This window comes from Taudactylus pleione, unplaced genomic scaffold (assembly GCF_031769625.1).
Source record: "Taudactylus pleione unplaced genomic scaffold, aTauple2 ptg000089l, whole genome shotgun sequence".
In the NCBI taxonomy this organism is placed as follows: domain Eukaryota; kingdom Metazoa; phylum Chordata; class Amphibia; order Anura; family Myobatrachidae; genus Taudactylus; species Taudactylus pleione.
In genome coordinates, this window is record NW_028284491.1 from 868144 (window position 1) to 940232 (window position 72089).

The window sequence follows — 72089 nt, forward strand, 5'->3', positions numbered from 1 at the left end:
GGGGCTGCTAATGGGGGGCATACTACTGGGGGGGCCTGCTAATGGGGGGCATACTACTGGGTGGCATGCTAATGGGGGGCATACTACTGGGGGGCCTGCTAATGGGGAGCATACTACTGGGGGGCATTCTACTGGGGGCACTGCATAGGGGACCCTACTACTAAGGGGACTGCATAGGGGGCACCACTGCTGGGGGTATTGTGTAAGGGACACCGCTACTGTGGGCATTGTGTAAAAGGGGCACTACTGTGGGCATTGTGTAAAATGGTCACTACTGTGGGCATTGTGTAAAAGGGGCACTACTGTGTGTCGTAACATAAATAAGAGACACTACTTTATGGTATAATGTGAATCAGGCCCTATGTGCGGTGTAATGTGAATAAGATTGTGCACTGTGACTCTTTGAGCCGTAGCCCACTATGTAAACAAGTACTGTGATTCAGCTGGCCGTACCCCACTGGGTGGGTGCACTACTTTTCATTTCTGCCACTGCTGTGTGGCAATGTGTCATAGATGTGCTTTATACTGTGGTGTCTGTGTCGTTGTGCCGCTGCTTTGTCGCTTAGTAACCAGTCAGCTCACTGCAACCTTTGGCCAATAATGTTGAAAACAATATTATAAGCTGTGATGTGGTCTAAATTGACTGAAAATTAATGTTATTGAGGTTAATAATACTCTAGGAAGAAAAAAAAGACCAATTTATGTGATTTTAGCTTTTTTTGTCAATTTTTGTAAAAAAATCCAAATCCAAATCCAAAGCCAGTCACCGCAGTTTGGCAAATCCAAATCCAAAGCCGGACGACGAATTAGAACCAAATCCAAATCCGGCAAAAATGGTCCGGCGCACATCCCTAGTTTAAATAAGGATTTCTTATATATAGAGATAGGTCAGGGCCGCAACTAGGGGGGGGCTAGAGGTGCACGTGCACCGGGTGCCGGAATGCAGGGGGTGAAAAAGGGCTGACTCAACCCCTGCACACCCCGTGTAGTCTTGTAGTGCGCTGTGATTTGGGGGCTCCAGATTCCGTGCGGACTAGCCGTCTGCATGGGCTCTGCTGAAAAAGGTCCTCCAAAAATGGCTGCTGCCAAGGAGGAGACAGATGCCTCTAGTGTCTGTTAGGCCAGCGCAGCTGCCGGGAGAAGATGCAGAAAGCTGCATCTTCTCCCGTGAAACCCCCTGGCAACGAGCATGAAACCCCCCCTGGTAACAAGCATGGAACCTCTGGTAATGAGCATAAAACCTCTGACAACAAGCATGGAACCCCTGGTGACAACGAGCAGGTAATTTTAAAGTAATTAGAAGCCTTACTGTGGGGCATAACATGGTGTCAGGGGCAAATATGTTAGTGGCACTTTGGTAATAGGCATTACAGTGTGTTGCATAATGTGTAATGGGTATTGCGGTGTGTAAGTCACTATACCAGGGACGAGTGACTAGTGCACTGCCTTATGGATGAGCAAGGACAAAATCCAGGTACGGGAAGGGAGGGGGCGCAAAATTACTGCCTTGCACCGGGTGACAGATATCCTAGTTTCGGCCCTGGATAGGTAAGTCTATTACATTAAATGAAACAACCAGGAATCAGGGTGTCACACGCCGGCCTGGAGACCCCAGAATCAGACCCCGTCGCTTACCTGTGCAGGCGCTGACCCGCGCTGTCTTCCGGCTCCCGCGCTGTACGCTGTTGTCCTCTGGAAGGTCCCGCTGCTGTGCTGCTCCCACGCCGGCTCCTGCTCACCGCTGGTCCCCGCTGACTACCTCCAGGAAGCGCTGTCCTCCGGTCCATGGGTGCGGCCATCTTGGATTGCCCATGTGACCCCACTTCCACCAATGAGGAGCCTTCTCCTTCTCTCTCAGCCTGTCAGCTCCCAGTGTCCACTATAAAAGGATCCCCAATGCTCACACAAGTTGCCGGTGCAACTAGTTTCTTAGTTTAGCTAAGTAGCCTTCCCACTGCGCTCCAGCCGCTCCACGTAGCCGCTCAGCTACCAACGTCTACCCACGGCTATCCAGCCACTCCACGTAGCCGCTCAGCTACCAACGTCTACCCACGGCTATCCAGCCGCTCCACGTAGCCTCTCAGCTACCAACGTCTACACACGGCTATCCAGCCGCTCCACGTAGCCACTCAGCTACCAACGTCTACCCACGGCTATCCAGCCGCTCCACGTAGCCTCTCAGCTACCAACGTCTACACACGGCTATCCAGCCGCTCCACGTAGCCACTCAGCTACCAACGTCTACCCACGGCTATCCAGCCGCTCCACGTAGCCACTCAGCTACCAATGTCTACCCACGGCTATCCAGCTGCTCCACGTAGCCTCTCAGCTACCAACGTCTACACACGGCTATCCAGCCGCTCCACGTAGCCACTCAGCTACCAATGTCTACCCACGGCTATCCAGCCGCTCCATGTAGCCACTCAGCTGCCAACGTCTACCCACGGCTATCCAGCCGCTCCACGTAGCCTCTCAGCTACCAACGTCTACCCACGGCTATCCAGCCGCTCCACGTAGCCACTCAGCTACCAACGTCTACCCACGGCTATCCAGCCGCTCCACGTAGCCACTCAGCTACCAACGTCTACCCTAGGCTATCCAGCCGCTCCACGTAGCTTCCTAGCTATCTCGTTACTGCCGCATTCCTCAAACTCCTGTCAGTTCGCTGCACCCTCTCATGCGGAGAAACTTCATTAAGCCAAGCCTCCTCCAGCGAGCGTCTGCGCCAAATAATACAGATCCAAGGCCCAGTCCGGGAACACAGCTCCCAAATTCCACGTTTGTGACAGTTTGCACTGGCCAGATGGACTCGGCAAGTGGTCAAGGATCTGGGATAGAAGCCTCGCAGGATGTACTATCCCGTCTGGAAAGACAGGAGACCTCTCAGGCTCAGCTGATCCAATTTATCCAAGATATGTCGTCACGCCTGGACAACATCCAGTCCTTACTGGCTCATCCCGCTCCCGCTGGCTCCCAAGCCGCCTCTCCTCCTGTGGTGTCACCTGCTCCTCCGGTTCTACCTCCTGCTCGTCTTCAGCTCTCCCCTCCGAGCAAGTTCGATGGCAACCCCAAATTATGCAGGGGTTTTTTAAATCAATGCGAAATCCAATTCGAGCTACAATCCGCCAACTTTCCGACGGCCAGAACCAGGGTGGCATATATCATCTCTCTACTCTCTGGCCAAGCACTCGATTGGGTCTCGCCCCTTTGGGAGAAGTCGGATCCCCTGCTCTCCAACTACCCCGAATTTGTTGCTACATTTTGCAAAATCTTTGATGAACCCGGAAGAACCACCTCTGCATCAGCTGATATTCTACGCCTCCGTCAGGGCAGCAGGACCGTCGGCCAATACGTAGTCCAGTTCCAGACTCTGGCTTCAGAACTCAATTGGAACGAGGATGCCCTCATCGCTGCCTTCTGGAGTGGCCTTTCTGAAAGGCTCAAAGACGACCTGGCTTCCCGTGACCTTCCAACCAGTTTGGATGGGTTAATCTCCCTCTGCAACAAGGTGGATCTCCGTCACAGGGAGCGTGCCTTGGAAAGAGGCAGATTTGATCGTGGAAGGCCACGTCCAGTTTCCCGCTTACCCTCTCCTCCTCTGGGCGAAGAACCCATGCAGGTCAACCGCTCTCATTTATCGGCTGAGGAGCGTCAGAAAAGGCGGAGGCAGAACCTCTGTATGTACTGCGGATCTCCTCAACATTTAGTTAAAACTTGTCCCATTCGTCTGGGAAACGCTTCCTCCTAACTTATGAAAGAGAGGTTAAGTTAGGAGTTGCCATTGAATCACAAAGGAAGTCTGATTCCACCATCCAGGCTCATTTAAAGTGTCCTCGAGGTTCCAAAGCTGTATTAGCTCTCCTGGATTCCGGAGCGGCAGAGAACTTTGTCACTACTGAATTTGTCCAGAAGCATCAAATCCCCATGGAAGCGTTGCCTCGAGTCATCACTTTAACCGCCATCGATGGTAGTCGCATTTCTAGTGGAACCATCACCCATCGTACAACACCACTTAAACTTACCATTGGGGTGCTCCATTCCGAACAACTATCCTTCCTAGTGATTCCCAAAGCCTCTCATTCTTTAGTCCTCGGATTACCCTGGCTACAGAGACATTCACCTCAAATCAATTGGACCACCATGCAAATAATCTCCTGGGGTTCCAATTGCTTCAAAGGTTGCCTTCAGCGGGTAATACCTATCAGATCTTCCGTTGTACGGGATTCTACAGACCTTCCCAAAGCCTACGATGGGTTTCAGGACGTCTTTTGCAAACAGAGCGCAGACCTGTTACCTCCCCATCATGATTGGGACTGTCCCATAGATCTGATTCCCGGGAAGAATCCTCCTAGGGGCCGAACCTATCCTCTATCTCTCCCTGAGACTCAGGCCATGTCGGAGTACATTACGGAAAACTTAAATAAAGGCTTCATTCGACCTTCCACGTCTCCAGCAGGGGCTGGATTTTACTTCGTAAAAAAAAAAGATGGTGGCTTGCGCCCGTGTATTGACTACCGGGGTCTTAATGAAATAACTATTAAGAATCGCTACCCTCTTCCTCTCATTACAGAGTTATTTGATAGAGTCAAGGGAGCCACAGTTTTTTCCAAACTCGACCTAAGAGGAGCCTATAATTTAATTCGTATCCGTCCAGGCGATGAATGGAAAACGGCCTTCAACACCAGGGATGGGCACTACGAGTATCTCGTTATGCCCTTCGGCCTCTGTAATGCTCCGGCCGTCTTCCAGTTTTTCGTCAATGAAATCTTCCGGGACCTCTTGTACAAGTGTGTGGTCGTTTACTTAGACGACATTTTGATTTTTTCTCAAGATCTCCAAACTCATCGAGACCAGGTCAAACAAGTCCTTCTGAGGTTGCGGTCCAATCAACTGTTTTGCAAATTAGAGAAGTGTCTGTTTGAGGTCTCAAGTGTACCATTCCTGGGATACATTATCTCCGGAACAGGCCTTCAAATGGATTCGTCAAAACTACAAGCCATTCTTGATTGGTCTCTTCCTTCTTCCTTAAAATCCATACAAAGATTCCTAGGATTTGCCAATTACTATCGCAAGTTTGTAAAAGGTTTCTCGACTCTGGTAGCTCCGATTACAGCCCTCACCCGCAAGGGAGCAGATCCAACTATATGGCCCGTCGAAGCTACCTCTGCATTTCAACTTCTTAAGCAAGCCTTCATCTCCGCTCCCATCTTAAAGCAACCAGACTCCACCCGGCCCTTTATCCTGGAGGTGGACGAATCCTCTGAAGGTGTCGGTGCAGTGCTTTCCCAGCGATTTAAAGATGAAAAACTTCATCCCTGTGGTTTCTTTTCCCGGAAGTTTTTGCCTGCAGAGAAGAACTACACCATTGGAGATCAAGAGTTACTCGCCATGAAACTAGCCCTCGAAGAATGGCGATATCTTCTAGAAGGAGCTCATTACCCCATTACCATTTTTACTGACCATAACAACCTCCTTTATCTTAAATCTGCAAATTGTTTGAACCCTCGTCAAGCCCAGTGGGCAATGTTTTTCTCCAGATTTAATTTCAAAGTCTCCTATCGCCTCGGTTCACAAAACCTCAAAGCCGACGCACTCTCCCGTTCCATGACGAGCAACCCTGATCTACCCATGGAGCAGCCCCAACCAATCTTGAATTCCGCTTCCTTCGCCTCTACTCAACTATCTTCTATACCCCCGGTTGGGAAGACTTTCGTCGCTCCGGAACTCCGCAAGAGGTTACTGCATTGGGCTCATGCTTCCCGGTTCTCTGGTCACCTGGGTATGGATAAAACCCTAGAATTTATCCAGCGGTCCTATTGGTGGTCTTCGATGAAAAAGGACGTCAGGTCTTATGTGTCTTCATGCATCAAATGTGCCCAACACAAGATACCTCGGCGGGTTCCACACGGTCAACTCCAACCTCTTGCAATTCCATCTAAGCCATGGACTCACCTATCTATGGATTTCATCTCTGATCTTCCTCCATCTCGGGGCCACAACACAATTTGGGTTATCGTGGATCGTTTTTCTAAAATGGCTCATTTCGTACCACTTACTGGGCTTCCGTCTGCACCTCTACTCGCCCAGAGCTTTATAAAAGAGATCTTCAAGCTCCACTGCCTTCCTCAAGAGATCATCTCCGACAGGGGAGTACAGTTCGTAGCGAAGTTCTGGAGGTCACTCTGCTCAGCCCTTCAGGTAAAACTCAAATTTTCTACCGCTTATCATCCCCAGACCAACGGTCAGACCGAAAGGGTCAATCAAGACCTGGAACAGTTCCTGCGCACTTTTGTCTCCTCCTCCCAAGATGACTGGATTGAACTTCTTCCTTGGGACGAATTTGCCCACAATAATCATTATCACACATCCACCAGCTCAACTCCTTTTTTTACAGTTTTTGGTCAACATCCTCGAGTGCCAGATTTCCCTCTTCTTCGCACATTAGATGTGCCTGCGGCCAAAATGTCCCTTCAACGATTCTCCAACATCTGGGAAAAGGTTCGTTCCTCTCTGACTAAAACGTCAGCCCGGTACAAGAGATTTGCTGACCGCCAAAGACGAGCGATTCCAACTTTCCGACCTGGGGATATGGTCTGGCTCTCTACCCGAAACCTAAGACTCCGAGTACCCTCGATGAAATTTGCTCCGCGATTCATTGGTCCATTCCCAATCATCAAAGTCCTGAATCCTGTGGCTTACAAGTTAAAGCTTCCTCCATTTCTTCGCATTCCAAGTTCCTTCCATATTTCTCTTTTAAAACCACTAGTCTTAAACCGATTTCAGAAGGTCCTGCCTAAAGCTTCTAGTGTTCAAACACAGCAGGGAGAGGAGTTCGAAGTTGACAGAATCTTAGATTCCCGTTGTCGATACAACCGTCTTCAATACCTTATCGACTGGAAGAATTATGGTCCGGAGGAACGAATCTGGATAAATGCCTCCGATGTCCATGCACCCCGTCTGGTCAAAGCGTTCCATGTGAAATTTCCTCATAAACCAAGGAAGTGTCCGGTGGCCACTCTTGAAGAAGGGGGTACTGTCACACGCCGGCCTGGAGACCCCAGAATCAGACCCCGTCGCTTACCTGTGCGGGCGCTGACCCACGCTGTCTTCCGGCTCCCGCGCTGTACGCTGTTGTCCTCTGGAAGGTCCCGCTGCTGTGCTGCTCCCACGCCGGCTCCTGCTCACCGCTGGTCCCCGCTGACTACCTCCAGGAAGCGCTGTCCTCCGGTCCATGGGCGCGGCCATCTTGGATTGCCCATGTGACCCCACTTCCACCAATGAGGAGCCTTCTCCTTCTCTCTCAGCCTGTCAGCTCCCAGTGTCCACTATAAAAGGATCCCCAATGCTCACACAAGTTGCCAGTGCAACTAGTTTCTTAGTTTAGCTAAGTAGCCTTCCCACTGCGCTCCAGCCGCTCCACGTAGCCGTTCAGCTACCAACGTCTACCCACGGCTATCCAGCCGCTCCACGTAGCTGCTCAGCTACCAACGTCTACCCACGGCTATCCAGCCGCTCCACGTAGCCGCTCAGCTACCAACGTCTACCCACGGCTATCCAGCCGCTCCACGTAGCCTCTCAGCTACCAACGTCTACACACGGCTATCCAGCCGCTCCATGTAGCCACTCAGCTACCAACGTCTACCCACGGCTATCCAGCCGCTCCACGTAGCCTCTCAGCTACCAACGTCTACACACGGCTATCCAGCCGCTCCACGTAGCCACTCAGCTACCAACGTCTACCCACGGCTATCCAGCCGCTCCACGTAGCCTCTCAGCTACCAACGTCTACACACGGCTATCCAGCCGCTCCACGTAGCCACTCAGCTACCAACGTCTACCCACGGCTATCCAACCGCTCCACGTAGCCTCTCAGCTACCAACGTCTACACACGGCTATCCAGCCGCTCCACGTAGCCACACAGCTACCAACGTCTACCCACGGCTATCCAGCCGCTCCACGTAGCCACTCAGCTACCAACGTCTACCCACGGCTATCCAGCCGCTCCACGTAGCCTCTCAGCTACCAACGTCTACACACGGCTATCCAGCCGCTCCACGTAGCCACTCAGCTACCAACGTCTACCCACGGCTATCCAGCCGCTCCACGTAGCCACTCAGCTACCAACGTCTACCCTAGGCTATCCAGCCGCTCCACGTAGCTTCCTAGCTATCTCGTTACTGCCGCATTCCTCAAACTCCTGTCAGTTCGCTGCACCCTCTCATGCGGAGAAACTTCATTAAGCCAAGCCTCCTCCAGCGAGCGTCTGCGCCAAATAATACAGATCCAAGGCCCAGTCCGGGAACACAGCTCCCAAATTCCATGTTTGTGACACAGGGTCAGCCGGCGCCCAGTCTCCAACAACCACCTTAGTGATTGGAATAATCATATTCCAGAACTCATGGAGCTTAGAGCAAGTCCACCAAATATGAAAGGGGAATCCTGGTGTATCTCCACAGAGCCAACAGGTGTTGGGAAGACCCGGGAACATTTTACACAAAACACTTGGACACCTATACCATCTGGGAAGAAATTTGAAATGCATCTCAATCACGGATATACTTTGAGAAGATACTTGAGTAGAGGTTGAGTCTCCCATATGCAAAATGCTTGGGACCAGGGCTATTTTGGATATCGGAATATTCTGTAATTTGGAATATATGCATACCATAATGAAATATCTTGGGAATGGGATCCAAATCTAAACACAGAATGCATTTATGTGTTATATACACCTTATACACCTAGCCTGCAGGTAATTTTATACAATATTTTCAATATTTTTGTGGCTAAAACAAAGTTTTTGAAAATACATTAATTTATTTCTCATATACACCTTATACACACACAGCCTGAAGGTTATTTTATACCATATTTTTAATAATTTTGTGCCTTTAACAACGTTTGTGTACATTGAACCATCAAAAAGCAAAGGTTTCACTACCTCAGTTATGCTAAAAATATTCCATATTTCGGAATATTTGGATATGGGAGAAAGGAAAACAAAAATGTTCCCATTGCCTATAAGAAATAGTGAGACCCGTTTCCCTCTGCCAAACTGTGGTAAAATTAGGAAAAGAACAATACTGAATTTCAGCTAGCAATCTGTACACATCGGAAAGAATGTGACGAGACGATACAGAAGAGGTGCATAAAGCCTCAAAGGAAGTAAGAGCCATAGAGAGTGCGAACTTCCTAAGATATGTTTGTATAAAATGTTTCACTTGTAGGTGTAGCCATATCTCGCCATTTGCCAGAGTCCATCTTTCCTGAGGGATGGGGAAAGGGACAACAGTGTCATTCTCCACCAGTTGACCAAGGAGAAGCGGGTGAGATAAACGCCAATGTGGGAATGAATGGGAATGAAGACCTGGTGTAAAGTCGGAATTGTAGAAGAGAGAAGTGAGAGGTGAAGGGGAATAGGAAACGTGTTGGAGAGTCCTGTGTTTTGGCCAACATTATAGTGTAGGAGAAATCGTCAGATATATCAGGGATAGGGGAGTCTGTATCCAAGGAGCTTTATTAATAGGGATAGATTAAAAACCATTATCAATACAGACCCATTGTTTAAAATCTGTACCTCTCGTCCACTCAACTATACAACAGTAGAACAGCATGATAATAATGCAAAAAATTAGGGAGTTGCAAACCACCTTGGTGTTTTCGTCTGAAGAGGGTACTGTGTTTAACTCTAGGACGCTTGTTACCCTATATAAAATCTTGGACTACTTTATAAAGATCTTTAAAAAAAAGAGATGGGAATGTGTATAGGAGAACATCCAACGGCTAGACTATGCGTCGGCTGTAGGTAGACAGCAACCGGGGGTAATGGTATAGACTAAAACCTCTTAGAGGCCAATTATACAAATAGCTAGAATTATTGACTGTAAACAGTGACATAACAGGTGGTGTGACCACAATAGGATGGACCCCAAACATATAGAACCCCCTAAAATAACAAGTGGACCAGTAATACCATAGATATATAGTAAGTAATATCTGGCATAGTGTCATTATCCTAAAACAAAACATTACTAAGCCAGTAAACAGCAAGAATTTATATATATATATATATATATATATATATATATATATAATATATAAGATTTTATTAAATTAAAATCAGTAATGAAACCGCGACATCCTGCGTCAGGAAAAACGTCCAAATCTTCTGAAATGGAAAATAAAAAACTGAGCAATTTTAAGAGAGAAGGCAGTAGATGTCAATTACAGAACAGGAAAAATGTAATCATAACCCTGTTACAGCCAGGGTTGTCTTAGCAGCAGTGTGGGCCCTGGGCAAAGCAATGCACTGGGGCCCCTGCCCACCCATTTACTGGGAAAAAAAATTAAATGGTCAATAAAATTAAACCCTCCTGCATGCCCATCAGACCTCCCACACATGCAGAGAGACTCTGTCTGAAGCCGGCGGATGAAGTGAAACTGGGACTGAGGTGAGTACTCGTCAACGGGGGGAGGTTAAATCAGAATACAATGCACCGGAGGCCGGCTTATAATAATAGCACAAATTTACCAACTGGCCGTGGCTGCAGGGGGGCGGGTTGGCGGGCCCCTACAAGCATCGGGCCCTTGGGCAACTGCCCAACAAGCCCAATGGAAGAGATGGCCCTGGTTGCAGCAACCCTGGTTATCCAAATCATCGAGTTAAGAGTGCATAACCTGGAGTTAGGCCTCTTGACGGTGTCCTGAAGATTGGTAATCGCAAAATCAGTTGTCTCCTTGCCCTCCTCCAGTGTGGTGAGGCGGTTAGCAATGTGGAAAATATCTGCCTGCAGAGCCTCCACAGTGGTTGTTACTGCATAAAGACATTTCTGCTCCATTTTAAAGAAAATCATCTTTGGTCAGTTGTGATTTTAAGTATTGGAGAATTACCCCATATTCACTCTGGGAACCTGAAGGATGAGTGGAGCCATCACCTGGGCTACCCCTTTCGCCTAAGGGAGTCGAGTTATCCGTTGGCTTGAGAAAATGACGTAGGTTCGGGGTTGCAGGTAAGTCTTTGAGCTTTGCATGATCCCTTTTAGGTGCCATGGGTATAGTTAGCTCCACAGGGTGGGAGTGAAAATAAGATGTCCAGGGTACATCACACGGTGAGCATCAATAAAATAAGAGCATGTTATAATAAGAAGGGCCAGTTGTCAACCACCTCCCCCCATTTTGATGCTACCAGAACATGGTGAGGGAATGGCCAGCTGTAAGATCATAATAGAGGGCAGTCCAGGTGTGGGGCACTGAGTAGATATTCTCAAAACGTTCCACACCAATATCAAGAATCCGCAGCAGTATCACAAAAATAGTTGAGCAGTAATGTGAAACAAATAGGCTATTAGAGAAGCTGCTGGTCACTGATATAGAAAAGTTCACTGTTACATGAGAATATATTGCAGTGTAAAATAATCTCAAGGGAGTACAGTAGGTGTTAGGAGCACAGGTCAGAGACACACTGAATATAAGGTACTTGGAGACTCAGGACCAAGGACTGCAGGGTGAAGCAGAGGGACATTCAATGCCTACAGCAGCGAGGAGACAGGAGCAGTATATCCAGGGAGAAGCAGACCTGGCTATGGACAGCAGGGCTGGTGGAAATATGTAGCCCCTCCCTGGAAAGCCATCTTCGGTAGGTGCAGGACGGTCAGCGCTGCAGGGCCCGGGTGTATAGGCACAGAGAGCAGGCAGGTGGTCGATGGAGGTGAGCTTCCGGCAGTAGCCAGCAAGATGGTGCCGGCTATACTAAGATAGCCGCTTCCCGTGATTTGCGGCACTATACATGGCCGCTTTAAGGGGGTAATAGGTGGCAGCAGGGAGGTCTGTGGGAGCAGGGGCCGCCAGGAGAGAGCCAGCAGGCCTCCTCGGATGTTGCAGAAATGTCCGGTGGTAGTCGCGGCGGTGACGGAGAGGCCGTGCTACAGGTGCCCCAAACTCGAGGCCGCGGCTTCTGGATAGCAAACAGGCCAGATCCGGAGCTCAAGGCCACTCTGGAGCCCAGGTGATGGTACCGGGAGGCAGCGGGAATCTAGCGGCCACCGAGTACGTAATGTGGCCCGCAAAAAATTGGGTCCTTTAAAGGGCTGCAAGCTAGGCCACGCCCCCCCGATGGTTGAACCTCTTTCCTGATAATGTTCAAATACTAGCCCCTGAGAATCCCAGAAAACTGTAAGCATCAATTTTCCAGATGATTGGTGACTTTTGAACTTTTTCTTTGTCGGCGATTGAGGAAGTTTCCATTCCATACCCTGCTGTTTACTCTCAGGCACGTAGTGATGAATCCATTTCTCGTCATCAGTAATAATTCTTTTTAAGAAATTTTCATCCTCCTTAGAGTATCTGTCCAAATTTTGTTTGCAGATGCCCAAAATGCTGCTGGTTGTGCTTTTCCGTGAGTTGTTTCGGTACCCATCTTGCACATACCTTTCAAAACCCAAGTCTGTCGTGGATTATTGCATAGGTTGAGCCATGGCTGATTTGCAAATGATTTGCAACATAATCCACTGTCACTCGTCTACCCAACAGAATCAGTTCATGTACACGCTCAAAGTTTTCATCAGTCGTGGACGTGCGTCCGGCTCCTTCTTCATGGCTGACTCTTGTGTGACCTTCTTTGAACTTCTCTATCCATTCATACACCCTTCTTCGTGACAAAACACTTTCTCCATACTGTGCACAAAGTCTTTGATAAATATCCGCACCAGACACACCCTCAGACCACAAAAAACGAATCACTGCACGCTGCTCTTCCGTGCAAATCACAAGTGGGGCAGCCATTTTTTCTTGCACTGCAGTCACAAATAAACTGATGTAACACAGCAGTGACTGGGTAGACAGCGACCTAGTACGGAAAACGTTGATAAGACCGTGCGGCCAACAGCACTTTTAATATAACTGGTGTGCAGATCATTTTTGACTCACCCTCTTATATTTCACAAATGAAATATTCTGAGAGGAACATTTGTAGGGTATGCAAGTGTTAATTGAACAGACATTGAGAAGCTACTCAATAGACACAGATTACCTATGCTATGCATGAAGTATACGAGGTAACCTAGTGACATCTAGTGTACAGTTTCAGTATTGCATAATATTAAAGTAAAATGTACATCAGCTGAGTTGTACTGTAATGGAGATATTTAAAAACAAGACTTGATTATTAGATTAGATAATATCAATAATGATTACTTTTGGCAAAGGAATCTCACCTTTTAGACTTGTTTGGCTCTATTTTGCATATATTTAATAAACAGACCCCCACCCACTTGTGTGACATGATTGATTTGGATAGGGAGGAGGCATAGGGATGGAATAGGGCCAAGGTGATAATAAAAGCCACAATGTTTTGCTAGATATCCCCCAAGAATTTCTGTAAGTTGTTAAGGTAAAGCACAACCAAAAAATATGCTGGTGCGATATAAGTAAATATAATAACCGTAATATGTCTGTAGACAGTTTTTACTACAGCTACAAGAGAAACAAAGTAATGGAGGGATGGGGAGAGCCAAGGGGTAGAGCTTAGGAAAGCAGGTATCACCATGGTAGAAAGGAGAGGAATCCCCTTGGCCAATAAGGCAGCAGTAGGCAGGTTATGGGCTCTGAATAGCAGAGGGTGAACTAGTACCTCGGTGATTAAGGCATGATACGAGGCCATAGGGAATGGAATATCACATTTTTGGAGCTGGAACTTTCCTACCCGTACACAGCTTTGCAGACAGGTCACAGTAGAAAGAAAGCACAGCAGATGGGGCAGCCTTTTGGCAGGCCCAAGAAGCAGTCATAAGGACACGCCCATTAAGGTGCGGTTGAAGCGCACAAAACAAACTTTGTGGGAGGGTCTATTGTGCAAAACCAGGTGCCTGGGGGGGGATCAATAGTTTGATCCTTGCAAAAAAAATAAACCCAACATGTGACCCAGCAAGCTTCCTTCTTTTGCAACATTAGTTGCCAATATGCATTTGCATAAGAAGGGTAACTACATTTAGGTACTAGGAGTGTGACACGGGAATATTAACACCTGAGGGGGCCAGTGTGAATGCATAGGCAAACGCAGGAGGGATCCGGCTGCCTGGAAACCCCCCCATCCCAGCCCACACCATGACCACAATAGAAATAGTAATATAATAGAATTTTACTAGTACTGCATCTGCTTCTCAATATCACAAATGACATAATTAGCATCACCTTTTAACATGTATCAGCCAGTAATAAATAACCTGTGCACCAACTAGGAGATCTGGAAACCATGCACTGTTAGGGATGTGCTGCTATAGAGCCCAATATGTACATATATGTCCAGGGCAGTGCTAGGTTCTTCTGCTGCTCCTCCAGACTTTCTCCAATGCCCTGAAATGGTGCCCACATCTAAAATAAAAACATTCAGCTCAGGCAGGATGGCCCTACTGCTGCATCTAATGACTTACTGTGATCACTGGTCCTGTATATGATGTGAATATGACACAAAATACACTTTGTATGATGCTTATTAAAGCTGGATAAGTGCTAATTCTGCCCTCTTCATGTACTGGCCACACTCGCTCTAAAATCAAGCAGTTGGAAACCTCCCTCTAGAAATCCTGCGTTTGCCACTGGAACGTGCCCCCCCCATGTCCATTTCTTACCTTGCTCCAGCAAGAGAGTCCCTCCTCTACGACGCCATCTTCCAGGTGATTTTCATTAAGTAGAACAAGCCTGCAGCCCAGGGTCTTTCCCACAGCCGCAAGGCTTCTCCTATTCAATTGCCTGCAAGAAATTCAGGCGCAGTAATTTCTATACAAGCTAACACAGCTTATTTTCTCGCAGATTCAAAGCAAGTCCAGTTTTTCCTAAAATCGTTCTTTTAAGGAAAAATTGTCGGGACTTGCTTCAGTACCCCTTGGACTCCCCCCTCAATGACTAAATAAGCAATTGTAAGTTTCCAATTAGCTTAATTAGCCAATAAGAATAGGTCATTATAGCTTGTTAAAAAATGGCCTCAAGTCAGTGGCGTCACAAGGGGGGGTGCGGCCCGCACCTGGGTGTCACCCGCCGAGGAGTGACACCAAGGCATACCTCCCAACATGACCCTCTCCAGGAGGGACACAATGCTCTGGTCCTGGACTTCCCTGGTAAGAGGTGGGGCTGCAGCACAGTTCAAAATTCAAATAGGGGAGCCTCACCAACTGTCATTTCACACACTGCCAAACATCACTGGCTGGGACTCACTGGCAGTTGGTGTGACTCCCCTATTTTAATTTTAGACTGTACTGCAGCCCCACCTCTGGAGCCTCCACCAATCATAAATTACCAGGGAAGTCCAGGACCAGAGCATTGTGTCCCTCCTGGAGAGGGTCATGTTGGGAAGTATGCCAAGGTGCAGGCTCCCCCTCAGTGGCAGGAGCTGGGTGCTGTACTGTAGTATTAAGTGCAGCACTCGGTTCCTGTCAGTGAGGGAGCCGGCACCGCACATGCCCGCACCTCCTCCGGGCCGGGTTCGGGCCGTGGGACCACGCCCCTCGCTCAGTGTCACGCCCCCTCCTTGAAGACCAGGGCAGCGATGCCACGCCCCTCATCTATTGTCACGCCCCTCCCAAAGGCCACGCCCCTTTTTGTCAGGTGCCGCGCACATGGCGTCCTTCCCCGCACCGGGTGTCACCGCGGGGAGAGACGCCACTGCCTCAAGTTACATTTTTTTGTTAATATTTGCACCCCAAATTAAATGAAAGCATTTATGTATGAGAATAACTTGCCATCCAAGCATTTGATCTTCTATGGTTGCCATTGAGACTGATAATAATCATCTGGTTGCATAACCGTGTGTCCATACACCAACGTATAGCCTGTACTTATATCATTCTATGTGCTTATACCAGTATAGATTACATGCATACCATCTTTACATTGTCTTCATCCTTATAACTTTTGGGTACATATATAACTAATATAAAGACAATCTAAGGGTCACTTATCATTTACACAACTAAGAGCAGAGCGCTAGCATTTACATATGTTCACTTTGCCTGATTATATCCAGGAGCAATGAAGAGTTAAAGCATACTGTACTTTACCTACTCTCCCGGAACGCCAGGGAGGCACACGAAAATCGTGTGGTGCTTCTGGCCGCCCAGATAAGAGGGCAAGTCTCCCAGCCATTTTCCCAGTGACCTGTGCATACATTATAGACTCTGGGCACACTCTAGCGCCCAGAGTCTATAACTCCGGCGCTGGCCGCACACAGCTCAGTGCGCTGCCTGCCGCCGGGCAGAGAGGAGGGGGCCCCCTCCTCTCTAGAAACGCCCCTGCCCCAACCCCTATTTTTTCAAATAAGGACATAAGACACGCCCCTGACAATGGGGTGTGGCCAGATGAGGAAGAAGCATGACACATGTGACTTGTCCCATACAATGATGAAGGGGTATCAATCCCGTTATACCACTGTTATCCAGTGTCACTGCCAAATACAGTGTGAATCCAATGGCTGCAGTGATGATACACAATAATTATGCAGTATAACTCACCAGCTCTATATGTGGGATCAGGGCCGGATTAAGGCTTGAGGGGGCCCCGGGGCAACTAAGTTGTGGGGCCCCACTCCAAGCCACACGGCGCCTGTGCCTTCCATTACCCCCCCCCCAAGCCACACCACGCCTGTGCCTTCCAATCCCCCCCCCCTCCCAAGCCACACGGCGCCTGTGCCTTCAATTCCTCCCTCCCCCCAAGCCACACGGCGTCTATGCCTTCCATTCCTCCCTCCCCCCAAGCCACACAGTGCTTGTGCCTTCCATTCCTCCCTCCCCCCAAGCCACATGGTGCTCGTGCCTTCTATTCCTCCCTCCCCCCAAGCCACACGGTGCTTGTGCCTTCCATTCCCCCCTCCCCCCAAGCCACACGGTGCTTGTGCCTTCCATTCCCCCCTCCCCCCAAGCCACACGGTGCTTGTGCCTTCTATTCCTCCCTACCCCCAAGCCACACGGTGCTTGTGCCTTCCATTTCCCCTGCCCCCGCAGCAACACACGGTGCCTGTGACTACGTCTGGTCCCGCACCCCTTCCAGCCCCATACAGAGCTCTCTTACCTTAAGTGCCCCGGCCAGCAGAGCTGCTCCTGGGTTCCCTCCTCAGCGTCATGGACACGTGTCACATGACGCTGATGAGGGGACTCGGGAGCCGCTCAGAGTCTGTGCTGCATGCAATAGAACATCCGCAGCTTCTGAGCCCGGCCCCCATCCGGGAACAGGTTCCACTGGACTCCTGTTCTCGACAGGGTCACATCGACCCTGTGTGGGGGCCCAGGGACGACCGCCCCTGTCGCCCCCCCTTAATCCGGCCCTGTGTGCGATAGCGCTGGTGAAGCTGCACCTGCACCTGACAAGCCCGAGCAGCACCCCCTGCCCTCCGATGCCCTGTGCTATGGCACATATCGCACCACCCTAGCTACGGCCCTCCACTGTAAAAGCCTGGCTGCCCCTGAATGTCGGCAAGTATGATTTAAACTCAGCCAGCCACATAATCTGTGTAGTGCATATGAATGTGCCCCTTAGTAAAGGGATGAGGGCAGGGCTGTCTTAACAGCAGTGTGGGCCCTGTGCAAAGCAATGCACTGGGGCCCCTACCCACCCATTCACGGGACAAAAAATGTACAGTAATTGGTCAATAAAATGAAACCTTTAGATTTAGTAGTACTTTCAACAAAATCAGTTTAAATATAAAAAAAATAAATGTTAAATATGACACAGCCAACATATAGTACACAAGGGAGCCTGCTGGCTGCCCATATTGGTGCCATCTATTCTTTTTAGTCTGGTATTTATTGCACTTTTTTTTTAGTGGGAGTGAAGAATGTAACATCCATTCCCAAATCCAAACCTTAATGAAGGAAGCAATGCCCATTGCCCAGTCTTACCCTGTCGCGGAAAACAGGGCCAGGCTCTTACCTGCCGGGTCACCCGGTCGGGACGCAGTGGCTTGCCTGGCAGAGTAGAAGAGTCTCCTGTCCTGACTCCTGAGGAGGCTGAGAGAGACCGGGACGATGACGGACCTGACAGATCCTCGAGTGACCAGTCCAGCACCAGACACTGTTCGGCAGGCGGCAGGCGGCAGCGGCACACTAGAAGGAGCCAGTAGCAGCAGGCCTAGGCTGAGCTGCTGTGGCTCTCACATCAAGGCAGCCAGTCAGCAGACGTCTCTCAGAGAGACTCTGTCTGACTGGCGCAGATGGATATAGCGGACAGGACAGATTAGCAATGGCGGATGGAGGACGGTGAGTAATTGTCTACCGTGGGGGGGGGGGGGGGGAGGTCTGGCAGATCGGAACACAGTGGTGCTTTAAAAATAAACTGCCCGCAGCTGCAGGGGGGCTGGCGGGCCCCTTGATGCTTCGGGCCCTTGGGCAACTGCCCAACAAAAGAGATGGCCCTGGATGAGGGGACACTTAGGCAGGGTTGTCTTAACAGCAGTGTGGGCCCTGGGCAAAGCAAAGCACTGGGGCCCCTGCCCATCCATTCACGGGAAAAATGTTTAAATGGTCAATAAAATTAAACCCTCCTACATGCCCATGAGACCTCCCACACATGCAGAGAGATGGGGAGGGGGAGGTTAGATCGGAATACAGTGCAGCAGCGGCCGGCTTATAAAAATATCACAAATTTACCAACTGGCCGCGGCTGCAGGGAGTGGGTTGGCGGGCCCCTACAAGCTTCGGGCCCTTGGGCAACTGCCCATCAAGCCCAATGGAAGAGATGGCCCTGCACTTAGGGACGTGCGATACTACCTGTCATCCTCTAGAGTTTTTATATAAAAACTGTGTTTTTATACGTGTGCCTTCCCAGCCACTGACCTCACTGCACTTCACTGGTGACACTGGTAACCCTACACACACCCCTCATTATGGCTCTGCAAATATGAGATGCAGGAGGCTAAAAGCATAAATTGCACCAGCATATCAGTTTAATTTACATTTTAAATAGCTGTAAAATAGCTGTAATAACTGGAGAAATAATTTAAAGCAAAATAAAAGTAACATCCCCAGAGCTACAGTACTTCAGCATTATTTCCCTACATTCCCCCGAGCTGTGCCAGCACTATATATTGCTGCAGCCATAGGGCAGCCGCATTATAACCCCCTTCGCCCCCCCCCCCCATAACTAGGGGCGGGGCCTAGCACTGTAGCGGGGTGACGTTATGTTGATGGGCGTGTCCCCGGTGGACTGGAGTAGAAGAAGTAGGCAGATTGCTGCAGGTCATGCACAGCAGCAGCAGCAGCAGCAGCCCGTAATACCGAAATAGACTCTGCCATGTCACTGTACAGAAACACAGTCTGGTTCCTGAAGGGGCTGCGGGAATATACCAAGTAAGTACAGTGGAGGGGGTCAGTGCTGTGATTAGCCAGCGGTAGTGTGCTGTGTATACAGGCGCCTGGTGACTGCTGGTGACTCTTCCATGCAGTTCCTATATGCACAGGGTCAGTGGGTGACAGGAGATCTGTGGGCTGAGCAGTGAGTCCGTGCTCTATAGTATATAATCACACTAGATGTACTTTTATGCCATAGTCCTCCTTATGTACTAACGCACTGTACAGGTATCTTCCATCCAGCACTGTTTGCACTATACAGCTGTCAGTTTGTGTAAAGGAGGGAGGGACATGTGTATGTGTGTGATATAATGTTGTTACATAGTGAAGTTATTGGTTTCCTGTGCTTAGAGAGTACAGTTTACTTATGGGACCATCTCCATGCTCACTCCCAGTCCTACAGAGTCATCATTGCCAAATCCAGTTATATATGTTATAAAATAAAGCTGTAACTGATTTGATATAGTAAATATATTTACAAATCTATAAAAATACTTTTTTTTTAAATTATTATTTATACCCCTTTTACACCAACCCGGTTTATTGCAGGGTTAACCCGGGTAGCTCTTTGGTGTAAAAGGGGACAGGGTTGGATTCCTGGTTGGAGTGACCCGGGAATCCAACCCAGGTAACTTGCCGGGTTTAACACTGGAATGACCCATGAAACCCTGCAGTGTAAATGGTGTGATCCGGGTTACAATGCCCTGGAGCGTGCCGCATGCCGGCTGATTGGTCGGCTTCAGTGGTGCTTGGAGATGACGTTATCTCCAAGCGTCCACTTCCACGCTGGAAGAGCCTTGTCACTGCAGACCCGACTCCGGTGTGAACGACGTCGGCTAAATTCCTGATTTGGTTTGGAACCGTGTCCCAAACTCCGGGTCAGATCCGGAATTTAGGTATAGAAGTGGTATTATTGACTTCATAGGCACCTCACCTAATGTTGGGAGGCTCTGTTAGGACTAGTTTTTCATGTTAATTGTGCCAGATGAAGTGTCACATTGTTTTAATTTCTCTCACTTTTGGTGTAAATTAGATTGAATAAAATGCCTACCCTCCCATATGACCCCTTCCATTAGGTACAGTACTCTCTGCTCCTGGACGTCCCACTTAATTTATGATTGTAGTCACCTTTGAACTAGTTAATTGATGAGACAAGTGTTTCAACACAGGTGGCTGCAATCATAATTTAAGGCCTCCATATATCAGCAATTGATTGCAGCAATTTGCAATCGATTGTGGCAATTCTGCAAAGATTTTTATACACAATCGATTGCAAATGGCAGAATTGCTGCAATCAATTGCTGATGTATTGGGGCCTTTAGGTGGGAAGTCTAGAAGCAGAGGGGATGCAGAGTATATTGGGGTAGATGTATGATAGCGGCACTTACCGTGCCGCTATAACGCTTCCCGCGTTGCCTCTTTACCGAGGCGAAGCAGGAAGCACTACCGATGAAATGTAAGAACATCTCATCGGCCGGAGAGGGGGAGCGTTAACTCCCCCCTCCGGCGCTATCCGCTAGAGACAGCAGCGCATCAGCCTAGTACTGATGCGCTGTGTCTCTGTCCCGGCCGGCTCCACTGAGCATGCGCGGGATCTCGCAAGTATCGCGAGATCCCCGCGTGCAGCCCTGGAGCCAGCAGCAGCCCCAGCTGTCCCTGCTGTGGGGATAGGCTAACACCAGGCTGTAGCTGTCGATATGACAGCTACAGCCGTCCGAACGGTCATGTGGTATGACCGTTTCGTACATGGCCCTGCCGCTCGGCGCTGCTATCTTGTAGATAGCAGCGCCGATAATCACAGGGGCGCATAGACCCCCGATCATACATCGGGGAGAAGCGGTATCAGCGCACATAACGTGCGCTGATACCGCTTCTGGGCTTCGTACATCTACCCCATTGTACCTAATGGAATGGGTGATGTTGGAGGGCCTGACAATGTACTGACAAGTTCTTGTGGTGTGTGCGTGTTTTTTTTTTTTTTGCCTATTTTAGGGCTCCATTTACATACAAAGGGAAATACCAGCAGGAATTTTAGTTTAGGATCACTGTGATACAAAGGAAAATTCCACTGGTATTAGTAATACTTACCCCTCCGGCGAGGTCCCGCGAAGTCCAGCGGAACCCTCGTCCTCGAAGAGGTCCTTTGCTGGGCTGCTGGCAGCCTAACGCTGCCAGCGACGGGGCTCCAGGGTCATGCGCATGCGCGACGGTCCATCTGTGCATGTCAGGGAGACGCGGCAGTGCCTGGAAGGCTTAGTTGAAGCCGCAATCTTTTAGATGGCGAGAGCGATGCTGTGCAAACAGCGGTAATCTAAGATTACCGTTGTTTACTAAATACAGCAAGATGGTATAACCCCTTTAGCGAGCGCTAAAGTGGTTCTATTTTGTCTGTAAATGGGGCCCTTAAACTTCAATGGTTTTTATTAATTTCTCAACAAATAAAAAAACTGTTTATAGGGTGAGGGAGCAGGGATCTCCAAGTACATATTCAGTCACAATATATGATATTCAGCAACTGAAAACACAACCTATGAAGTAGACATATATCTGGATTTATTTAGTCTAGACGACCATGGTGCGTGTATATATATATATATAGATAGATAGATAGAGAGTCTGTCTGTCACTGACTGACTCTGAGATTTCCTTCTCCGTCTGTGGTAAAGTGATGACATTGCACCCACATATAGAGCAATTGCAGTCTCCATTTCATAATGGATTTGGTGAAGTTATTGCCTGAGGAAGGAGGAACCCTCCATTATAAGGTATAGCTGCCTGAGCTGCTATTAATATGTAGCCTATGGTTTCATTTTCGATTTCTTTATTTTAATTCTGACATGGTAGACTGTAGAGCAGGGATGGCCAAACTCTGTCCTCGAGAGCTACCAACAGGTCACGTTTTCCAGGTCACCCAGCAGGTGCACAGGTGTAGTCATTACTCACTGACACATTTTGAAAGATCCACAGGTGGAGCTAATTATTTCACTTGCGATTTTGTGAGGAGACCTGGAAAACGTGAACTGTTGGTAGCTCTCGAGGACCGAGTTTGGCCACCCCTGTTGTAGAGTCATCTTGGTCACGCTAACAAGTAAATTAGAGCTGTAGCTAGACACTTTAGTGCCTGTACAAGAGAATACATGCTGCTCTTCCATCGTAGTGGTACGTATGCTGAACCTATTGCAAGCTCTTGACCCCCATATACTCCCCCATACTCCACAACCATGCCTTGTAACTGGTGTATGAATCACTAGTACAGTGTACACTGTCTGCCTTTTCTAGAAACCCTTCTCATAGTCCCTCTAGTTTTGTGCTACCATGAGATGGGATAGGCATGAGGGGATGGTAGTGTATATCCCGACGGACGAGGAGCCAGCCGTCGATATACTGATGCTGGCATCCCGCCGCCGGGCAAAATGCAGGCGCCGCTAGCCCCCTTACGATCAGGATACCGTGTTTTTCGACCCGGACGCCAACCACTCTGGCTGGTATGTAACTTTAATATGAATGTAATCAAGAACTGTTTCTATACAACCTTCTGTTTTGATGATGGATAAATGATTAATCTGAAATAAAATGTATTCAGGAGTTGCAAAAATAATAGCTTTGAAAAAAATCTGTCCGCATGTTTGAGAAGCTACACGACTATGTTGTGGTCCCCTATCAGTGTTATAGGGGGGATGATATGTAACCAGTACATCTACTTGTTAGATTACTCCATAATTCTCCTCTTTTATTTTGTAGAGGTGGATATGAGGCTGCAGCCAAACACTTTGTTGCCGAAGATTTGCAAGTTGATGTTACTGGGAAATCCTTTATGATCACAGGAGGAAACAGTGGTATTGGCAAAGCCGCTGCTCTGGCAATAGCTAAGAAGGGTAAGGTTATGGGCACTGAGATGTAAGTAAAGCATGAAGAAATAATTTACATCAGTGTCACAGGCATTACATTTTGAGGGTGGTTTAATATTAAAAGCAGATTTCCTTGTCCGGCTGAGCAGTTCTGGCGGTCATTCTGAATACGTTTAGGATTACTCAGATGGCCAATGGCTGTGACCAGTGGTGATCCGATGCTGTGTCTTTGGACTCTGATATGTGATGACGGCAGGAGGCGTCTTTTGTCCCCAGAAGCTTCCTGCGGCATTGGTGTATTTCCAAATCGCTTCTGTGTCCAAAGATGCAGCTGCGATGCTTATAGCGTACAGCGCTGAATCCGGCCCTTAGTCAGTTCTGTTATTATTATTATTATTATCCTTTATTTATATGGCGCCACAAGGGTTCCGCAGCGCCTTACATAGTACATAAACATAGTGCACAAACATAGTACATAGACATAGTACATAGACAGTTGAGCAGAACAAGAAAACAGTGTCATACAGTTTAAGACAATGCAATACAAGTACATGGTATATAAACACTGCTGCAACAGAAGCAGGATGGCAAAAGTCACGGGTTAAGTGCTTTTGAGTATAGAGCAGATAATATAAGTAAAGAAAGGATAAGCACAAGAGGAAAGAGGGCCCTGCTCGTGAGAGCTTACATTCTAGAGGGGATGGGCAAACAGACAGGGGTGACACGGATGGGGTAGAAAGTGAGCATGGGACAGAGGGTTAGGATGACAGATGGGTGGATTCCTATTTTACAGTATGTGTGGAAGTCATTTGAATTAAGATTTATGCCACTGACATTCTACTTTAAGAGGCAGTTTTTGTAGGTGTCTGTGGAAAGCCATGGCTGTTATATCAGTTTACGTGAAGTCTGACGGGTAGCTGAAGCCACTTCATGAAGGGCTATTTAGAGAGTTTGGTTAACGTATAAACCAGCAGTCTCAGGTAAATGTAGAAATTGGTAAAAGTAGTTATTGTAAAGAGATGTTCAGATGTAAAATAATAAGTTGTGATCAAGTGTGAATTCTATAAGGCACATTTATTGATTTGGAGGGTGATGGGAGACATGTGAGGTTTGCAGGATATTTATTCCATAGTAAATCCGCTGTCCGTGTGTGGGGCCTGGATTTGGTGATATGTCACCAGATAATAAAAGCAGAAGAATGGAGAAGTAGATATAGTTGTAGGTGTGTAAAAAAAATTTATAGTGACACAATGAGGCTGTAATAGTCAATTTTTGATGAAAAGAAATCTCATTAGTTTTTAGAGGAGGTGAGTGACTCAATAGGGCAGCAGTGTGCCACTTAGGGTTTAGAAGCAGCATTCAATCACTCTCCATATCTACAAGTGTCTAGAGTATTTCCTTTCAAACGGCATTCCCAGTTAGCCATGGGGGTCCTTATTGTTTGCCAGGTGTATTGTCAGGCCCCCATTGCAACATTTTGTTAGGGTGCCACTATAGACTCCTGGGTTCTTCCTCCCTCAGAAGAGTTGCAGCTTTTTCTGTGCATGTGTAGTCCAGCCCATGCGTCTTCTCAGAAGAGACCTCTGCTTGCCCCTTCACCTGTCCCATTAGTGGGATGCATCCCCCGTACTTGTGCTAGAAAAGAGAAGTCACAAGCTCAGGGAATACAGCTTTAAGGGAACTTCCCAAAATGATCTCAATGCTATGAGTGTCTAATGGCAGCACCAGAGTACACTACATAGTTTGTGAATATAATGGTAACTAGATCAGCCCATAGTGGTGACATCAAATAATTACCGCTGACGTTTGGAGCTGCGAACCCTAAACCTGCAATTGTTGTTTTGCAGCATTTGTGTATTCGTATCCAGGTCGAACGTTAATACTTTTTTTGGGGGGGTAAAGAATGTATTCTGACACCATTGTTTGAATGTATTGGATTATTTTAGGTGGCACAATTCATCTAGTGTGCAGAAATAAAGAACGGGCTGAAGAAGCAAAAAAAGACATTGTCACCAGCAGCGGGAGTGAGGTGAGGATACTGTATGTATAGGCATTACTAGAAAGCCCCTATGTATGGTGGCCCATAAACTAATCTAAAGGAGGGAAGTCTATATTTCATATGTACTTCACCAACCTCATACTAATAGCATTAATGTAATATATTTCCAAAGATCAATGTATTAGCAATCATAAAATGTACATTTAATATAATAACAACATTGTGTCTGTTTGTTCCAAGTTGGTGCAAAAACGACTTAACTCATTTTCATGAAAACTGCGTAATTTTGTAGTGGAAACGACTAGAAATTACCTGCACTTTGTTTTACCTCGATCTGCCAAGTTATCGTTGAGCAATAAAAAACAAAATTTATTAACATCATCAATGCAAGAGATAGGTGTGGCACCATGCGTGCGGCCGGTATGGGGTGGGGGGAGAGGTGCTTTGGCCACACGGTCACTTTAATAGGATAGGTTACATAGCAGTCTGTGCACAGGGCACACAGTGACATTGGTGTGAGTGGTGGGTGAATAGGATAGGCTACATAGCAGTCTGTGCACAGGGCACACAGTGACATTGGTGTGAGTGATGGGTGAATAGGATAGGCTACATAGCAGTCTGTGCACGGGCACACAGTGACATTGGTGTGAGTGGTGGGTGAATAGGATAGGCTACATAGCAGTCTGTGCACAGGGCACACAGTGACATTGGTGTGAGTGGTGGATGAATAGGATAGGGTACATAGCAGTCTGTGCACAGGGCACACAGTGACATTGCTGTGAGTGGTGGGTGAATAGGATGAGGCTACATAGCAGTCTGTGCACGGGGCACACAGTGACATTGGTGTGAGTGGTGGATTAATAGGATGAGGCTACATAGCAGTCTGTGCACAGGGCACACAGTGACATTGGTGTGAGTGGTGGGTGAATAGGATAGGCTACATAGCAGTCTGTGCACAGGGCACACAGTGACATTGGTGTGAGTCGTGGGTGAATAGGATAGGCTACATAGCAGTCTGTGCACAGGGCACACAGTGACATTGGTGTGAGTGGTGGGTGAATAGGATGAGGCTACATAGCAGTCTGTGCACAGGGCACACAGTGACATTGGTGTGAGTGGTGGGTGAATAGGATAGACACAGAAAGAAGCCTGAGCGCTATTAAGCCAGAGAGTCAATTATCAGTGCAGCAGTGAAACTTAGAGGTGATTGCCAACCTCACTGACAAGAACAATATGAAAAAACACTGCGCTCTGATAATTAAGTAGAAACATATGAGTAACACCTTGGTATATTAAACTCAATTTATTATCTATAAAAAAAGATATTAAAATAATAAGACACACATAGAAAATGTCATATAAAAACACATAATAATCACATAGTCAGCTGAGGAAGCTATATAGAATGTGAACAATAAAGGATAATTGAGATTGTGACTACAGATAAAGGAGATGATCAGGCTCCGATATTAGTATCTCAATCCTCTACAATTGATTATAGATATATTAATTATGACAATCTGTGCCAAAAAGTAAAGTTGCAGCTAAGTAGCCAATTCAGGTGTAATCCGCAATGCATGTAACATGAGAACATTGACACAGTCTAGCTAATGGTAGCTCTCCCCTTTAGAAAAAACAGAAGCCTTTGGTGTTATGCCAACACATGTATCAAAGTCCTGGATACAGTGAGTTATCCCCAACAAATTGTAAACATGAAGAACCGCAAGTGAGTCTGTATCAGGAAATGATTGTAAATTCATGAAATGTGTTGCAGGACAGAAACGTAGGTACCTGAGAGTTTATACAATGATGGGGGCCATAGGTTTACCTGTGAAGGCTGCTATCACGATCTCTGAGTGTTAGAAACACAGGACCTAGTGTGGCTTAACGTGGGTCAGCACGGCCAGCCAGGGAGTGACATTCGTCGGAGGTAGATGTACTGCAGCGCACTGTGTAATGGAAATTAATTCCAATCTCCGTCTGTGTGCTGACGTCCACCGGGACCTTCAACTGGCAGTGATGCGTCTTGGGTGCCTGTGCTCTGATAGCACAGTGTGGTCAGCAGACAGGGAACCGGTGTGCACCCGCACTCTCTCAGGAGAAGTTATAGATTACCGCTTCTGATACAGCCGCAATTAGGTAGTAGTAGCAGGTCTCATGAAGAAAATGTGAGCGACTGTCAGACCATTAACTGCAGGTATCTTGATCGGGGAGCAGCTCCAATTAGCTGAATAGAGAACACAGCATCGCGCTTCGGCTACTGCTGTAGCCTTTTTCAAGCTGACTTGAAAAAGGCTACAGCAGTAGCCGAAACGCATTGCTGTGTTCTCTATTCAGCTAATTTGGAGCTGCTCACATTTTCTTCATGAGACCTGCTACTACTACCTAATTGCGGCTGTACCAGAAGCGGTAATCTATAACTTCTCCTGAGAGAGTGCGGGTGCACACCGGTTCCCTGTCTGCTGACCACACTGTGCTATCAGAGCACAGGCACCCAAGACGCTATCACTGCCAGTTGAAGGTCCCGGTGGACGTCAGCACACAGACGGGGACACAATTTGTTGGGGATAACTCACTGTATCCAGGACTTTGATACATGTGTTGGACATAACACCAAAGGCTTCTGTTTTTTCTAAAGGGGAGAGCTACCATTAGCTAGACTGTGTCAATGTTCTCATGTTACATGCATTGCTGATTACACCTGAATTGGCTACTTAGCTGCAACTTTACTTTTTGGCACAGATTGTCATAATTAATATATCTATAATCAATTGTAGAGGATTGAGATACTAATATCGGAGCCTGATCATCTCCTTTATCTGTATTCACAATCTTAATTATCCTTTATTGTTCATTCTATATAGCTTCCTCAGCTGACTATGTGATTATTATGTGTTTTTATATGTCATTTCCTATGTGTGTCTTATCATTATTTTAATATCTTTTTTTATAGATAATAAATTGAGTTTAATATATCAAGGTGCTACGCATATGTTTCTACTTAATTATCAGAGCGCAGTGTTTTTTTCATATTGTTCGGGTGAATAGGATAGGCTACATAGCAGTCTGTGCACTGGGCACGCAGATACATTGGTGTGAGTGGTGGGTGAATAGGATAGGCTACATAGCAGTCTGTGCACAGGGCACACAGTGACATTGGTGTGAGTGATGGGTGAATAGGATAGGCTACATAGCAGTCTGTGCACAGGGCACACAGTGACATTGGTGTGAGTGGTGGGTGAATAGGATGAGGCTGCATAGCAGTCTGTGCACAGGGCACACAGTGACATTGGTGTGAGTGGTGGGTGAATGCACTGTTGTCACCAGTCTGTATAGCGCTGCTGGTCACATGGGCCACTCCTGCGACAGAGCCCCTATGCAAAGCAATACAACTATAATACCTCAAATAAAAACAATGTTGGCAGAAGCGATTTCATCATGGGTGAAGCTGCAGGCAACAGTTAGTGTATATATATATAAATATATATAATGATTTTATTTTACAGCAATGCAGATTGTTGTATAATTAGTCCGTAATTTCCCATGCTTTTTATTTTATTAGCGTGTTTTGATACACTTACTGGATATGTCTAACCCAAAAGAAATCTGTGAATTTGCTGAGAAGTTTAAGACTGAGAACAAGCTGAATGTATTGGTGAGTTTCTGTACTTTACACACTCCTTGGTATAATTATAGGACACAATCTGATAATCGATGTATAGCCCTGCGGTGCGTGTCGGATCCTAGTATAGTACTATCCTATAGTCCAATGGTGGGAACAACATAAGCCTGGGCCTTTTACAGTATATGGCCCTTAATTCCACAGGGACCAACGCACTAAATGTTTTGTGCAGAAGTGCAGTGTGATGCCATGTAGTTGCTTTTATGGGAATAAAAGGGGAGCCTCTCTGGAGGTGTAACATTTTTACACAAGTAGATTAGAGGGGATGTAGTCAGGAAGCCGACTGTCTAAATGCCAACTGCCGGCAAGGTACTAATGATAGGCATTGAAAACCCGACGCCTGTCATTAGACCTACGCCGGAGCACGACGCCCAGCATACCGAACGAAGGTAAGCCGGGTGCGGACAGCCGCGGGGGGAGGGGAGGGTTAGGTGTCAAGGCTCCCAGGGGGGCTTAGGGTGAGGTTAGGTTTAGGCTAGGGGAAGGGGGGTTTGGGTGGCACCCCCCCGGCAGATTTAGGTTTAGGGTGTGTTAATGGGGGAGGTGTTAGGTTTAGGCACTTACAGGGGAGTTAGGGTTAGGCACCCTAAGGGAGGGTTAGGGGGGGGAAATAGGGTTAGTTGTACTTACCTTATTAGCGATCGGGATCTTCACCCCTGCCGGGCTACCGCTGTTGGGATTTCGGTAATACCTACTGCACCTGATTAGAGTGGGCTCCCACCCCTGCACAGTGTTTGCTAGAAATATGAATTGTGATCCCATATTCAAAAAGAAAAAATTTTTTTTTTGCAGTTGGAGATTGCTTATATAGGATAAAGAGGTGGTACGTGTGTATATAGGGGGCGTTCCTTGTTTTGTAAGGGCCGCAAAGCATTTTCTTCTCCTGAAAAGGAGCTTCAATTTCATGGGTGGGTGCTTCAGAGATCATGTTAATCTGAAATCATACTGTCAAATAGGGGGAATCTTGGAACTCCTATGTGGGTGTATTTTTCCTTTTTTATGCACTTAAGTGGCATATGTAATATAGACAGCGCCAATGTGCCCACTCTTTCATCAATCACTTATGATCTGCATGAGGCTTAGCAGGGTATATAAGAGAAGAACTACAAAGCATAAATGAATGAAGCTTATGTTCCTAAAGTGGTAGGGATGTTTTCAATGTATTCCCTAGTGACTTTCTCTTAATTCGATGCAGATTAATTATCCGGAAGGGGTTTCCAAACCGTTGTATGTATGTATGTATGTATGTATGTGTGCACTGACATGCGCTAAGCAGATAACTAAGTACATTTGCACCAATAGGCTGTGCTTTTATTTTGGTTTCAGTGAAGTATCAGATTTGCAAGTCACTCGTGTAACATCACTTTAAGGGCACTGACGGGCAACATCCGTCCCTCCCTGCATTCACCTGTACCCCAGCTCCTTCTTGCCATGTCAGACTTGTTGGAGATAGCAAGACAGAGTAATAATTGTTTAAAATGCCTGCTGGAATGTTATTACTGATGGGTTTCTTTTTTTGATCATATGTATTGTGTGTGTTTGTTTTTTTTACTTTTGACCGAGATTAAGGATAATGTGACCTTTTTGAAGGCTAAAGAGCTGCTCAGTGTGGCCCACACAATTGTATTTGGTTGCCTAGCACTACCTTGGTATATTGGTCACAATATCATATTAGCACACCAACAGTTGAGTTACAAGGTAAATAATTGCCTGTAGTGACATGGGAACATTGCCATGTTCTATAGGTTGTGCAAATGCACTGTTTTAGTAATATGACCACATTTGGGGGGAATCTGCAATATATTCAATAATCCCAAGATATTTTTGGTCTTGTTTTGAGGCCATCGTGCATCAATATTGATCTAATTTTCCTGATATCACAGTGACTAGCTGACAGGACACCGGACAGCTGTGTTTGGTCACTGCGGTTGTACGCCATGGATATTAGAGCTACCACTCTCTGTTTTGTTCTAGCAAGTGAAAATTCCAATAGTGCTTTTATGTTGATGACAATGCAGGTCACAGTCGGTATATTCTCTTTGCATGTTACAGCATAAGTGACTACTTCTCACTCACATCTGGTGCTGCAGCTGACAAACTGGGCCATATTTTATAGTATCTGCCCATTCCTTTCCTTACTTAGTAGATCTTATGCAGAAGAGAGAGGAAGAGTTCATATGTTATCTATTTTTCAGTAAAGCACTGACCTATACGCAGAGCTGGGATCCTAACATGACACAAACACATTACATACAGTGACGTGAAACAGACCTGCCCCAATGAGCTTACAATCTAAAAAGTTTCTAGACCTGCCCTACCCCTCCGTCTTTTTACATGGCAATGTTACTGTGTAGTGATAGGATTGTCAGCTGTTAGGTGTGGGAATAGTGGCTGGGGATTCCATTAAGGAGATGAAAGAATAAAACAATAATCCAGTTTCTATGAAATAAGAGCCCAGTTGAAACCTATTCCATCGGGAAATCAACTGAAAAAGAAATCTCATTCTATATAACCATTATAATCCTGTGAGAGATGGGAATCCTTTTAAATCTTTTTAACTTTTGCTAAATATTTCTCGTTAGGAGAATTTGGTTAATTGAGCATTTCCCAGTAGGAGTAAACTCATTTTTAAGATGAAATAGAAACATAAACTGTAATATAAAGATTGTTTTGACAACCTTTTAAAATAAGTCCTAGGTTATAGAAAAACAAGACCTCTGCAGGACTACCAAACAGCCTGTAAATGTTAATATTATGAAAGGCATTATGAACAAATAGCTGGTGGCTGAGATGGGGTGATATAGGTCCTAATCAAATGAGACTTTACTTATTTGTGAATGTATTATTTTTCTTTAGCTGTTCAGCAGAATCTATGTGCATAGGGTATCTCGTATTCAGTACAGCAGTCCCTCCTCCACTTCTATTTTTAAGCTGTATTACCACTTAAATAGGCACATTTTTTTTCAGTTTACCACTTTAAAATATTAGTAGATTTGGATGTGAGTGGTTGGAGCAGTCAGAAGTTGTAGTCTTTGGTGTTTGAGGCTTCTCATTGGTCCGCCTGTTTGCACCCCTCTTCTGCAGTGACCAGTGTTTTTGTTTTTTTTGGCTGAGGCTGTGTGACGAATATCTGAACCCCAGGAAAGATGGCTGCATAGAATATTCCTCAGGGCTACTCTTGGAGAGTGAATATTTTGCCATACTTACTGCTTTTAAATACATAAATGGGATCTGCCTTGCTACTTCCACAGCCAGTGCATAATGATTTGTAGTTAGAAATGGGTTATTAATTAGCCATATCACAGCTCAGCAATGCCTGTCACACAGGGCCGGTCCAGACTTTCAGATAGCAACAGGTTTGAATTTTGCAACACTGACAATTGACTAAAGATCTGACAGTTCGGTATACGGCTGTGCAGCTAGATCACTTCCAGCTTAGTATAGGCCTGTAAGTGTCACCACAATATAACCGCACACGACATCTTATTGGGCTAGTTGCTCTCGTCTGACTGCAGTGTTGTAGTGTGTGCAGGTCCTGCTTAACCAATCGCGCACGAAAATGATGAAAGATAATTGTCAATTTGATACTGCTGGTTGACTCTAGATTTTTGCTCTGTTTGTAAGTAACCCCTCGGTGGATCCCATTAATCATACACCCCTAGTGGACAATTTTCGTGCGTGATTGGTTGACTGTAGATTTTTGCTCTGTTTGTAAGTAACCCCTCGGTGGATCCCATTAAGCATACACCCCTAGTGGACAATTTTCCATGGCTAAAGGTAGAATGTTTGTTTGGGTTAGCAATGCAATATGTTCTAAACAAATAATGTTTTGGAAATGAGCATGCACCCAACGAGAGATGAATGGGACTCCTGTCAGTGTCAAGTCCCCACCAACTTTTATCCAGAGATCGGCTGGATAGTCCTCTGGTTAGAACGGTGTTACTGCTGCGTCTTTAAGATTGAAACTTTTTGCCTTTTCCTAGATAAACAATGCTGGGTGTATGGTGAACAAACGCGAGGTAACAGAAGACGGCATAGAGAAGAACTTTGCAACAAATGTGCTGGGTAAATGATGTATTTTTTTTTCTATCTGACAAGTTCAGAATGTCTTCAGCATAATGTGTAAGTGTTTCGACACTGACCTTCTGTCAACATTGTAAATGATGGCCGTCAGAATGTCAACCATGCTATTTTAGTGACCCCTAACCCTAAAATCATGTATCAACATTCAGACCAGGTCGACATGGTGTTGTCACTCTGAATGTTGACATAATGACTACGTACTGCTAGTAGTAATATTAATATAGATCATACTGTGCCCTTTTCCTGTTCTCCTGGGTGCTCACACAAGGTGTTCCTCTATTGCAGTGTCTATGTCTAAGCACTTTGCTCTGGTCAGCACTGACATACAATTAATAGCTTACACCTTTAATACAAAGAAGACCCAAGAGCCCTCCCCCCTGTAACATTGCCTGCCAGTATGAAGATTTCCATTGCATGAACTTTGACTGCTGGTAAATGAAAGTCTTTGTTTTCCCAATTGGCGGCACTTGGTTACCAGATGAGAGCGAGCTATTGTTGCTGCAGAGTGCTCTGTACAGGGCTATGTGCTGGATGCTGCGGTTTTGGTACATTATTGGATGCATGCCAAACACTGACATTTTGAACAATCAAATGAACAGACTGACACAGAATGTCAACCCCAGAACATAACCTACAGCTCCCATTGGCTCCTGCTCTGCGGAATCCATTCATTTGGTGGTTAGTGAAGACTTGTCTGCTTGTTTTTAGATCCAAATCCTGAAAACCTCATTGTGCTTTCCAGTCCCTTCTGATGTACATCTGCGTGCTGCTATCTCTGACTGTTACTGCTGTAATTTAGCCAAAGCATTGTTGTAAATGGTGTGTGTGCAGGTGTTGATATTGCAAAGATATATAGGCGCACACCAGCGGATGACTCACAGCCCAGTTACTGGTGTTGGTTTATTGAGAGAGAGAGACAGAGAGAGAGAGAGAGAGAGAGCAGGTTCAGCCGTGCTCATTGTTACATGTACACTGGTAATGAAGTGAGCTTGAGAGCAACGGGGTCCTATACAGCGCACCAGCCAGTGAGTGTATGCTGCTAATGGGTAGTGGTGCAGGGATGCTGGAACAGCTTTTAATGCAAGTATGAACCTGGTCTTTCAAAGGAGCTAAGCTTCTGTCTCCCACCATGTCACTTTCACAGTACTCAGACAAGATGGCCCCTGCATATGCTCAGTAGTACTCTCTGCAGCCATCTTGGAACTGAGTGAGGTCTGCTCTACACAGTAAAACAAACACGCCGCCACTGACAGTGAGTGTACTACCCGGTGGCGGTGTGTTTTTATTTTAGCAGCCAATAAGAATAAAACAGACTTTCATTGGCTGCTGTACCCAGGGCTGGAGCTCACTTATGAGCTCCGCCTTCCGGCTCCCGCAGTGGGTGAAGGGTCTCTCCCATATTGCCAAGTGGGACCGGAGGAGCGGACAGCGACGGATGAAGAAGGGGGAACACGGGTAAGTATAATGTGTCTGTGTAAGAGCGCACTGTATAAGGGACACTACAATAGGGGGCACTGCTACTGTAGATATTGCATAAGGGGCACTACTACAGTGGGAATTCCATGAGTGGCACTACTACTAGGGGCATTGCATAAGGGGCACTAAGGTGCATATGGATTGGAAAGGAATGTTCCCAGAGTGATGAAAAACGGTGGTGTCATGTTGACAAGCCCTCGCTTTTCAGTGGCCACACCCACTTTTTCAGAGCGCGCACATAGGGCCTAATTCAGGTTGGATTGCAATGCTGTGTTTGCACACAGACTGCCGATGCTTGTAATCTGCGCATGCGTATAAGACGCAGGGCGCGAACCATGCGCAGCAATTGGGAATGCGATCGCAGGCAGTATGCAGACCCACCACTAAGTGACAGGACGTGGCGTTTGTGGGTGATGACAGGGGGCGGTCATGCGAACGCAGGTGTGTCAGTGCGTCTGAATGCCGCTGCAGGGGCGTGCATAAATTATTCACAAGGAACCCATATGTAGCCGGAGTACTCACTGCGTGTGCAGGAAGTTTAGCAACTTCTGCGGCATGGTCATATCAACCACAAGTGCGCGTGCAGCTCCGATGTTACTGATGATTTCGCATACTTACACATTAGTACAGATGTGAGAAGTGTGTAAGGGGGCGGCGTCATGTAGTGTTGAGCATCTGCATCTTGTGCTGCGACGGCAGTGCGAATGCATTCATTAGCATATTTTCGCATTGGCCGGTTGCGTGCGAACGCAGCATTGCGATCCAACCTGAATCGGGCCCATAGTTTGGGGGGCAGGGGGGCGATTTTTCTTCTTGCACTGGGCTCCAAATACCCTAGTTACGCCACTGCTGGAGGGACCGGAATACTGAGTCTGCACAGTAATGCACTCCTCTTCCTGTCCCTCCAGGGAGGCTTCATGTCCTCTTCACTCCTCAACAATCATAATTTGTTCCTGTGTTAGGGGACGAGACCCCTACATATGCGTTTATATTCCTATGGGGGATGTCTGGGTGGCCCCAATAGGATAAGCTTACTCCTGCAGCCTAAGGAAAGAAAAGTGATGCCCATCTAACCCCATAGAATAGCAGGAAGAAAAGCAATATGTCCGGCGCTGGAGGAGGGTGTATCCACAGTCTTTGTTATAACCTAATAAATGTGTCTGTGACCAGACTGTCAGAAGGAGAGCGATCGTGTTCTGGGACTGTCCTGATAATTGTCTCAGCTTCACCCAGTATAGTGATCAACCGTTTACTCACACACTGAGCGATATTATTAAGTAGGAATGACTAAAAGAGAGTGACCAAGTATAAATGTATAGTCTTTGCTTAGTAACCTCTGTTATTGCTCTTAGGAACATACATTTTAACAAGAGCGCTGCTACCTGCCTTGGAAAAAGAGGACGACGCCAGAGTAGTAAGTCCCGTGTGTGTGTGTATACACAAAAAGCACAAATTCCATTGAGGTTGGTTTGTCCCCCATCCACACCCAATTGCTTTCAAAGAGATGTGAATCAGATCGGTACTTACACTCTAAGGCCCTCATTCAGAGCCGCTCGTTAGCGGCAGTACGCTCGTTCCGAGCGATGTTTGCACATCTGCGCATGCGTACGGTTTTTAGTACGCATGCGCGAACCAGTCAGTGCGGCCGAAAATCGTTGGTACGCAATATAGCGAGTGCCTGCTATTTTGAGTGACAGAATGAGGCGTATGTGGGTGGTAACAGGGGAAGGTGCTTGAAAATGGGGAGTGGAGATCCGAACGCAGGCGTGCTTAAAGGTCAAAACGGGCGTTTTATGGGTGTGCATATTTAAAACAGCAGCGTCAGTGACCACGTCACTGGGTTATTTTATAGCCAGAACTGCTCGCAAATTTGTGGTAGCAAACACCAACCACAAGAATAGCGAGCAGTTCATACGCTGGTCGATGTACTCGATTAATCTAATAAATAGCGGACATGACGTAGGATGCGAGCGGCCAGGGGGCGTTTTTAACAAATAAACGAGCGTATGTTTTGCTCGCTCGTTCAAACTTAGAGGTGTGAACAGACTGCAATGTGCGTACGGATCATTTGAATAGCCACCCCTTGTTTTTAAACGAGCGACCACAAATAGCGAACGGCTCTGAATGAGGGCCTAAATTCTAATTAATTATTTACTTTATTATTTTAATAAAAAGTAATGATATTTAGAAAGTGTTCCTTTTTTATTTTAAAAAATAATAAAATTGACATAGAAGATCAAAAAAAATTAAAAAGTCAGACCACTTACACTATGCCGAAGCTGGGGGAAAATATATATATATAAACAGTGTATGTAATGTGTCTGTATGTGAAAAAAGAAAAAAATATAATCTCTCTAGTACATTCTGTAAAATGATTGGTAGAATCCTATTGGTTACTATGGGAAACTCCCTCAACTGTTTGCTTTAGGAGGTTTGATACATTTCCCCTATATCTTCAGTTCTGCTAAAATATAGAGAAATAGAATATGTCAGAGTAAGAATATAGCAGGTGTACATGGATTGGAACTGGCCTTTTAGCTACTAATTAGTTATTTGTGTGGCTGCAGCTTGTCTAAAGCTGCGACGTTATGATAACAATTCCGTCTCCACGGAGCGCTGAATGCAGCCACTTACTTACTCAGCATGTGCTGTATTGCATGATTACCAGCTTAAGGTCCCCATACATCAGCAATCTGAAAACCACAAATAAACAATTTGAAGATTTATTGCCCGATTTTAGGATTTCCCAATTTAGCAATCTGCGTCCATACATTACAGGTCTTTTTTTTTTTTTTTTTAGTGATTTGCAGATCATTTTCAGCAAAAACAGATCTGCCAATCTTGAAAGGCTCCATCATTTTACTAAGAACAGTCTGCTAATCTCCATACATCAGCAATCTGCAGCCCAAATCGATCCATGAAATCCAACATGTTGGACAATGATTCAACAATTCCAATCACTTTTTGGTTGCAATCTGCGAAGCCCATACATTGCCACAATCGATTGCTGATGTGTGGGGGCCTTTAGTATTGGGGCCTTTAGTTGCCTTGACTATATAATTGTCACTAATTATTACCACATTACAGGTAATTGTCTCCTCGGGCGGTATGCTGGTGCAGAAGCTAGATGTGTCAGACCTTCAGTTTGAGAGAGGCACGTTTGATGGGACAATGGCCTATGCACAGAACAAGGTCTGTACTTTCTATCAATTAGGTTTTTTGTGTAGTTCCATATACTTATGTCTAATATTGTTTTGACATACATGCTACATCTGAATTATGATTTCACATTTACTAAACCTCTCTGCTAGTTTAGAGCACAAGGGAGAAGTCCCATTGCCATACAATAGAGCATCACCTGATTAATTAGTTTGTGTTCAGCTTTCCAGATCATATCCATTTTTGACACAAACAACGTGATTAAAGTTGCCAGATTCCTATAACCGTCCCAGTCAGCATCTAATTGGATGGTGATTGTGGTTCACACTCATTTTGGGCAATGCTCACATGAAACTTGGTCGTCCATTTTGTCTTCGGCAGTGGCATGGGCCATCTTGCTGCATGTGTGCAGATTTATTTATATAAAATAAAACTGCACAATATCGCTAAACTCCTCACATATCCTTTCGGTTAAATTGAGTTATATACTCTTCAAATTGTGTATTCTATAATTGAATATTTAAATGAATATTTGTATATTTTTGCTTCAGAGACAGCAAGTAATATTGACCGAACATTGGGCAAAATCACACCCCAAAATTCATCTTTCTGTGATGCACCCCGGCTGGGCCGACACACCAGGTAAACCCGTCACAGGATTTCGTACGTAGGATTATTTGTGGTAATATGAATGTTGTGTGCGTTTTGTTGCTAAACAAAAGACAAATGTTTTTCTAGTTGTGTCTCAGTTAAAGTTTGAGACTGCTGTTTGAGGTGCGTATCCACTAATACCTCTTTTCCACCAAAAACCCAGGTCCGACCTGGGATTTTGGACATGGTTCCAACCCTGGTCAGACCCATTTACACTGCTCCTTTGATCTGGGTTACTCCCAGGTCAGCCCTGTTCACACTGAACTCAGGTCTGCCCTGCTAAACCTGTGAGGTCATAAAAAGTGGGAGTTGAATGCTCCACAACCACCAATCCACTAATTTTAGGCATGATCCAGGTCAGATAACCCGGGTTGCACCGTTTACACTGCACCATTACCTGGGTGCATCCTGGGTCCAACCCTGGTAGCTACCTGGTTTGGATTGCAGGGTCACTTGACCCAGGTTATTTTTCAGGGACCCTTTTACACTGAGCTGCGACCCGGGTAGACCCAGCAAAAACCCAGGTTTTTGGGGTATAACAGATCGTGAAACGACAGAACGATTACAGCATTGTAATCGTACAGTCGTTCCTCTTCCCCTGCAGTGCTTACATTGAACGATATGTCATTCAGTGCAGGCACCCTCCCTCATCCCTGAACATGGTCAATCTGTCGATTGACCGGCATGTTCAGGCGATGATTGATGTCAAACGACCAGCGGGAGCGCGCATCGCTAGTCGTTTTCGACATCTTCATGCCGGCTTAATGAGCAATTGAACGACAACGATATCGTTAATTTTAATCAGCAAGTGGATATGCGGCTATAGGGTGCACATTTATATCTAGGAAGCTGCAGTAATCTAAAGCCGTGATGCACTTGAAAAGCGTATGATAAGTGTGAATGGAGCAAGTTGCCCGTCGCACAGCAGCGATTACACTGTCGTAGTGCTTCTTGCGCCGTATTTACAGGAGGATCATTGCGGTGTGATTGGGTTTGAACACCACTGTTTCCAGTTTCTTGTTGCCCTAAAACACCCATTACCATTATAATATATTCTCTTTCTACTTCAGGGTCCATAGGGTATCCACAGGATACCTTGGGGTATAGGTGTGACGTCAGTCATCGGGAACCAAAGAGTTAAGCTTTCGGCCTCCCAGGATGCACTAGGTCCCCCTCCTATACCCCGCCCCCGAGCCAAGGCATCTCAGTTTCGTTTGGTGCCCGGCCGTAGTCGGAGGCACCTGCTAGAGGGGGGCTTAGAAGAGCCCCTGAAGCTTTTTCTTCATGCAGCTGTGGCTGCACATCTGGATGAACAGCATGGACAGTCAGTCCTGACGTCCATGCTGTCTTCCCTACACCCCGCCGGTACCAGAACGCCGGTACTGATCCGGGGATGCTGGTGGACATCTGGGGTCACAGCTAGCTAGATGTTCCGGACCATGGCCGGATTCAAGGGGGACAGAGGTAAGCAGCGGGGTCCCGCGGGGGGTCCCCGCTGATCACATGGTCCTAAGTCCCCAGGCAGGGGGCTCCCTGGGGACTGGCTGCAGCGTGGAGCCAGGCGACCAACCTGCGCTTCCACTACCCCCTGGGACAGCGGACCGCAGCAGAGCGGTAGCGCTGCGGCGTCCCAGGGGTTAAATGCATGCCAGGGGAGCGCGCCTTCCCTGTCTCACAGCCGGTGCCTCCCCCGCTGCACACAGCCCTCTCTGCACTGTGCTGACTGGCCCTGTGTCAGCGCTCCTCCCCCAGGCCAGCCTTCTCTCTGCTCCTCGGTGGCCATCTTTTCTGAAGCATGGTGAACTCTGCTGGAAGCCTGCATTGGAAGCATCGTGGTCTGGGTCCCCCCGCATACCTCTCCTCCGCTGTGGTCAGGTCTGTGTATGCAGCGCTATGTCCTACCAGGCCCTGTGTCTGTGTAGTTGTGTGATCAGCGCTGTTAGTGCAGGAATTGTTATTTCTCTGCATTGTATGTGACTGTGCTAGCGCTGCTGCCTGTAACTTTTTTTCTAAACTGTCAGCTTTATACTGTCCCTGTTTTTTCTGCTAAGCCCTTGCGGTGCTGCAGGGTGGTCTCTCGCCTCTTAAATATATAATTGGTGAGAGGGGTCACATACGTGGTGCCATCATGTCTGAAAGTGATTTTCCCCTCCGGCTACAGTGTACTACGTGTAAAGTACCGTTAGAGGAGGGGGAGGGTAGCCTTTGCCGGCAGTGTTTGTCTATGGCGCGGCCTCTTACGGTTACTGCACCGGTACAGGAGCCGCCCTGGGCTTGTTTCGCTCAAGCGCTTACAGCCTTAGTGGGCCAGTTAGCTCTGCAGCCCGCGTTTACACCGATGGGTTTGTCCCAGCAGTCAGTGGTGTCGTCACCCATGCAGGGTTTCCCACGACAATTGGTGGTACCCCACAGTCTCCTTATTTCCCCGCTCCCTGTTTCTCAGGAGCCAGCGTGGGTTAACTCCCTGACTAGTTCTGTACAGCACTTGTCGGATGTGTTGCAAGGGGAGTCTGTGATGCGGCCGCATAAACGGCCGGTGGCGTCTCTGTCGGCTCCTTATGAGGATGACGAGGGGACGTCTGATGATGGGGAGATTCTGGATCCTTACGATCAGGAACCTCTCCATGCTAAGGACGCTGATGCTAAGTCTAAAGTATATATTCCTGGACTTATTCGGGCGGTCCGCACAGCCTTGGTGATTGAGGACAAAGTTCCCCCAGCGGCTAAATCTAAGTATGCCTTTTTCAAAGATGTGAAGGGCGATGCCACAGTCTTTCCTCTTTCGGGTCAGTTGGTGGACCATTTAGAGGAGGCGTGGAAACAGCCTGGCAAAAGATACCAGCCGCAGAGACGCCTGGCGGTGGCTTATCCGTTCGCGGATAATTATTTTGCAAAGTGGGAATCCCCTCCACAGGTGGATTCTCACGTGACCCGTCTTGTCCGTAGTGCCACATTGCCGATGCCATCCATGTCCTCCCTTAAGGATGCTATGGACCGCAAGGTGGAGATCTGCCTGAAGTCCGCTTATTCCCTTGCGGGGGGGGGCAGCACGGCCGGCTATGGCCATTTGCTGGGTTGCCAGAGCGATGGAGCGCTGGGCGGATTCATTAGAGGCTTCTTTTGATTCCGACTGTCCGGCCGAACAGGCGGAGTTGATTGGCAATCTCCGTGATTCGGCCACCTACATCAACGAGGCGGCCCTAGACATTAGTACTCTGGTGTCTAGGATTTCTTCAGCAGCGGTAGCTGCTCGTCGCACCTTGTGGCTGCGATCCTGGAAGGCGGACGCAGATTCCAAAAAGGGTCTGGAGGCGTTGCAGTTTACCGGAGAAGTTCTCTTCGGTCCGGATCTGGATAAGATTGTGGCCACGCTGGCGGCAGCCAAATCGGCTTGTCTCCCGTCAGCCGCTGCTCCTTCTGGTTCTGGACCATCGTCCTTTCGGTCATCTAGGGCCCAGGGCAGGCCCAAACCACAGTCGTTTCCTCGGCAGGCTGGTCCTAAGAAATCGGCCAAGCCCCGGAAGCAGGCATGGAGTACCAGACGTCCGGCCCCCAAGCCAGATGACAAGCCTGCGGCCTGACGGTCCGGGCCTCCCTTTGGGGGATCCCAAGGTGGGAGGCCGCCTGCGGCAGTTCGCCCAGTGATGGTCGGCCACTACAACAGACACTTTGGTTCTGGAGGTGGTTTCCCACGGATACGCCCTCTCCTTCCGGCACAGACCCCCGGCTCGATTCTTCACCACGGGTCTACCATCAGACCGGAACAAGGCTACGGAGCTGCGGAAGGTATTGCACACTATGCTCCAGGCTGGAGTTATAGTGCCTGTTCCATTCTCCCAGAGGGGCCAGGGTTTCTATTCAAATCTATTTTTGGTACAAAAACCCAATGGGTCATATCGTCCGATTCTCAACCTCAAAGCACTCAACAAGTCTTTGCGGGTCCCGAAGTTTCGGATGGAGACCCTACGGTCCATCATTCTGGCGCTGGAACCTTGGGACTACATGGTGTCATTGGACATACAGGACGCTTACCTGCATGTCCCTATTCTTTTGCGCCATCAACAGTTCCTCCGGTTTGCAATCCTCAGCGACCACTTCCAGTTTCGGGCGTTACTTTTTGGCCTGGCGACAGCACCACGTGTTTTCACCAAGGTGATGGCGGCTTCTCTACGGCTGCAGGGAGTCCGCATGTTGCCGTACTTGGACGACCTGTTATTGGTGGCAGGATCTCCAGAGCTCCTGTTACGCCACTTGGACCTGACCATTGCACTGCTGCAACGGCACGGCTGGCTAATCAACTGGCAAAAGTCCACTCTAATCCCGTCTCGGAGGATTCTGCATCTTGGAGCCTTATTGGACTCGGGACAGCAAAGGATCTTCGTGACGGAGGACAAGATCTCTGCTTTACAGTCAAGGGTGCGCAGTTGTCTGCACAGCCGCCGGGTGTCCCTACACTCGGCGATGAGGTTACTGGGCTCCATGGTGTCGGTGTTCGACATGGTGGAATACGCCCAGTTTCACTCCAGACCTCTGCAGCACCTGATCCTGTCCAAGTGGAACGGGCTGCCTCAGTCTCTGAAGTCCCAGACGATTGTGATCACCCCGGAGGTTCGCCTGCCCCTTGCGTGGTGGTTACAGACGACCCACCTCAACAAGGGACGTCCCTTCTGGGTTCCAAATTGGGTCCTGTTGACAACGGACACCAGTCTTCGGGGCTGGGGAGCAGTTTCGGGTCCACACTTGTTCCAGGGCAGGTGGACGCCGACAGAAGCAGAACTTCCAATAAATATCTTGGAACTCCGTGCGGTCTTCAATGCTCTCCAGCAGGCACATCGGTTTCTCCAGGGTCACCCGTGCAGGTCCAGTCGGACAACGCTACCACCGTGGCCTACATAAACAGGCAAGGAGGAACTTGCAGTCGGTCGGCTCTCGTAGAGGTCTCTCGGATCCTGGTTTGGGCGGAGCGCAATCTTCCGGCCATATCAGCGGTCTTCATACCGGGAATGCTAAATTGGGAGGCGGACTTTCTAAGTCGCCAGGACGTTCATCCGGGGGAATGGTCCCTGCACCCGGACGATTTTCAACTGCTGGTGGACAGGTGGGGTCTTCCAGAGATCGACCTCATGGCGTCCCGGCACAACAACAAGTTGCCGGTGTACGGGTCTCGCACAAGAGACGAAGGGGCGTCTCTGGTGGATGCTCTGTCCGTCCGGTGGACGTTCCGGTTCGCATATCTGTTCCCTCCGGTCTACCTTCTTCCACAAGTAATCCGTAAATTCAAACAGGAAGGAGGGACGCTCCTGTTGATAGCTCCCGCGTGGCCCAGACGGCACTGGTTCTCAGACCTTCGGGGTCTGTCCGTGGACAGTCCTCTGCGGTTGCCGTTACGACCGGACCTTCTGTCTCAGGGTCCTTGCCTTCACCCGGACCTGACTCGGCTGTCTTTGACGGCGTGGCTGTTGAGACGGCCATGCTGAGGTCCCGGGGGTTTTCCAGCTCTGTGGTGCGTACCATGTTACGAGCTCGAAAACCGTCTTCCGCGAGGATATACCATCGCGTGTGGCATACGTTTTTCCAGTGGTGTCGACCGAGAGGTTATGCACCGCGGGAGTTTCGTCTGTCTCGGATTCTCGCCTTCCTGCAAGCGGGACTAGATCATGGGCTTCGCCTTGCTTCTTTGAAAGTACAGGTTTCGGCCCTGTCTGTCTGGTTTCACCGTAGGATTGCTACAATCCCGGATGTGCGCACCTTTATGCAAGGTGTTCTCCGCATTCAGCCGCCCTTTGGTCCACCTGTGGCGCCTTGGGATTTGGCTGTGGTCCTGAGGGCTCTCCAAGGACCGCCGTTTGAACCACTGGGCTCAGTGGATCTTAAATGGCTAACAGCTAAGACTGTTTTCCTTCTGGCCATTGCTTCGGCCAGACGTGTTTCTGAGTTAGGGGCTCTTTCTTGTAGACCCCCTTTCTTGGTTTTTCATGGGAACAGGGCAGTGCTCCGCACTCGGCCCGAGTTTCTTCCCAAAGTTGTTTCCCAGTTTCATGTTAAAGGCCGGAACAACGATTTCCTCGTTAACTCACCGGGTCTTTCCGTGGGTAAGGCCTCTTTGGATGTTGTGCGGGCCTTAAGGACTTATGTTGACCGCACTTCTTCGTTTAGGAAGTCGGACGCTTTGTTTGTCCTCTATGGCTTCCGTAAAAAGGGTTGGCCTGCTTCAAAGCAAACTTTGGCAGCCTGGATCCGTATGGCTATTTCTGAAGCTTATCTTCATGAAGGCCTACCGGTCCCTCCTTCTCTGAAGGCTCATTCCACTAGGTCTGTGGGTCCTTCGTGGGCAGCTCAACGTGGTGCCTCTGCAGTCCAGATCTGCAAGGCTGCTACGTGGTCCTCTGTCCATACCTTCGTGAGGTATTACAGGTTTGACACCTTCGCCTCTCAGGATGCTTCCTTCGGGCGGCGGATTCTCCTTTCTGCACAGGAACATCCCCACCCTTAAAGGATACTGCTTTGGGACATCCCCAAGGTATCCTGTGGATACCCTATGGACCCTGAAGTAGAAAATATGAGATATGGTAAGAACTTACCCTTGTTATCTCTATTTCTACGAAGTCCATAGGGTTCCACAGGACTCCCGCCCTGTCGCACCTGTGCTGCAGATGGGCTTTGCTCTGGTCACCGGTTTTCCGTCTCCCTCTGGTGAGAATGTGATTCTTGTGTGTGTCCAGATCTTTGTTATCTCTCTTCCTTCTCCTCCTCCGGCCTATGGCTTGGTAACTAACTGAGATGCCTTGGCTCGGGGGCGGGGTATAGGAGGGGGACCTAGTGCATCCTGGGAGGCTGAAAGCTTAACTCTTTGGTGCCCGATGACTGACGTCACACCTATACCCCAAGGTATCCTGTGGAACCCTATGGACTTCGCCATTACCAGTTTCCGGTGTACCTGTATGGGGTCGGCGCAAGGAATAATTTGCTATATGCTGTTCCAGCACATTACATCCATCATGCTGAATTTAATTCCCCTTCAAGAGGACTTTCTAAACTTAATGGTGGTCCTCCATGAAAACTTTTCTTTGCACATATTTTCAGAAACATTTCCTTTTAAATTGTTGATGGTAAAAGTTAAGTCTACAGGATTTGCTGTTCTCCCAGGTACCTGGACTTGATATACAGCCATGGCCAAAAGTTTTGGGATTGACACAAGTATTGGTTTTCACAAAGTCTGCTGCTCAGTTTTTATGATGGCAATTTGCATATACAGTGCATCCGGAAAGTTTTCACAACCCTTCAATTTTTCCACATTTTGTTATGTTACAGCCTTATTCCAAAATGGAATAAATTCATTTTTGTCCTCAAAATTCTACACACAATACCCCATAATGACAACTTATAACGTTTTTTTTTTTTTGCAATTTTTGCTAATTTAATAAAAAAAACAAAAAACTTAGAAATCACATGTACATAAGTATTCACAGCCTTTACTTTAATACTTTGTTGATGCACCTTTGGTAGCAATTACAGCCTCAAGTCTTCTTGAATATGATGCCACGAGCTTGGCACACCTATCTTTGGGCAGCACCTCTCAAGCTCCATCAGGTTGGATGGGAAGCGTCGGTGCACAGCCTTTTTCAGATCTCTCCAGAGATGTTCAATTGGATTCAAGTCTGGGCTCTGGCTGGGCCACTCAAGGACATTCACAGAGTTGTCCTGAAGCCACTACTTTTGATATCTTGGCTGTGTGCTTAGAGTCGTTGTCCTGCTGAAAGATGAACCGTCCCCCAGTCTGAGGTCAAGAGCGCTCTGGAGCAGGTTTTCATCCAGGATGGCTCTGTACATTGCTGCATTCATCTTTCCCTCTATCCTGACTAGCCTCCCAGCTCCTGCCGCTGAAAAACATCCCCACAGCATGATGCTGCCACCACCATGCTTCACTGTAGGGATGGTATTGGCCTGGTGATGAGCGATGCCTGTTTTGCTCCAAACATAACGCCTGGCATTCACGCCAAAGAGTTCAATCTTTGGCTCATCAGACCAGAGAGTCTTTCAGGTGCATCTTGGCAAACTCCAGGTGGGCTGCCATGTGCTTTTTACTAAGGAGTGGCTTCCATCTGGCCACTCTAATATACAGGCCTGATTGGTGGATTGCTGCAGAGATGGTTGTCCTTCTGGAAGGGTCTCCTCTCTCCACAGAGGAATGCTGTAGCTCTGACAGAGTAACCATCGGGTTCTTGGTCACCTCCCTGAATAGAGCCCTTCTCCCCATATCGCTCAGTTTAGACGGCCGGCCAACTCTAGGAAGAATCCTGGTGGTTCCGAACTTCTTCCATTTACGGATGATGGAGGCAACTGTGCTCATTGGGACCTTCAAAGCAGCAGATATATTTCTGTACCCTTTCCCAGATTTGTGCCTCGAGACAATCCTGTCTCGGGGGTCTACAGACAATTCCTTGGACTTCATGCTTGGTTTGTGCTCTGACATGCACTGTCAAGTGTGGGATCTTTTTATATAGACAGGTGTATGCCTTTCAAAATCATGTCCAATCAACTGAATTTACCACAGGTGGACTCCAATTAGGCTGTAGGAACATCTCAAGGATGATCAGTGGAAACAGGATGCACCTGAGCTCAATTTTGAGCTTCATGGCAAAGGCCGTGAATACTTATGTACATGTGATTTCTTAGTGTTGTTCTTTTTTAATTAAATTTGCAAAAATCTCAGAAAAACTTTTTACACGTCATCATGGGGTATTATGTGTAGAATTTTGATGACAAAAATTAATTTATTCCATTTTGGAATAAGGCTGTAACATAACAAAATGTGGAAAAAGTGAAGCGTTGTGAATACTTTCTGGATGAACTGTACTCCAGAATGTCACGAAGAATGATCAGATGAATTGCAATTAATTACAAAGTCCCTCTTTGCCATGACTATGAACTTAACCTCAAAAACAACATTTCCACTGCATTTCAGCCCTGCCACAAAAGGACCAGCTGACATGTCAGTGATTCTCTCGTTAACACAGGTGAGAGTGTTGAAGAGGACAAGGCTGGAGATCACTGTCATGCTGCTTGACTTAGAATAACAGACTGGAAGATTTAAAAAGAGGGTGGAACTTGAAATCATTGTTCTTCCTCTGTTAACCATGGTTACCTGCAAGGAAACGCAGTCATCATTACTTTGCACAAAAAGGGCTTCACAGGCAAGGATATTGCTGCTAGTAAGATTGCATCAAAATCAACCATTTATCAGATCATCAAGAACTTCAAGGAGAACAAGGAGAGAGGTTCAATAGGTGTGAAGAAGGCTTCAGGGCGCCCAAGAACGTCCAGCAAGTGCCAGGACCGTCTCCTAAAGTTGATTCAGCTGCAGGATTGGGGCACTACCAGTGCAGGCCTTGCTCAGAAATGGCAGCAGGCAGGTGTGAGTGCATCTTCACGCACAGCGAGGCGAAGACTTTTGGAGGATGGCCTGGTGTCAAGGGCAGCAAAGAAGCCACTTCTCTCCAGGAAAAACATCAGGGACACTGATATTCTGCTAAACAGACAGTGTAATGGTTAGCATTACTGCCTCACAGCACTGAGGTCATGGGTTTGATTCCCACTAAGGCCCTAACAGTGTGGAGTTTGTATATTTTCCCTGTGCTTGCATGGGTTTCCTCCCACACAAATATACTGGTAGGTAAATTGGGTCCCAACAAAAATTAACCCTAGTATGTATGTGTGTGAGCATGTGATAGGGAATATAGATTGTACGCTCCACTGGGGCAGGGACTGATGTGAATGGACAAATATTCTCTCTGTAAAGCGGTGTGTAAAATGTGTGCGCTATATAAATAACTGGTAATAAATAAATAAAGGTACAGGGATTGGACTGTTATTTTCTCTGATGTATCCCCTTTCAGATTGTTTGGGGCATCTGGAAGGAAAGGTGAGCGCTACCATTTATTTTTATTTATTACCAGTTATTTATATAGCGCACACATATTCCGCAGCGCTTTACAGAGAATATTTGGCCATTCACATCAGTCCCTGCCCCAGTGGAGCTTACACTCTATATTCTCTAACAGACGCTCACACACATACACATTAGGGTTAATTTTTGCTGGGACCCAATTAACCTACCAGTATATTTTTGGAGTGTGGGAGGAAACCGGAGTACCCGGAGGAAACCCACGCAAGCACAGGGAGAATATACAAACTCTGCACAGTTAGGGACATGGTGGGAATTAAACCCACGACCTCAGTGCTGTGAGGCAGTAACGCTAACGATTACACCGTCTGTGCTACCATCAGTCCTGTGTCATGCCAACAGTAAAGCATCCTTAAGACCATGCATGTGTGGGGTTGCTTCTCAGCCAAGGGAGTTGGATTACTCACAATTTTGCCGAAGAACACAGCCATGAATGGTACCAAAACATCCTCCAAGAGCAACTTCTCCCAACCATCCAAGAACAGTTTGGTGAACAACAATGCCTTGAACAACAATGCCTTTTCCAGCATGATGAAGCACCTTGCTATAAGGCAAAAGTGATAACCAAGTGGCTTAGGGAACCAAACATCGAAATTTTGGGTCCATAGTCAGGAAACTCCCCAAACCTTAATTTCATTGAGAACGTGTGGTCAATCCTCAAAAGGCGGGTGGACAAACAAAAACCCACAATTTCTGACAAACTCCAAGCATTGATTAGGCAAGAATGGGCAGCCATCAGTCAGTATGTGGCCCAGAAGTTTATTGACAGCATGCCAGGGCGAATTGCAGAAGTCTTGAAAAAGAAGGGTCAACACTGCAAATATTGACTCTTTGTCAATAAAAGCCTTTAAGTTTATGCAATTACATTAACACTTATGAAATGCTGTTGTACTTCAGTATACCATAGTAACATCTGACAAAAAGGTCTAAAACCACTGAAGCAGCAAACTTTGTGGAAACCAATACTTTTGTCATTCTCAAAACTTATGGCCATGGCTGTAGATTGAATCAGGCCCTCAGTTCTGTAATTCTGAGGCGCTCACAAAAAGCAAGCGCTCGCTCTGAATCAGGGCGGCCGCTTTTATTTTTTGACCCGGCCTCCTGGCTGCTCGCTAAGCTGTGGGTGACCACCCTAAGCTTTTGTGAGCGGCCAGGTGATGGTCACGACCATCGGGCTTGCGACGAGACCCTTGCGGTAGGGTCTCGTTCCCGCAAGCCCCAGTGAGCTTCCTGCTCTAATAGAGCAGGAAGCTCATTACTGATATCACGAGTGATGTCAGTAGGGCCGCCCACAAACGGCAGGCGTTCCTTCAGGAACGCATCCGTTTGTCCAGCCACCCCCCCTCCCCGCCTACAAAACATTGCGAGCTGTCGATCAACAGCCGCCCCGTTTGTAGCGAGCCACACGCATTGCGCACGCCGCGCATGCACAATGCCCCACCATCGACCCGCTTGCGAGCGGGTCTGAATAAGGCTCTGAGCCCTAAGGAATGGGGGTGAGGTACACATGCAACATAATTGAATGGGTTTAAAAGTATCCTGAGGGGGTATTTAAGATATGATGAGTCCCTAACTGAGGGGTATTTAAAATATGATTAGTCCCTAACAATACTTTTTGAAACATCAATTCTTATCTCGCTGTTCCACCACCCCACAAAACGTATGTTAGTTACTGGCTATGTATATTATTGTGTCTTGTTTTCTATTAACCTTAAAACAAGACCTGTGTAGTCACTAAATACAGGTCTTGGTTTTTAGGTTAATGGAAGAATGTGGTATTCATCTAGTAATTACATTTAGGCCACTTATTACCATCTGTAATGCAGTGGCGTCCCTCCCCGCTGTGACACCCGATGCCGAGAGGGATGCCATGTGCGCGGCGCAACCGAAAAAGGGGCGTGGCCTCACGTCCCAAACCCCGGCCCGTGCGGTAGGTGTCATCACTGGGGTGGTGGGGGTGTGTCACAGTAAGGGAGCCGGCACCCCCCACTTCAGTGCTGCACTTAATGCTACAGTGCAGCAACCAGCTCCTGTCACTGAGGGGGAGCCAGCACCTTGGTGTCATCCCTCAGCGGGTGACACCCGGGTGTGACCCGCACCCTCCTTGTTACGCCACTGCCTTTAATGTCTGATTTTTATAATCTTAAAGGTGCATACACACAGAATGATTTTTTTTGAACAATTATCGATAACAATACCGTTTAATCATTCACGTTACAAAAATCGTTCATTACATTTAGAAAACTAAATAGTGTGTGTGTGTGTGTGTGTGTGTGTGTGTATGTGCAGCTATATAGTTAACTAATTGCTGACTTCTGATTTAATGCTAGTTTGCATGTGGTATCATTGTATATCCTCCAGGTGTGTTGCATTTATGTTGGGAACATTCTCTGTTAATTATCATCCATACTAAACATTTGCCATGTTCTTTATTATCCAGCACGTCCCCTTCCTGGAGATTAGGCAGCGGCCAGGGCCATGTACTCCTCTATCTATGCCAGGTTCCCACCAGTTTGTTACAACCACAAGATCATTGAGTTGTAACAAAGTAGTTAAAATATCTTATTGAGTGACTCTGACTGAGCTGCTGCCAGCCATATAATGCGGCAGAGGAGGCAGAATCTGCAGGCGTGGTTTATACCAGCTACTCTCTGCTCGAGTGTTTCCAGCAATTATACATTGAACATTCAGTATATCCCTTATTCTATAGCTGTACTGATATAAGGATTTCATACTTTGTTCATTGTAAGGGTGTATCTCACGTGTACTTTTTCTTGTTATTTATAAGCTGTGAGGTCGTCAATGCCAGATTTTTATGAGAAAATGAAGAACCGGTTACGCACAGAAGAACAAGGTGCGGACACAGTTGTTTGGCTGGCTGTGTCCTCTGCTGCAACAAAGCTCCCGAGTGGCCTCTTCTTCCAAGGTACAAACGCCTTTTAATTTTTTTTTTTAGCCCAAACTAGAGACCATTCAGTGATGTTAGTGTGACGAATAGAGAATGAAGAGGGGTAGCTGTACGCCCTGTGTAATAGGTTGTGTACCTGCCAGCCATTACCTTTTGGGATGTAGCCATGGTAAGCGATGGATATGGCTGATCGACAGTTATACAGCTGTCCCCCTTGTGCTGGTCAACATTCTGTCGATCCTGGCATGCTATTGCTTCGCTGTAAGGCATTGTAACTCTGATGGCTTGAGTAGTTTAAAGTCCTAAAGCCGAGACTGTCGTTGTGCTTTATATCGCAGTACTAGATTATTGAAATGACTGGTTCGACCTACCGCTGTCCTTCCTGTGCTTACCATCATTCTAACTGCCGCTCCGCCATCCCCATGGTAACACAGGTTTAACAACCAGCTGTTTCTTTGATTTGGGGGAACCTACATTTTATAGATATTATCCCTTAACATATGGGCATTTGCCAGATGGTTTTCCAGATCCAGCAGTTGTGTGGTGAGGAGGATGTGGGAAACCAATTACTTCAAAATACATAGTGCTGCCTCAGTCATTATATTGTATTGTATAGGTATTACCATGTGCACACATTGAGATGGCACTATGCTGTAAAATCTATAATACAACAGAGTCTTTTTAGACCACCTGGCCCTAGTTTGCCCTGCATGGGTTACTCGTGGCGTGCACTGCATTAGTATGAGTGAACTATTGGTGCTGTGATTGATCACCTAGTCGTCATACTGTGCAGTTGATTATTATAGGGGTCTGTACACCTTTGAAAGAACCTGGCACAGGATATTGCATCTCTGGCAGACCTACAACTACCGTAGCTGTGTATTTGTACTGTTATGCTGTACTGATCGAAGAGAAAAAATACCCCATAAAACAAATGTAATGTTCTAGATGTTTATGACCTAATAGATTGATTTTTAATTTTTTTTTTCCTCATCCCCCATCTAGACCGGAAACCTGTTTCCACCCATTTACCCCTGGCCAGCACACACTCGTCCCCTGAGGATGAAGAAAAACTTCTTCAAATTTTGCAGGACATGTTGCAAAGGTTTTCCCCAGCAGCCTAAAACGTCCAGCACTTGTGTGGAGTCCAACTCTTCCCACGTTATTGTGATGGCTCCTGGCAATTAATGTTGTGAAGTCAGGTTAGAGTCGGATAGTCAATAGTCATTGCAGACACGGCTATAAATAAGCGACAGTGTAACAGATGTATATACTAATATTGTTTTATTTCTGTTTATATACAGACAGTGCCTGCCTACCATTGCACTCCATATACTGCCATTGTGTTAGTTTTAGTGAGATAAAACACCTCATGACTTAGACAATCTGATATTTTGCACATGTCTAATGATAGTGGACCAGAGCCTATGCTCTAGATCACAGGTTCTCAAACTCTGTCCTCAGGACCCCAAACAGTGCATGTTTGCCAGGTCTCCTCACAGAATCACAAGTGAAATAATTAGCTCCAACTGTGAATCTTTTAAAATGTGCCAGTGGGTAATGACTACACCTGTGCAGCTGCTGGGTGACCTGGAAAACATGACCTGTGTGGGGTCCTGAGGACCGAGTTTGAGAACCCTAGAGTCTAGATCAGTGTTGGCTAACCTTGACACTCCAGCTTTTATGGAACTACATAACCCAGCATGCACTGCTACAGTTTTGCTATTAGGGCATGCTAAAACTGTGGCAGGGTATGCTGGGATATATAGTTCCACAACAGCTGGAGTGTCAAGGTTAGCCAACACTGGTCTAGATATTTCAATGAATGTGAATCTCTACCAACCTTTTCACTTATTAGAATGGTGAAACACTTTCAGCTTGTCCCATTGTTGGTAAGCCTCAACCACTATTTTGAGTTTAGCTATTGTGTGCAAGTGTAGTGCATCGCTACTTTATCCATGGAGGAGGGCCTGTGGACCAGGGAGAGACCTTACAACGTTGGTACTCCTAATGGTTACTTCACCATTGTAAGGACTAATAATAATTTACATAGTATACTGGTCTCAGTTAAAGAATCTGTATGAAGTTCTCTGTGCTCACCTGGGTTTTCTCTGGATACTCTGATTTCCACTCACTGGTGAAAACCCCACTGGTAGAGGCCAATTTCTTAGGAAGATAATTATTCTAATATTTGTCCTTATGGTAGGGAAAATTTGATTGTAAGACCCACTGAGACAGGGAATGATTATATGGACACAGGGACTACGCTGGGAACATCCCAAAGCACTCCCCTAAGGGAGGGGATGCTCCTGAGCTGCACTGAGTATCTGTTGCCCCAAAGGCTGCATCCGCATCAAATGCATAAAGCAGATAAACGTGTGCAGAGAAGACCATGTGGCTGCCTTACAAAGCTGCGCCACGACGAGCTACCAACCAACCTCTTGGAATGAGCAGTTACCACGGCCGGGTCGGAAGGTCCACGAATAAACTGGGAGTAGTAATCTCCACCCTGACAACACTTTGTAAGGGCTCAGTGAGAAAAAAAAAGCACAGGAAAAGTAAAATGGCTGACAGAGTGAAAAGAGAAACTCAGACAGCGCTAGCATAAAATCAGATACAACGCGGAGATAAATACACCTGCACAAATGGCACTACTATTTAACTACACAGACTCTGGTAGGCTATAGTGCTACATACACTGACCACCTTGGAGGAGAGGTACTGCCTGTGAGATCTGCGACTCAGCCAAGAGAAAAATGGCTGCCAGAGACCTCTGAGGGCGCAGATCCGGAGAAGCTGCCCCAGCACAGCCAGACAGCGTTGGAAAGGCGTACTGTGCAGCAGGGAGGAGCCGGCTGTTAAGACAGGGAAGGTTGCCTCCCCTGGTCGGCGTTTAACCCCCGGGACGCTGGACTCGCGCCCTTACTATCCAGCACGTGTCCCTGGTGGTCCAGTGGAAGCGCAGTACTCCACTTGCCATCATCCCCAGGGAGTCCCCAGCCCTGGAGGTAAACTACTCCGCTTACGCAGTGACCCGCCGCTTATCTGCCCCATAGCTCCCGGCTGCAGTGCAGGGATCCTACGGGGTCCCTGGTAGCTGAAACCCCCGGATCAGTACCAGCACGGTGACAGAGCAGCAGCGCGGACGTTCCCTGCACTGTCCGCTCTTGGAAAAAGAAGAACTTAAAATAACAAATCTTCAGGGGCTGTTAAACAGCCCCACCACGTTCAGTGACCCAACTCCAGCCAGGCACCCAACGCAACTGAGGTGCCTCTGGCCTGGGTATAGAGGGAGACCCAAGTGTATCCTGGGAGAAAAATTTACTGCGTAAGGTGCCCGGATAACTCTGCTTCACCTATACACCAAGGTCTCCCTCTGGAGCCTATGGACCCTGAAGTAGAAACCATATTTCTCCTGAAACAGTGATATATTTTTTTTTTTTACCTGAGACTGTACATATTAGTCTATCCCTTTAAGTATTATATTTAACATTCTTTGGGCTCAAGTAGACTTTTTTTTTTTTAAGCCAATTATTATTAAAAGTTATGTTTTACCACAAACTAATATATAATATATATATATTTTTTTATTTTTTTTTGAGTCTCCCATATCCAAATATTCCGGAATACAGAATTTTTTTTGTTACCATGACTGAGATAGTAAAACCTTTGTTTTTTGAAAGGTTTAATGTACACAAACTTTGTTTAAAGCACAAAATGATTAAAAATATTGTATAAAATCACCTTCAGGCTTTGTGTACATACATTTTGTTTCATATACATAAACTGTTTGAGCCACAATATTATTGAGATTATTGTATAAAATGTCCTGCAGGCTGTGTGTATAAGGTGTATATAAAACAAATGTATATATGTGTATATAACACATAAATGCATTCTGTGTTAGATTTGGGTCCCATTTCCAAAATCTCATTTTGATATGCAAATATTCCAAAATACAGAATATTCTGTTATCCAAAATACTCCTGGTCCCAAGCATTTTGGATACTGGAGACGCAACACTACCAGTACTTATATTAGAACCACATATATGCCATCTAGCCCTATCAGATACATGTGTTCCGAATGTCAGCAGTCTAAATGTCAACATTCACAAATGTCGATATGTTCATAGTATGGACAAGTATATATTTTTTTTTCATATTGTAGCCCAGAGGTTCCCAAACGCAGTCCTCAAGGCTCCACAACAGTCAGGTTTTAGAGATATCCATGGTTGAGCACAGGTATTAAATCAAATTGACTGAGGTACTAATTAAGTCACCTGTGATCAACTATGGATATTTCTAAATCCTGAACTGTTGGGGAGACTTGAGGACCGCGTATGGAAACCTCTGTTTTAATCTAAACCAAAAATTAACAAAAAAAAAAATTCTGTCAACATTTTGATGTCAAAATATAAAATGCTGACATTCTTAACATTAAGGTATGTGGCGCTAACGTCCATGACGACATTCTGACAGGATACCCACCATAATAGCTTAATTTACCTTAGCAAAAATGTTGTGGGATACGACACCAACTTCTATGAACCAATTCAAATCAGTGGAGCGTTTACTGGAGACTGTAGGCCTGATTCTGAGTGTGACACATCCGTGGCCATACCGAAAAGTGACAGCTTACCTTATGCAAGATCCGCCCACATATAGCGAGTAGCCATTCATCTGCATGGTGACTGCCTTCCAGCCGGTTGCTTTTCCATCTGCAGCCGTTATTATCATCAGGATTTACACCCCCTTCTGGGTTCAAATGATCCGTCTGAAACAGATGTCCCATCCCCACACACACACCGGTGCATGTCCGGCCTAAACACTGTATAAATGTATCAAGGACTTACCTATAATAGTGCCCATTACATGTGTGTACTGCAATGCACAGGACCCATACTAAGTAAAATCACATGGGGCAGGTAGGAGGAGGAGTGCTAGCCCAGGAGAAAGGGTCTCACCTTCAAGTGTAACCTAAATACACACATACATAGGAAAAAAAAAGGAGGGACCTGGCTGCACATCCAAGCTGTATGTAACTATAATACTACATAGTATAGTTGTGTACTAGCACAATCATAATGCATATAAACTCTTATGCACTGTACACATTCTATCATTCTACTTGGATGATGCAATGCAGTACCACAGGTGATTGTTAGCATTACACCACTGTTCCTTTTAGCTGTGTGTCCGCTTAGCATCCTCCAGCCAGCTTTCTAGGTTCTCTGTTCCTAGCCTTCTTTTCCTATTTACAGTAACTTAGTTCTTTCCTTGGTTCTGGTACTGCCTTTCCTACCTCCGTGTCTTTAGCTTTCCTTGGTTCTGGTACTGCCTTTCCTACCTCCGTGTCCTTAGCTTTCCTTGGTTCTGGTACTGACTTTCCTACCTCCGTGTCCTTAGCTTTCCTTGGTTCTGGTACTGCCTTTCCTACCTCCGTGTCCTTAGCTTTCCTTGGTTCTGGTACTGCCTTTCCTACCTCCGTGTCTTTAGCTTTCCTTGTTCTCTTGTGCAGAAAGACCAGAAAAATGTTTATCTCCACTATTGGTGTAAGAAAAGTATTCTGTCTAGTACGGACTGTCTTTACCTGAAACTTACATGGCAACATTACCTTAGCCAATGTTACTTATAAGAGTCACAAGGTGAGTAGTCTGATGCACCTTCAGGAAGAGTTACCATAACACAATCACACTCTCATCAATGTCTCTTCCTGTAGCCAAAATATTGTTTACTCAGCGTTTTACTAAAGGACTAAGCAAGATGAGATGTTTTAGTCTTTGCTTTAGTAATAGCCGAACACACACCCGTGCTATGCACAGATTAGCCTGCCAGACCTTTTAGAAACTCATACCCTTTGATTTGTCTATACACTAGTGGCTGCTATTGTATTGTTGTTAGTGTGCTGGGATCGGGATGTAGTTTGCATCCCAACGGTCAGGATGCGGCACTCGGAATGCCAGCACCAGAATCCCGGCGCCAGCATCCCAGCGTATTAGGGTTAGGCTTCGGGGTTATGGTTTGGCACTAGAAGAAGGGTTAGGGTTTGGCACTAGAGTGAGGGGCAGGATACTTACCTCCAGGTGTCGGCATTCTCACCTAGTCGGGATTTTGAGTGCCGGCAGCCCGTACCCAACCCATTTTACACATCCCACACTATTTACAATAAAATAAAATATATATTTATATACGTGAATCTCTCTTCCTTGCAGGAACAGCAGTACAAATGGCTTACTTATTGGACTGCATATAATATAATATATATATTGCGGCTCATTGTTGGTTATTTTATTTTGCAGTAGTTTTTGTGTAAGGGATTCTGACCAATACATATTACGGCTACTAAAGATTCTGCACTGTCTCTGCTCCAACCTGTCATTCTCTGTAAACCCAGTGGGTGTAAAAGTCTGGCAGGAACAGATAGCCACCTACAGATAGTGTTTTGCCCTTATTAGGGGTAGCCCAATTGGTGGGAAGTCTATATGTGATGAGTTGGATGGTTAGCCATGCACATTTATAGTGATAGATTTGATCTAGCAATGAAGCTGAAGCTTGTTAGTTACTGGCTATCTCCAAGCACAAAGCAGAATCCCTTTCAAGTTCTGGACTCCAGCGATTGATCATTCAAAAATAAACACTAGAAAAAAAAACACTAGAAACCAAAACCATGTTTAGTGCTTGCAAGTAGTTTATTTTTTAATTAACAAAATTGTTGTCTTAAATCAGAATATACAGAAATCAGAAAATACAATGTAAGTGCAACCAATTAAGAGAACAACAATATTAAAATTAGAAGTTACACAGAACAAAAACAATTAAAATCTGGTCCCTCATAGTTCATGAATCATTTTATGCAAATGAACAAACAACAGCACATAGCAGCAATGATGTCATAATGACAAATAAAGGTCAGGAGACCTATCAGTGTTACTGGTCCATAATAACACACAGTGACACTAAAGACAATTGTTTATTGTAATAGATGGAGATAGCCTACCAGCTGCAGGTACAGTACTTTGCTCCTCATTAGGAATACATGACAAATACAGTCAGTAATGACTTTGCCATGTGACATCACGCACAGTGTTACTTTTTAACCTGTAGATTGCCCAAAGGAGCTGTTTTTCTTTTTACAGAATAATCAAGTTATTATTATTATTTTTTTACGATAGTGTACAGTCAGAAAGACGGAACAAAATCAAAACTTCCCATCTGGAAGTTTAGTTCTAAGACTAAGCACAAGATGGCGGCTTTCCCAGTGGTTTCTGATAATCTTCAGCTCTTCCATCATTCAGCAGAAAGTATTTCCAGATGCAAAAATGTAAAGGTGCCCACACACATAGCGATATGTTGCAGGATCTGGCCGATTCCGACGCACTGGAACGACAGATCGTGTAAAATATGGCCAAATCGTGAGGAAATCGTGAGTCCCCACTCACGATCACGATGCGCGTCCCCGCTGGTCGCACATCGCATCTTCAGATCTGCCGTGCAGTAGGGCAGATCTGACAATCTAGGACCCGATGCACTGTAAAAAGTGTGGATGCAGGAGAGATCGTTTGAAGTTTAGACACCATATCGTGTGGAGATCGTGTGCTGAGCTGCCAGGGAGAGTTTCAAGGGGAATCGTACACATCGGCTGATCGTGGGCAGATCGGTATATGTGTGGGCACCTTAAGTGCCATACAGAGACTGGCCTGCCTTTGCCTCTCACCTCCCTCTACTAGAAGACTATGTGCACCTTGGTGCTGGAAATGCATCATCATACATAAAAGCCACATGAGCCATGCTGCATTTATGTACGAATTTTGTAATTGACGTTTACCTGCTTTGACAGGCGTAAGACAATGCAATGGGACGACAATCATTCAAAATCCAGCACGGTAAAAGAAACGCAAATATATATAGGAGACATTCTACTTTTACATCTGCTTACATGCACTTAACTTGCGTTAAAAAAACAAAAGCGATTGACGGTAAAATGAAATGCATATAAAACTAATAATAACGCCACCAGTGGGGTTGGTACGGGATGCTGGCATCTGGATCCTAAGACTGGGTTACAATGCAGATACCTGCTGCTAAGTAGGCTAACCCTAACCCTCCACCCCAATACCTATCGTCGGAATGTTAGCATCGGGATTCTGCCTTGTGTTGGGATTCCAGCCAGGCATACTGAGTGCCAGCATCCCAACCACTGGGATCATAACTACATCACCCTCAGTGGGTACATAGTCTTAAAAACATAGTGGACCTGATGCAGACGCGGCACCAGCTCTATGACAGAGCGCCATATTCAACTGAGAAATGGCACCTGTGTCATCATCACTAAGCGTCATTAGACACACTTGCTGGCGGTGACACGTTTGCAGGTTTCCCCACTAGGAACGCTCACTGAAATCCTTAGCTCTTGCGTCCAAATTCGTTCTAGGCCCCTCCCCCGGCAGTAACCATCTGGATGTATGTGCATCGGCCAATTGTGCGCATATCAGCATTGCGTGCACCTCTGCGCAGGGACTTTACACTGATTGGGCAACCAGCATCATGAGCAGCACCAATACATAAAATAGTATCTCCCAGCACAGTAGAAAAACATATGCAGAGAAGCACGCTCAACATGTAAGACTGATCTTATATTTACTAGTAGGAAGCAATGAACACAAATGGGCTGGAACAAATGAGGCAATCACCATGGTCATACTAGTGTGACTGCTGGCACGGGTTACAGCTAGAGTACACAGAGGTGGAAAGACGATGTTAATGGAGCCAGTCGCCCACTCTGTGCCATCTCCCTATTGTGAGCTACAGGTATTACGAGATGTAATTTAATAAGCGGTTTGCAGGTGGCGTTAGCAATCATTAGCTGGGGAAATGGGGGCAATAAGGCCAAGCAGTGAGCAGTAAAGAGGATTCTGAATTTGGGGTAATATTGCGTACCTATGAAGTGTGTGAATCTGTTGCGTCCATAGTATCTGCAGAAAACAATTGCACAGTGCCACGTCTCCCATTCGGCACACTGAATGCAAGTCTCCCTATCGCTCCACCAATAGACATCCTATTCAGCAGTCAAGTGTGGGGTCATCCACAATCTCTTACACAACTTACTAACAGTCAGGACGAGACAAAATAAATGTAAATCTCAGGTGCCAGCAATCTCTTTGGACACAGAAGAGATCTACATCCATCCACCCGCCACAAGAACTACTTCAGACTGTTAAGCCAATCAGTAAGGTTTTCGGACACACTGGCTCCTGGCATTTGCGCAGCCCTGCTATATGGCATCTTTGTTCCAGCTGCTGGATGAGCATTATGGGGATTGGCCTGGAGAAGAATGAGACACACAGCAATACAGTTTCTGTCACTGGCCAGCTCTGCTCCACTCCAGTAAGCTCTCTCCTAATCAATGACAAGATACTAATTCCTCTGTGTGTTTGGGGGCTTCAGTCTGACCACTCTCCCATTAGTCATGATATGCTGAAATTTGGTTCTGGCTACAAAATGGCCGCCTGAATTATAAACACAGACCTCATTTAAATTCTAGTAAGAAAAAGTGGAGATTCCAGATATTGTTTATCCAGTACAATCCTGAAAATGATTGCTACAGTATTATCAGATCAGTTGCTATGGGCAACACCTTCACCTTCCCTCTTTAGACACTTACCTAAATCTACCCCTAACTGGTAATTGTGCTTTCAGACTAGGGTCAGAAACAATACAACTAGGCTTGGTTACTATACAGCCTCGCTGCTCTCCCCCAAATCTGGCCAGGTACCAAGGGATGGACCACCAGTTACAGTAAGACAGCTCTGTAATAGAAGACTGTAAAGAGAACACTTCTCAAATATGACAACATGTAATAATTGTTTAGAAAAAACAATGTATGCCCCCTCCTCAATTAACTTGTGCATAATTAAGAATCCCCTCAGAAACATGCCTTGCTCGGAATAATGTAAGCAGGACGGAACGCCGCTCAGCAACAAAGGAAACGCTTAAACAATTGTAGCAGGACAACATTCTAAACCATTATTACTATTATATTGTCTTCCAGTCACATACAAAATAAAGTATTTCATGATAAAAACATTATCAGGAGTTTTTGTAAAGTATGTCGAAATATTTCACCGTTCTATTGCTCCTTCAAACCTCAATAATATACAGTTTACCTCGTTCTATGCATCTAAACCTGAATCCTACTGGTTGCTTTATTTACTTTAATGTCTTTCTGTATTGGCATACTGCTTTTTACATGTGTGTTGATACTATATACCATGAAAACCAATTACACTACAACATGCTTTGTATAATCCATAAAAAAATGTACACCAGACAATAAGAATCCTAAATATCTACAGCTCTAAGAAATGCAACTTGTGACAATGCGGTTATTACAGGAGCTCTCCCCATCGTCTCTTATCCAACCACAGAAACACTTATTACAGCTATATATGAGCTGTAGCTCAGCCCAGCTGGCTAGAAGGTAGAGAGAGTGGATTTAGAGCAGACATGGGTAAGCTGTAGGCTTGTGGTACTACAAATATCAGCATGCTCACCTACTCCTATAGCAACTAATGAGCCACAGCTTCCCCACATCTCCTCCATACAGACTCTCTCAGCCATCTCTTATCACTTTACTGCCCATGCCCCCATAAATGATTACCTCTACCCCAGTGTGGGCATCACAGTGCCCGGTAGGAGGTGTGAGAATAGTTTGGTCATAATAATGGTTATTTACACCAACTGAAACGTTGCTATGAATTTGCTTTGTTTTTAAATAATTCATTTTTTTTCAAGATTCCACTACTATTTACTATACTAATTAAATACGGTTGTGTGGTAAAATAAAGAGAATCATTTGTTTAGATGTGTTATTGTAGCACATCAATTAGTTGGGATTTTTTGCGGTAAATGTAAAGTGAATACTGCGCTCCCCTTAAGCCATAAAAAGGAGACACCCAGCCATTCTGTGCAAAGGATCCTGGGATATTGTAAGAAACGAGCAGTGAACGACCTGGAAATCCTGGTCAAACACTACATCCCTTCCTGGAAATGTCTTCGAGTTAGTTAACCCCAGGTTTCTTATCCTAAGTGTAAGCCTCAGAACTAGGCGGTAATAGCCATGTGGTTAGGAATGGGATCCAACTCAGTTGGTGGGAAAATGTTAATATTTTAAAGCTAATAAATAGTGATCACTAATAAATTATTTCGTCCATCATCCACATTCCCGGAAAAAGCATGAAAAAATCTATTTCACAAGAAGTATTTATACACAATTTTAAGTACACATTTTTCTGCCTATCCCCAATTTGCTATCCTCATTTAAGAACAATCACTAGTATTTCTCAAATCATGTTGTTACTTTCAATCAACCAGTTACTCTCCTTGTATGGATTAGCAGAAGTAGGGCAAGTATGAATTAGCTGCCATTAAATAGATAGGTGATTTGGGTTTCCTCCTTTACAGGTACTGACACTGCAGGAAGATGAAATGGCAAGAAAGCAAGACAGACCAAGAAGGGTTAAAATGAGTAGGATCCCCATGAGAAAGTAATCTCAATGGAGACACCAACTACAATGACAAACTCCAGTATATAGCACAGAACACTTCTGCATAGTAAACTCCAAACCAAACAAAGCAATACACCCAAGAAGGAGGTTCAAACGAAGAGGAGGAGCTGTCGTACGCCCAGGCTCAGATTAGTTAACACTTTCCATTTAAAGTAGCAATTAAAAACATTACAGTATCGCCTTTCCAGGCCCTCCGCCTTCTCTGCTCCTTCAGAATCCACAGATTCTTCTACTCCACGGGTTACTGGTTTCATGACCCATCCGTACGAGGTTATCAAGATACAACTGGCGTCATATCCCAAAGCTGTTATATAATAAACAAATAACAAACAATATCACTGATTAAATACTTATAAACATAAAAATTAACATACTTGAGAAGTATGGGGTGGAATCCAATTGTTTTTGCGCACCCAATCACGTCTTATCCTCCATCTAAACTGACGTGGCAATATTTAATTGGGGTTTTCTTGCGCATGTTGTGCCCAAATAGACTGGGTTTAGCCATGTAAAGTGACTAAACCTGTTTAAAGTCCTGGTTAACACGCCAAAACTAGAACTTTTTGATGATTTCTGCTCGCCACCTCAGCAGGCAGCGAGCAGAAATCATGCTATCGCACTCCTCGCCAGGAAAAACTGAATAGTGCCCGTTGGGCGCAATACTGATGCAGGCGGCAAAGACAATTGAATCCCCCCCCCCCCCCCAAGAAGAAATAAAAAGGACTTTGAAAATAATAAAATGAAGGCACAATTTAATACAATATCACGAATGGTAATGATTAAAACAAAAAAAAAAATCCCTATAGAAATAAATGAAATTTCCAATGTTTGCTCTTAGTCCCACGCTCAGCTGGGAGGGTCCTGATGGTTATGGCAGGCACAGTGTTGGAGCCTTCTCATTTCCATTTCATAGAGGAAAGGAAAATAACTGCATAGGCAGTCAACAGATGGACCGCCACAGAATAATGGGCCCAAAATCAAAGCTTGCACAAAGGAATGGACAATAAATGCTAACAGATTTACAATGACCACCCCTGGTTCTTACTCATAGATATGTAATGCATTCCAATTGTGAGGATGGCTAACTTATTTTTGAACAGTATATGACTAGTGCATATGAAGTCCCGGCAGCTACAAAAGGAGGTCCACCGTAGCTCTGACCCCTAATGCAAACTCAACGCCTGCTGTGAACTGAATGCTAATGCACCTACACTGAGTTGTACCCATCTACTGTATGCACTCTTCCATCCGCGAGAGCAGTCTTCATCATGATCATCGGTACTAACACCCCATGCTTGGTGCAGCATGGGCTCCACTATGCATATGCACAAGTCAGTAACGCTGACTACACATCCATGGGACTGTTCTCTTGCGAGTGTTAGCATTGTTGCTACCCCCATTTCCACCCTGAAACACACATTTTGCAGCCGCAGAGAAAAGGCTGAGAGGCATATGCATACCCGCTAGATGTGGCCGCAGTGGGACTTGCATGTGACTCAGACTCACTTCCTTAATCCCCTATGCCCCTATGACTGTCATCAGGCCTTAGGCCCTATGACTGACACAATCCACATCTCTAATCTCATGATAGGCAGATGAATGATTCTGGGGACGGATTTCTACAAATTGGGTAACAGTCAAGTAGTTTAAATGCCAATTTGCGTGTGGTCACAAAGACATGAAATATAGCCATAACAGGGTTAAACTTTACATCTGATTACCTACATTTCTTTTATTTTTAAATAGATGCACTACATTAAATAAAATAAATAAAAAACATTTAATCTCTATAGATAGAACTACCAATGTGAGGTTTTACAGCCACCATCTACGATTAGGAACAGGCTGGGACAACGTTACTAACCTTAATGACCTTATCTGTTCCCGATGTCAGTAACCAGATCTTTGTTGGGTCAAAGTGGACATGGATTAAATTGTGCTTACTATCGTGGAAAGATGCGGTCGGTGCTCGTCTGACAAGGAGAACAAAGCAGAAAAAAACAAATGCCACAGATGAAGAATAATCAAGAGCACATGAGTGAATCACTGTGTTTATGTACGAACGTGTTTCATTTTATACAAACAAATATATATATATACACATATGTGCTGGCGCTCACTTACTGATCATCTGTGATGGTCTCGATGCAACTGTCACACACACGTACTTCAAACTCAAAGCCCATGTGAGGAATGGTGGACCTCTTGGAGCTGCATTTACCACAAACAGCTTTCCCACATTTCCTGCAATGGTGCTGAAAGGGGAAACAGAATATTTGGAGTCACCTCTGAAATGGAATAACACAAGGAAAGCTCAACATGGACATTCTGATCAGCTGTGAAGACTATTATTTTTATAATGTCAACATTTCCAAAGATGTTTCAACAATAAAACGATAATTAAAAAAGTTCAGTTGTAATTCTGTCTCCGCCACTGGCCTTGGACTACTCTATGTTGTCTCAGTGATGTTTCACCCCAAAATTTTTTTTACATTTTAAATGATTAAAGCAACCCTCATCCGTGCAGGTGATTTCCTAGAGTGAAAATACATTTTAAAATAATTCTTCAGGTTAGTATTAATTAAATACATTTCTGGATAAAATGCAAGTCATTTACACTCTATGGACATGAACAAAAAATAAGATAATAAACAGTGGCCACTTGTGTGGTTTTTTTTTTTTTTTAAGATTTTATTGGATTTTTGAGGGTACAATAAACAAAACACAATTGCATAAAAAAAAAAATGGCATAGTAGGGTCAAAAGACACAAGGCGGCATAATATTCCAAGCCATATGAGAGATAACACGAACACAGTTAAGCTTCGCAATTATAAATCGAAACAAACCCCTAATGTTTTAAATGTGGTAAGAGATATCACTATCAGAAAAGAGAAGAAAGAGAGAGAGACGGAGGGGAACAAAGATGAGGGAAAGCGAGGAAGTGTTAGTGAGGAAAAATAGGGAAGGTAAGTGGCAGGAAGGGAAGAGTTGGCATGTGGAGTCACCTCCAAGAGGTCATTCTAAGCTAAGTATGCGTCTCCTGCTAACCAAGGAGCCCACGTCTCCGAAAACTTAGCAACTTTTTCATGAATTTGGCTAGTGATATATTCTAGGTTATATGTATGCCAAATCGAGCTCTGCATGGCAGCTAAGGACGGAGGGTCCAGTTTTTTCCAAGATGATGCAATCGCACAATTAGCGGCATTGAGAATGTGTCTAATAAGAGACTGGGTGAGTTTATCACAGCTATTGATAGGTCGTGGGAGAAAGGAAAAGGATAAGCACGGGGGAGTGGAGATACTCGTGACCTGTAGAATCAACCTATGTACTTTCTCCCCATAGCCTTTAATTTTAGGGCAATGCCACAAAATGTGAGCCAGAGACACCTCACCTCCACAGCCCCTCCAGTACCTATCTGAGGACTGAGGGAAAATAGCCCGAATTCGTGTAGGGACCAGATACCACCTATACATTCGGCCACTTGTATGTTTAAAAGACAACATTTTTATTGAAGATATAAACACAGACAGTTGGTATTATCACGGAGGTATACATGGTAATTTGGATTGTACATGGATATACAGTATAGTCACACTAAGGGACATTTGTGCAAGATTGGTGTACAAGCCTCGGGCTGGTTTGGCTTTTGGCAGGGGGGGACCCTATGTCATTTTTTTTTATAAACTTTTAACATGTTTTTTACAGGTTAAACACAACGGGAATTTTCTGGAAATATTCCAGGGACCCCCCTAAAGATGTGTAGACATAGGGGATCACTATGGGTTTCTAATTTTTTTAGGGAAAAATAACTTATCCCAGCAAATTTGGGGTACTTGAAAATAGGGTACAGCATATTTTAAAGTTGCTAAAGGGAGTTGAAAAAATCGTGAAAAACCCACCTGCCGCAAGCAGCTGCAATGAAAAAAACACCTGGGGCATACTTGGGGACCCCCCTAGAGTCATTTGTCCCCTCACATTTTTTTTCTCTCCCCCAAATTCCAAGTGATTTTTGTGTCCTTGAGTGTTTTTCCTTTGGGGGACTGTCTAGAGGCTGCAGGGGGGTTCCCGCAATGCTGCACCCCAAAAACCCAATTCTGCACATTTTTCCGCCTCCTATTCATAGGCGATACTTTTTCGCCTATTACATTACATTGACTTTCCGCCTAGGCAGAAACTCTTCCAAATTGAATACGGGGGTAAAAGCCAAACAGGCGAAAATTACGTAATCTGCGAATATATTTGGCCGAAAACGGCTTTTCGACGCAAATTGAATACGGGCCTTTATCTGAATGGATGCTACGCGCAACTCCATCTATTTCCAGGGCACAGATATTCATAAACGACTCACAATTGGTTTCATTTTTGATGTACTGGGAACAGCATACATTCCCATTGCAGGACAACAAGATGACATTAATGTGAATACTATGAGCAACACAGGTAGTCCTAGGGATCGCTGATCACTATGATTACAACACCAAAAACAAGCTGTGCATTCTCACGTGGTATGTACGTACAATCATACGCTATTATGGCTGTGGTTACTGCAAGCGTCTTAGGCTCCTGCTCTTCTAACGTGCATTCATAATGCCGCAAAATGTGTAGTTGGCCTTTCCCATGTCTAGTTTCTAAAGAAGAGCAAATTTATATAGGAATGACAAATGCTTTTAATGACACAACTGTGAAACTTAAAAACGAACCTTAAAGAGTTGTCATGGATTAAGAATCTCCAGAAGACTTTAATCTCACCGAATGAGTATTACAATGACTACCAAGATGACATACACACCTGCCTGAGGCCAATCTTTTTGCTGTCCCACATCTGTTTGAAGTTCCAGAAGAAAGGCTGATCACACTTCTGGCAGGAGTCGCTGTCCAGCCATTCTGGAGTCTGGAGTACAACAGACACGGAAACATCACTCAACCTAATAAAAAAAATTCAGTAAGCATCTTCCTATACATTATACTGGGTATGTGGACGTGGAAACCAAATCCATGAGCCTCCATATTAATCGTTCTTGTGCCGACATTGCTTTCAGAGGCAGTATGGAGTGGTATTGTGATCGCTGCACCGAGGACTGACTATCTTTACATGCAGCTCGCTTCAGCGCTCAGAGACCCTGTTCTATGTGCTGTGTGCGGGAGGACTGGGGCAGCTGTGTGGTGCGGGAGGACTGGGGCAGCTGTGAGGTGCGGGAGGACTGGGGCAGCTGTGAGGTGCGGGAGGACTGGGGCAGCTGTGTGGTGCGGGAGGACTGGGGCAGCTGTGTGGTGCGGGAGGACTGGGGCAGCTGTGTGGTGCGGGAGGACTGGGGCAGCTGTGTGGTGCGGGGGGACTGGGGCAGCTGTGTGGTGCGGGGGGACTGGGGCAGCTGTGTGGTGCGGGGGGACTGGGGCAGCTGTGTGGTGCGGGAGGACTGGGGCAGCTGTGAGGTGCGGGAGGACTGGGGCAGCTGTGAGGTGCGGGAGGACTGGGGCAGCTGTGAGGTGCGGGAGGACTGGGGCAGCTGTGAGGTGCGGGAGGACTGGGGCAGCTGTGAGGTGCGGGAGGACTGGGGCAGCTGTGTGGTGCGGGAGGACTGGGGCAGCTGTGTGGTGCGGGAGGACTGGGGCAGCTGTGTGGTGCGGGAGGACTGGGGCAGCTGTGTGGTGCGGGAGGACTGGGGCAGCTGTGTGGTGCGGGGGGACTGGGGCAGCTGTGTGGTGCGGGAGGACTGGGGCAGCTGTGTGGTGCGGGAGGACTGGGGCAGCTGTGTGGTGCGGGAGGACTGGGGCAGCTGTGTGGTGCGGGAGGACTGGGGCAGCTGTGTGGTGCGGGAGGACTGGGGCAGCTGTGTGGTGCGGGAGGACTGGGGCAGCTGTGTGGTGCGGGAGGACTGGGGCAGCTGTGAGGTGCGGGGGACTGGGGCAGCTGTGAGGTGCGGGGGGACTGGGGCAGCTGTGAGGTGCGGCGGGACTGGGGCAGCTGTGAGGTGCGGCGGGACTGGGGCAGCTGTGAGGTGCGGCGGGACTGGGGCAGCTGTGAGGTGCGGCGGGACTGGGGCAGCTGTGAGGTGCGGGGTGGAGGAAAGCAGCTGGAGTGAGCACGCCAATGCTCAAAAATAAATAAAATAATAATTGTCAGTCTGGAAATAAATATTGCGAGAAAAAAAAAAAGTTGCTTTCCTGCTGGAGAAGGGATATATAGTAAGAAGCTGCCCCAGCTCCTCTTATCAATGCCTGGACTTTTATTGGCAATAATAAGAGGGAGGAAAGTAGTGAAATACATTTAACTGAACATAATGACACGAACCTCCTGTCTTTCAACATCCATGTTCCACACAACAATCCCACCATCGGCACTGCAAGAAATGAGCTGCCTGGAGTGGTGTGCGTAGGAGATGGACTGAATCTTATCACTGTAACACAAGAAATAAACAAATCTTATATTTTATCAGACTTTTCTATAGTTGGACCTAAAACACAGAAAAAAATCATGTGTGATTATTGTATATTTTGTATATTATTCTAAACAGCAGCAGAACGATGGCGCAATAGTTAGCTTTCTGCCTCACAGTACGGATCCCTCAAATCCATCGAGTCTTTATCTGTGAGGATTTTTCACTGTGTTTGCGTGGGTGTACGCACTATATGAAATGACTTAAAAATAATAATAAACAACAATTTCAAGCATATCAAGTAACCAGCAGGCTGGTTAATTACTATTTAGTGAGTAATGAAAACAAATCAGGCAATACAACACTATAGGAAAGATAACGTGTAGTTAAGGATGCTTAGTTATGTCACTATTACATCAGTGTACAAAATGGCTGCCTCCACCTCAGGTGTATTAAGTGGTATCTGCCTAAGGTCTTAACTATAACACAATCAATTGACAAATAATGGTGATCTATAAATTAAAGAGGGATGTGCTGATTGCATTAAAGGGGTCTTCCACTTTAAATACTGCTGTGCCAAAATCTCCTCCGTATACAACGCTTTAGCACAGGCAAAGAAAATGGAGGACTATATAACAAACCACTCTAATTCAGTCAGTCACTTGGTGCAGTATAATACTGAACATCTTGGAGTTGTACAAGTAGCTTGGGACACTGCAGTGTATTTTGGACACTAGCTCATTGGGAGTGAGCAATCATGCTAAAAAGAATTATTTCCTTACCGTAAAGTGTATGAGAACACAGCTACGAAAATAAATCCGTGCTAAACATTTGTTTCCAGAAGTAGTTTTAATGCTGCATAATCTGTTTCTAAGCAACAGTCACTATCGGGCCTCCCTGCGTACAAGAATGATTCTCTCTGGGATTGTGTACAGATAGCTATCATCATTGGACACAGAGATTTTATTTTACTTAAAAAAATGTAACATCAAGTGTGGTCATGAAGTAACAATCATGACATACAGTATATACATACACACAATATGCAAACTATATAATTTTACACCTGGTAAAGATGAGATGAGATTGTACACTCTGGGCCATATCCATTTAGTGGCGATAACTGCTTTTTACTAGGGATGTGCAGGCTCGGATAAGTTCGAAAAATCTGAACTCAACGTGCAAACTCGAACCTATCCGAGCCTGCACATCCCTACTTTTTACACGATAATTTTTAATTTTCGAGAACTTATAGGTTTATCCTATTAGCCGCAGTTTTCACATATGCGAAAACTGTATAGTACAGGTTGAGTCTCCCATATCCAAATATTCCGAAATACGGAATATTTTTAGCATGACTGAGATAGTGAAACCTTTGATTTTTGATGGTTCAATGTACACAAACTTTGTTTAATGCACAAAATTATTAAACTAAAGTATAAAATGACCTATAGGCTGTGTGTATAAGGTGTATATGACATATAAATAAATTTCATGTATCTACACAAACTTTGCTTGAGCCACAAAATTATTGAAAATATTGTATAAAATTACCTTAAGGCTGTGTGTATAAGGTGTATATAATACATAAATGCATTCTGCGTTTAGATTTAGGCCATATTCCTAAGACATTTCAATATGGCATGCAATTATTCCAAACTACGGAATATTCCGATATCCAAAATACCCTTGGTCCCAAGCATTTTGGATATGGGAGACTCAACCTGTATTATCGCAAATTACTTTTCACCATCTCTGAATAGGTGATAAATTGTGCAAAATCCTATATATTTGGGTAAATATGTTGGGACTTGGTGCAGAACCCCTTGGACACTCCACTTAATGACCAATTAGGCAAAAAAAATTTTAATTAGCTTAATTTGGCCAATAATGGCTTCATTTTTGAGGTGAAAACATAATAAACAAAAAAAAGTTTGAAAATGGGTTTAAAGTAGTGGGTCAGGTATTTTGGGGGGCTGTATGTGGTTTAAGCATTGCAGGTGGCTGCACCAGGTGTATTCTTACTTTTTGTTTTTTTTTTAAAAGTGCCCTAAAATTACACACAAAATTATTTGTACCTATTTTAATGTACGCCTGATTTAACTGCAGCATTTATTTTGGAAAAAATAGAAAAATGATATAATTTTTTCAGTTATAGGAAAATGCATATAACAGCCATCTGACACAATGTAAGAACCCCAAACTCTTTATGGCCACTAACAGACTTCTATACTATTCCCCTATATTAATTTACCTTTTTTTTTTGGTTACAGGCGGATTTCGACATTTTCACTTGCACTTTTCCCTGGTCTTCAATGCAAGAATTATTGGGTAAATGTGTTATCGTGCTTTTTGCAGTAGGATTGCCCGATAAACAGGAGCGGCAAACATGCAGAAAGCATCAAATTCGGGCTAATGGTCCGAAAAGTTTTCTCCGGAGAAAACTTTACGTTATTGCGGCCCTATATAGAAATACTTCTGCAATTCTATATACACTGAGCTGCACAGAAATAGAAGTATACCAGAGTCGCAGCCAGAAATAGTGGCGCCCTTGCACTCCCTGATAATAATACACTATTCCTTCCAGAAAATTGTTGACATTAACAAATATTTTGTTGTCCACATATTGTATGCATTTCTTTGGTTTACAGCAGAATAAAACACAAAGAGCTGAAAAATGTACTAACTACATGTAGAAACCCTTAAATGGTCTGGAGAGAACGTATTGGAACCTTTTAGAAGTAGTTCAAAGGCTGGAGATTCTCCTTCACTTTGGAAAGGATCTCACCTGTGGAGAGTTGCAGGTGCCTGCAATATAAAAGTCACTCATTCAATGAGTGCATGGAGAATACTGTAGGACTCATTCACCCGTTTTGGGCCACTGTGTTTGCAGCAACAGACAGAAAATATGCAAAGCCAAGAAAATGGTCTGTGATGGTCAGATAGGAGATTGGAGGTTGGTTCGTAACCTTGGGATTTCCATGCTTTGTTACAGAGTCCTTGATGTTCCCATTTCCACCCAATGTAATGGTATGAGGAAGAAACC

The 72089-nt window shown here is 45.9% G+C and overlaps 2 protein-coding genes across 2 annotated transcripts in view; one reads left to right on the top strand and one right to left on the bottom strand.

The window, feature by feature from the left end:
- The first annotated feature begins 19188 nt into the window (after positions 1 to 19188).
- DHRS12 (dehydrogenase/reductase 12) lies at positions 19189 to 52753 on the top strand. Its single transcript, XM_088469234.1, has 10 exons — positions 19189 to 19329; positions 23071 to 23204; positions 25124 to 25206; positions 28739 to 28831; positions 32842 to 32923; positions 35770 to 35831; positions 37505 to 37609; positions 38128 to 38218; positions 50980 to 51117; positions 52105 to 52753. The coding sequence occupies exons 1-10, from the start codon at positions 19274 to 19276 to the stop codon at positions 52221 to 52223; spliced, it is 963 nt and encodes a 320-aa protein (XP_088325360.1). The 5' UTR covers positions 19189 to 19273; the 3' UTR covers positions 52224 to 52753.
- A 5018-nt stretch (positions 52754 to 57771) lies between these two features.
- Positions 57772 to 72089, bottom strand: part of WDFY2 (WD repeat and FYVE domain containing 2) — a 102127-nt gene continuing 87809 nt past the window's right edge. The window contains exons 8-12 of the mRNA XM_088469091.1: positions 68959 to 69064; positions 67456 to 67557; positions 64790 to 64920; positions 64530 to 64638; positions 57772 to 62969 (exon numbers count right to left, since the gene is read on the bottom strand). Coding sequence (XP_088325217.1) covers positions 62940 to 62969; positions 64530 to 64638; positions 64790 to 64920; positions 67456 to 67557; positions 68959 to 69064 — 478 coding nt within the window. The 3' untranslated portion in view covers positions 57772 to 62939. The remainder of the gene's footprint in view (positions 62970 to 64529; positions 64639 to 64789; positions 64921 to 67455; positions 67558 to 68958; positions 69065 to 72089) is intronic.

Excerpts from the sequence above, each read along its gene's own strand:
- DHRS12 (XM_088469234.1), top strand. The coding sequence starts at position 19,274 with ATGTCACTGTACAGAAACACAGTCTGGTTCCTGAAGGGGCTGCGGGAA. Across the intron at positions 35,832-37,504 it reads AAGAGGACGACGCCAGAGTA|GTAATTGTCTCCTCGGGCGG; the intron begins GTAAGTCCCGTG and ends ACCACATTACAG. Across the intron at positions 51,118-52,104 it reads GAGTGGCCTCTTCTTCCAAG|ACCGGAAACCTGTTTCCACC; the intron begins GTACAAACGCCT and ends TCCCCCATCTAG.